The sequence below is a fragment of the Bufo gargarizans genome, chromosome 1 (genome assembly GCF_014858855.1).
Source record: "Bufo gargarizans isolate SCDJY-AF-19 chromosome 1, ASM1485885v1, whole genome shotgun sequence".
In the NCBI taxonomy this organism is placed as follows: Eukaryota; Metazoa; Chordata; class Amphibia; order Anura; family Bufonidae; genus Bufo; species Bufo gargarizans.
Window position 1 is genome coordinate 77,288,934 of NC_058080.1, and position 72,089 is coordinate 77,361,022.

The following is a 72,089-nucleotide window of genomic DNA, read 5'->3' on the forward strand; positions in this document are numbered from 1 at the left end:
GATTCTCTGCTATGGAACCTCTCTCCAATTGATTTTGGTTAATTTTTATTTATTTAATTTTTATTTTAATTAATTTCCCTATCCACATTTGTTTGCAGGGGATTTACCTACATGTTGCTGCCTTTTGCAGCCCTCTAGCCCTTTCCTGGGCTGTTTTACAGCCGTTTTAGTGCCGAAAAGTTCGGGTCCCCATTGACTTCAATGGGGTTCGGGTTCGGGACGAAGTTCGAATCGGGTTCGGATCCCGAACCCGAACATTTCCGGGATGTTCGGCCGAACTTCTCGAACCCGAACATCCAGGTGTTCGCTCAACTCTAGTCTTAATATATTTCTATCTTTGCAGAAATATTTGTTTAGGAGCATCTGCTGTAAGACTTAAAGGGGTTGTCTGCAACATTGCCAGGGATCTTATCACATCACATAAGGTGACTTACTAATGTACATGTTGCTTCAGTAGGGTGCTGATTCTCCATTTGGGAACATAGTCACATGTCCCCAGAAGTCCCACTGTTCTTTCTGTTTTGATGACAGGTCCACAGGACCAAAAATGGACTTCTCCTCATATTATATCAGTGCGTCATGAAAGCACATGACCGCTAGGGGGCTTGCACTGTGACCATGTGCAGTACTCCGGGCCTGGGGGTACTGCAATTCTAAATAGTCATGTATTTTATATGATTATGTATTTTTGTATGTTTGGCCATAACTACCAGTTAAGGATGTAGATGGCAATGATTGGTAAGGAACAGGGCCAACCACCCTAGGAGCTGGTTGGTCCTGATTCCTGCCAGGAGGATGAGTTCAAGAGTAACTGGAGAGAGGAGAGGAAGCACACTGTAGAGCTACAGCTCCTAAGAAGTATTCTACAGATAGAACAACAGCTAAAACCTATCCTAAAGTAAATCCTTGAAAAGTCAGGCAGAAGAGTGACCAGCTATCCCCTACATCAAAGACACTGTTGTGAGGTGAGGGACTACAACTAAGACACCCATCACCAAGAATTCTACTAGGCCAGGACGATAAACATGCTAAATTGAGGCAATCCAACCTGCCTCCATATTCCTTACTGGTGCCAGTAAATTGCACTTGGAATCAGCTGCTATTGAATGTACATGAAGTTATACACTGCACTTAGTAAAAGAGACTTTTATACTTTTACTTCTGACCTCATTCTTAAAAGCAACTTTTCCACTCCACCTACTGTATCCCCAGGGAGTGAGTCTAATAAAGCATACAGTGACAGCACTTCACCAGGGCCACTACTATTCCTGTCCTCTGCATCGGCTCCTCCGGGGCTTGCTGCACACGCATAGTTAGTAAATGATGTACCCCTTTTTCCACAGTGCTGTCTCCAAATTGCATTCCTGGTGCATGCACATTGATATCAGCAGAGGTGTGGACCGGAATACAGGAAGCAAAGGGAAAGATGGGGATGACGACACTCTAAAATTGAAAGTTCACTACCTGGAAGTTTGCAATCGGCACTAGATTTACATTGAGATCCAGTAAGTGATGCAAGGTTATATTTTTTTGTGCATGCAGTATTACATATAAAAATGTATATGTATGTGCTTACAAATAGTTGTGAACTTTTTTTGTGGTCCCAGAATAACCTTTCTAATTTATTAAAATATGCATACAGGAAGCTGGGTGGCTCAGTGGTTACAAATGTTACCCTGCAAAACTGGTGTCCTGGGTTTGAATCCAGTGTAGGCCAACATTTCCATGGAGCACATGTTTTGCCAGTGTTTGCATGGGAAAATGAGATTATGAGAACTGGTGTAAATGGTAAGATGAGTAATGATAATTAAAAATATCAAGAATTTTAAAGCATCAGAATGAATTTCTTTTTGTGGGCCCAAATGATGCCAGTGTACCAACTTAGTTCCTGTTGTCAAAAATGTTGAGAAGAGAGATAGAATAGCATAAAAAGCATATGTGTATTATAGTAATAAACTGCAAATACTGTACTATAACAAAGGAGAATGCAAAGATTAATTGGCTTTCTTATGGAACTGACCTGAGAGATATGTATGTACACTTTTACAATCTCTACAGTCCACTTCTTGGGGTTGTCCAGTAAGGTCAGGCCATTATTGTTCACGTAACTAAAACACTGTCTTTTAATGAGGATTAATATACCAAGACAAGGCGAATATGCTGCCAAAAGTTATGATATATTGAATTACAGTTTCTTCTTGGATGACGGGTACACTGCATGACTATACCGCAACCTGTCAACGGCAGATTAATAATGGAGATCCACTACACAAGTGTGCAACCTATCCATTGATGCTATGTGCTATATTGTCAAAATGAAGGTTAAATACCAAGGCTTTGTTTAGTTTGGGATTACGGAGGGTGCTGAAATGTGAAGCAGAAGGAAACCACTGCATTGCTCTTACTGACCATTGTATTTCATTCTTTCAAGCTTTTAAGTAGATGCCAAATGTAAGAGATCAAGAGTGTAGAGGGCAGAAACTGCGACCAATTCTAGCAACAGGAATGTGGAGCTTTATTCACAGTGGGTTATCATATAACTGGATTGCTTTTCCACGAGCAACCATTAGAGAAAAGTCAAATCTTTTGGGTCATTTGATAAGTCCAGAATTAGCCTCTATAAACATACATGGAAAGCCACCACAAACCATCAGAAAGTTATCACTGTTCTCCATTTAAACTCCTTCGACCCCCTCAGGGCCCACCTCTGCTACTTCATCATTGTTCCAGCTCTTATTTTGTGAGATGAAGTAGGCTAATACAATATTCACTTTAGGCATTTAGCCAAAACACAACTATAGAATAAATATTATTTATTTTATTACTTTCTCCTGAAGAACAGAAAAAATAGTGCCACACAGAGCTCAGATACAAATGGCATATAGGGCACGGGTTTATGTGCCACATAGTACCGACACTGCAGTGCTATAGAGTACACAAATAGCTCTAGGCACTTACATGGCTACTCACAAACTTATACTAGCACACATACATCCAGGACCCAATACTGTATGCATCTATAATAACCTATATACTCTGGTGCACATTCACTCATCCATATACTGATTTACATAAGTAAGCATCCACCAGTTTACTTACAGGTGAATGCAGTGACCTCCTCACAGCTTACAAACCATAGGGTGTATATTGGTGGTGCTTGGCATTGTCGCCCAGGCCCAGTCACTTGAAGGGGACTAAGCTGCTCAGAGGCATAACACCCTTTGGGAGAGTGGGATGAGCTATGTTCATTAGGGGAGCAGGCTAGGTAAGTTCTACTGTTTGTTTTTTTATTTACACCAAAGGGGCATAACTACTGTGTGGATACATTAAGGAGGAGCACTACTGTGTGGGGGGACTAAGGGGACATTACTGCGTGGGGCACTTAGGGGGTGTAACTGCCCTGTGGGGCATTAAAGGACCAATTACTACTGCGTAGGGGCACTTAGGGGGTGTAACTACCCTGTGGGGCATCTAAGGGGGCATAACTACTGTGAGAGGGCATAAAGGGGCTAGAAGTACTGAGTGGGGGCTCTAAGGAGCCATAACTACTGAGTGGTGGCACTAAGGAGCATAACTTCTGTGTTGGGGTACATAGGGGGACATAGTGTAACTACTTCCAGGGGGCGCTAAAGGGAAGCACTACTGTGTGGACGTATTATGGAGGAGCACTACTCTGAGGGGGCACAACTACTGTGAGTGGGCACTAGGGGGCTATATCTACCAAGTGGGAGCTCTAAATTGTGATAGCTACTTGTGGAGGAGTTAAGAAGCCATAACTACTGAGTGGGGGCACTAAGAAACATACAGTATAACAAAATAATAGCAAAGACAGGTGCACTCTGCGGTCTTACTAAACCCTCAAACTGATTTTAAAATTGAGAGATTAACATGTCTGAGCCCGAGCACCGCGCCAAGGTTTCTCAAGTAGCTCGGGTCAGTTTGAGGGTTTAGTAAGACCGCAGAGTGCACTTGTCTTTGCTATCATTTTGTTATATTGTTATATTGATTATCACATCCACAAAATTGCTATCTTGTGTAGGATGTCTATTGTGGTACTTGTGGTTCGCTGCGGGCATCCTCCACTGTATGCATTTTTGCTGGGGATCGTCATTAGCAACGGCCCACAAGTGCAGGATTTGCTCCCCTGTATATATATGCACGACTGCATGTGGGTTTCAGCACTTCCTGCCTGTGTAACACCATGCCATTTTTTTTATTTGTTTGTATATACAAGGAACATACAGTAACTACTGTGTTGGGGTACTAAGAGTGCATAACTACTGTGTAGGAGCACAATGGGCGCATTATACAGTTTGGTTCAGCTCCTGGTCACTTCCTCTGCCATGCGTCCGTTATATGCTGTAAATGTGCCAGCCCTTTCCACATTGCAGACAGTGCATTAGTATAGTAGCAGAGACAAAATGAATAAGCATTTAGGAGCGTAAATGTGACAGGCACGGCCTTGAACGCTCTGTTATGGCCTACTCATTATAAACCACACTGTCACTGAGAAGCCATCAGTCTGATCAAGCTACTCACATATACAACACAGACACAAATATAATCTAACAATTGGTCGTGTTAAGAAAATGGACTCTTTATGATTATTTTAAATTGCAGTCACATAGTGGTTGATTTTATTTATGATCAAGATGACAGAGACAGGAGGCATGTTGGATAATCAAATCAAAGCCTGGAGGCTCGGAGCCGTAACACGGCTCAATATGTACGGAGAAAGCATCTGAAGAATATGTCCTATGTACACAGAAACATGCTGTATTTTTACCCACAACCATAAGAAAAACAGGATTATACTTTATTTGCATAAACATGGGCATATGGGAAGGACATGCAAATAGTTTTTCAGCTGAAAAGATTCTGCTAATTTGCATGTCTTTCCCATATGCCCATGTTTATGCAAATTAGTTTACATGACCAAACAGTATAGAAATGTTATTGAATATAAACGTTAGGACAATTAGAAAACCATTGTAAGATATGCTGTCTACCTATCTTATGGGTAGATTATTGGCTTTCACTTACCTGACTTTTGGCATACAGCCTTTGTGTGATTATATGTTATAGGTAATGATATAGCACCTAGAAAAATAAAATATTAATGGTAGTAATAATAATACTTATAATAAGTTTACTAATGAAAGGTAAGGAAGATAGATAGGTTTCGAAGGAAAAGGTTTCGAAATCGTGCGCAACCCTAATGGCTATGGCGGTGTTTGGCTGAACACCACGATGTGCCAAGCATGGTAATACTCGAGTCAAAATGGTGTTCAGCCGAGCATGCTCGCTCAACACTACAAACTGTGCTTTGCTGAAACCACTGCAGTTTTCTGGATTTCAGTTATCTCACCGGCTGAGGTCTCTGGGTGGGATATACACGCCTCCCAGCAGCTATACTGTACCATTCACTACACTATCTATCTATCTGCTCTATGGTTGAGCCGAAACGTTGCATCCACATAGGTGAATAAACTTCTGTGTCTTTTTACATTATTGGAGAGTGCTGCCTCTGCATTTTTTTTATCTATCTATCTACTATCTATCTATCCGTCTATAATTTATCTATCATGCCTAAAGCTCATTAACATTGCTGTATTATCGATACTTTTCATAAGGGCAGATCTACTGTATATAGCAGAAAATGAACACAAAGGCACACATAGGGCTTTACCTGGGTAAAAAGGTAGGTACAGAACAGTGGTGCTAACCTGTTGGCATTGTGCTGGGCGCAGAACATCCTAAAGTCCTTCAATGGGGGTTGTGCAGTGGATTAATATTGATGACCCATCTTTAGAACAGGTCATCAATATCAGACTGTCGGGGGTAAGATCCACTGAACGACCCCCTTAAGAAGTACACTTGCAGTACGCAAAAAATGCAGACTATAACAGGTGCAAGATGAACTTCTGTGGTCTCTTCTACCAATGAATAAGGCAATGGCAATGCAGATTTTTTGGGTAATGTAGAATGCAAAGCATTTCTGTACTTCCCCAGCGACAGTTTTTTTTCATTGATTCATATAGAATCAGTATTAGGCATCCTTTATTCATTTTTTTTGCGACTTTTTTTAAAATTGTATTTTGATACATTACACGTCTTATAGTAGGCGTAAAGAACATTATATAACATATTATACATAGCATGTGCTTCACATAATAATGAGCTAGCATATCACATTATACGGTAAGTAGAGATGAGGGAATTTCTCAAAAATCCAATTTGGCCGGTCCGCCGAATTTTCTGGAAAAATTTGCTTCAATCTGAATTAATTCGCGACAAAGCACATTTAAAAACTTCTATTTCTAGGCTGCATAGACCCTTTATATGGGTGTAGAAGGGTGTGCCTTGCAGTAACACGCATAGGGAGTGCTGCTGTGGTAATGAAATAATACTGTGAGTCTGTATGACATGCAGATGATAAATGTCCCTATTAGAATCATGCTGCCTAGTGAAATATGACAATAAACGCTTTCAGCACAAATAAAACCAAATGTAAACTGCGTCTATTTTTCTCGTATTGGAGTGAAATATGGCACTAAACGTTTTTAGCGCAAATAACTAAAAAAGTGACCTGCCTATATATTTCTCAGATTGTACTGAAATAGGCCACTGAATGATATCAGCGCAGTCAACAGCAAAAGTGACCTGCTTACGGTATATATTTGTCTTTTTCCACAGATAAAAGCCACTAAAGGCTTTTCAACATAGCACTTGTACCCCAATAACTAATTGCTGGAATGACAGAGCTGTATTATGAGACTATCTGGATCCCCAAGTAATGTTTCCCTGCACTTGTAAATCGCTTTTTTTCACAATGAGGATTTTCCTATGACTCTCCCTAGCATCTGTACACGTCTCTCCCTGCCTGTGAAATGATTCCTCTCACTATGCTTTCCATGCACTAGTAAAATCGCTTCTTTCCTTTTTATTTTTTTTTTTTTTTTTTTTTATCAATTCATTTTTCTTTCACTCTCCCTACTGCCTGCACGTCTGTATCTGAACAAAGTACGAATAGTAGTGAATGGCAGACTCTAAGATGGCGGCCGTATTTATAGGGCTGTGACATCACCAGGCTGGCTGTCTGCTGTCTGGCTGCATGCATGGCATTATTGGTCATCCCGCCTTCCCAGAGTTTCTTGCCTTATGTCCTCACACGTGTAGCCGCCATTTTAGCCACCATTGTAGCCGGCTAGCCGCCATGTTAGGAAAAATTGGGATTCGTTACCACGAAGTGCGAGGAAATTCAAATTCGTTTTTTTCCCCTGAAATTCTGAACAAATTAGACTTCCTCAGCTTTGATTCGCTCATCTCTAATTATAAGCACGCTCCTGGCATTTTGTACAATTAATTGCCACATAACAGGCCAATATGTCCATCTTAATAGGTCAATTGTAACCTATAACAGCTGACCAGTATATTGTTAAAACCCACTTGACTAAGCCCAGGCCATTCAGTTGGTCTTTACCCAAAGATGGAGCAAAAATCAGAAGAAGAGTCACCCATTTGCCCTCTGCAGGATTTCCACAAGTCTGCTTGTATCAGGATCATGCAGAAAAGGGTGCAGACGGAAATATAGTGGAGGCAACTAAATGTCTTATTTAATCTTAGCCTTCATTTCTAGGTTTATTTATTTATTTTACGCACTTATATAGCGCTACTATATTCCACAGCACTTTACAGACATTAGCATCACACTGTCCCCAATGGAGCTCACAATCTAAGGTTCCTATCAGTATGTCTTTGGAGTGTGGGAGGAAACCGGAGAACCCATAGGAAACCCATGCAAACACGTGGAGAACATTGCTTGGGATGCTGTATGTATGAGCCCTCACAATCATTTTTACCTATAATGGGATTTAGCTACTCATTTGTTTGTAAGGTTTCAAGCTCATATTTTTGAAAGGGCCTAATGAAGAAGTGAGAACCCCAGATATGGACACTAAAACAAATCAGGTATTTACATTGCCCTTTGAGCACACCACATTTCAGTTCTCCTGTAGGACTACATTTCAGTTCTCCTGTAGGACCACATTTCAGTTCTCCTGTACGACCACATTTCAGTTCTCCTGTACGACCACATTTCAGTTCTCCTGTAGGACCACATTTCAGTTCTCCTGTAGGACCACATTTCAGTTCTCCTGTAGGACCACATTTCAGTTCTCCTGTAGGGGCTTATATTTTGTACTACACTGAAGTAGGTACTGCTCCAGCTGAACAGCTTATGCTTATTATATCGCTTTTTTTTTTTTTTCCTTCTTAAAGTGTGTTAACTCCAAAGAGATTTGAAAGCAATTAACATTCACCAGTTAGAGAGCAATCAGTGCAGGGATACAGAATGACACTGGACAGAATCCAAACACATATATTAAGATAATTGAGAGCCACTGACATAGGTTATTTGAAGTTAATGTAGGAATAGGAGCAAAGAAGTGTTTTTCCAATAGTGTCGCTTTCAGAGGCATCTCCATTGCATTAACATGATTATGTCTGCTCTCACTAAAATCCATGATATCACCCAAAGAATGTAAGCACACTTGTACTGTATATTGTACATACATATTGTATATACTTTCCTGAGTCTGATATAATCCACTAAATGGCTGTGAAGAATTGGGAGCAATCCATCGCTGAAGCCCTAGTCATAGGAAAACTAGGAGCAGCAGATATAATAGAGCTTTAGAAATTGAATAATGTACAACCCCAATTCTTAAAAAGTTGGGACGCTCTTTAAAAAGTAAATAAATGTAAATCAAAACAGAATGCAATGGTTTGCAAATCTCATAGACCTATATTTTATTCACTCTTTTTCTGCAAAGCTATGCTGTTGTGATGGATGCAGTATCTGGTTAAGCATTGTCTTGCTGCAAAGCCTTCCCTGAAAGAGACATGGTATAGGTATAAGCAAATGTTGCTCTAAAATCGTGATATACTGTTCAGCCCTGATAATACCTTTCCACATGCGTAAGCTGTCCATGCCATAGGCACTAATTCAACCTTATACCATCAAAGATGCAGACTTTTGAACTGTGGGATGATAACAAGCTGGATGGTCCCTCTCCTCTTGAATCTGTAGGACACGGCATTTGTGGTTTCCAAACAGAATTTAAAATTTTGATTTGTCTGAGCACAGAACTGTTTTCCTTTTTGCTTCAGTCCATTTTAAATGAGCTTTGGTCCAGAGAGGAGAACAGTGTTTCCGGATCATGTTGACATATGGCTTCTTCTTTGCATGATACAGCTTTAACTTGCTTTTGTAGATTGTAGGATAAACTATCTTCACAGACTATGATCTCTAGTAGGGTTCCGGAGCCCATGCAGTGATTTCCAGTTCAGAACCATGCTTGTTTTCAATGCAGTGCCTCCTGAGGGCCCGTAGATCACAAATATTCAATATTGACCCTTAGCCTTGGCTCTTGTGCACATGGATTTCTCTAGAGTCTCTAAATCTTATAATGACATTATGTACTGTAGATGGTGGGATATTGAAAATCTTCACAATTTTTATGTTGAGGAACATTTTTCTGAAATTGTTCAATCATTTTTTCATGTAATTTTTGGCAGATTGGTGAACCTCTATGTTTTGTTATTATTGTGTTTTTTAGGTCCAGAATTTTTGATTTCTTAACCACTTAAGGACCACAGGTTTATACCCCCCTAGTGACCAGGCCCTTTTTTACAAATCGGCACTCCACAACTTTAGCGGTTTATTGCTCGGTCATGCAACTTACCACCCAAATTAATTTTACCTCCTTTTCTTCTCACTAATAGAGCTTTCATTTGGTGGTATTTCATTGCTGTTGACATTTTTACTTTTTTTGTTATTAATCGAAATTTAACGATTTTTTGCAAAAAAATGACATTTTTCACTTTCAGTTGTAAAATTTTGCAAAAAAAACGACATCCATATATAAATTTTTCGCTAAATTTATTGTTCTACATGTCTTTGATTAAAAAAAAATGTTTGGGTAAAAAAAAAATGGTTTGGGTAAAAGTTATAGCGTTTACAAACTATGGTACAAAAATGTGAATTTCCGCTTTTTGAAGCAGCTCTGACTTTCTGAGCACCTGTCATGTTTCCTGAGGTTCTACAATGCCCAGACAGTAGAAACCCCCCACAAATGACCCCATTTCGGAAAGTAGACACCCTAAGGTATTCGCTGATGGGCATAGTGAGTTCATAGAACTTTTTATTTTTTGTCACAAGTTAGCGGAAAATGATGATTTATTTTATTTTTATTTTTTTCTTACAAAGTCTCATATTCCACTAACTTGTGACAAAAAATAAAAACTTCCATGAACTCACTATGCCCATCACGAAATACCTTGGGGTGTCTTCTTTCCAAAATGGGGTCACTTGTGGGGAAGTTATACTGCCCTGGCAATTTAGGGGCCCAAATGTGTGAGAAGTACTTTGCAATCAAAATGTGTAAAAAATGGCCTGTGAAATCCGAAAGGTGCACTTTGGAATGTGTGCCCCTTTGCCCACCTAGGCGGCAAAAAAGTGACACACATCTGGTATCGCCGTACTCAGGAGAAGTTGGGGAATGTGTTTTAGGGTGTCATTTTACATATACCCATGCTGGGTGAGAGAAATATCTTGGCAAAAGACAACTTTTCCCATTTTTTTATACAAAGTTGGCATTTGACCAAGATATTTATCTCACCCAGCATGGGTATATGTAAAATGACACCCCAAAACACATTCCCCAACTTCTCCTGAGTACGGCGATAACAGATGTGTCACACTTTTTTGCAGCCTAGGTGGGCAAAGGGGCACATATTCCAAAATGCACCTTTAGGATTTCACCGGCCATTTTTTACAGATTTTGATTTCAAACTACTTCGCACACATTAGGGCCCCTAAATTGCCAGGGCAGTATAACTACCCCACAAGTGACCCCATTTTGGAAAGAAGACACCCCAAGGTATTCCGTGAGGGGCATGGCGAGTTTCTGGAATTTTTAATTTTTTGTCACAAGTTAGTGGAATATGAGACTTTGTAAGAAAAAAAAAGAAAAAAAAAAAAATCATCATTTTCCGCTAACTTGTGACAAAAAATAAAAAATTATAGGAACTCGCCATGCCCCTCACGGAATACCTTGGGGTGTCTTCTTTCCAAAATGGGGTCACTTGTGGGGTAGTTATACTGCCCTGGCATTCTAGGGGCCATAATGTGTGGTAAGTAGTTTGAAATCAAAATGTGTAAAAAATGACCTGTGAAATCCGAAAGGTGCTCTTTGGAATGTGTGCCCCTTTGCCCACCTAGGCGGCAAAAAAGTGTCACACATCTGGTATCGCCGTACTCAGGAGAAGTTGGGGAATGTGTTTTGGGGTGTCATTTTACATATAACCATGCTGGGTGAGAGAAATATCTCTGCAAAAGACAACTTTTCCCATTTTTTTATACAAAGTTGGCATTTGACCAAGATATTTCTCTCACCCAGCATGGGTATATGTAAAATGACACCCCAAAACACATTCCCCAACTTCTCCTGAGTACGGCGATACCAGATGTGTGACACTTTTTTGCAGCCTAGATGCGCAAAGGGGCCCAAATTCCTTTTAGGGGGGCATTTTTAGACATTTGGATCCCAGACTTCTTCTCACGGTTTCAGGCCCCTAAAAGCCAGGGCAGTATAAATACCCCACATGTGACCCCATTTTGGAAAGAAGACACCCCAAGGTATTCAATGAGGGGCATGGCGAGTTCATCCAAAAAAAATTTTTGGGCACAAGTTAGCGGAATTATTATTTTTTTTTCTCACAAAGTCTCCCTTTCCGCTAACTTGGGACAAAAATGTCAATCTTTCATGGACTCAATATGCCCCTCACGGAATACCTTGGGGTGTCTTCTTTCCGAAATGGGGTCACATGTGGGGTATTTATACTGCCCTGGCTTTTTAGGGGCCCTAAAGAGTGAGAAGAAGTCTGGAATATAAATGTCTAAAAAATGTTACGCATTTGGATTCCGTGAGGGGTATGGTGAGTTCATGTGAGATTTTATTTTTTGACACAAGTTAGTGGAATATGAGACTTTGTAAGAAAAAACAAACAAAAAAATATATATATTTTCGCTAACTTGGGCCAAAAAAATGTCTGAATGGAGCCTTACAGGGGGGCGATCAATGACAGGGGGGTGATCAGGGAGTGTATATGGGGTGATCACCCCCCTGTCACTGATCACCCCTCTGTCATTGATCACCCCCCTGTAAGGCTCCATTCAGACGTCCATATGTTTTTTACGGATCCACGGATACATAGATCGGGACCGCAAAACACATACGGACGTCTGAATGGAGCCTTACATGGGGGTGATCAATGACAGGGGGGTGATCAGGGAGTGTATATCGGGTGATCACCCCCCTGTCATTGATCACCCCCCTGTAAGGCTCCATTCAGACGTCCGTATGCGTTTTGCGGATCCGATCCATGGATGAGTGGATCCGTAAAACACATGCAGACGTCTGAATGGAGCCTTACAGGGGGGTGATCAATGACAGGGGGGTGATCAATGACAGGGGGTGATCAGGGAGTGTATATGAGGTGATCACCCCCCTGTCACTGATCACCCCCCTGTAAGGCTCCATTCAGACGTCCGTATGTGTTTTGCGGATCCGATCTATGGATGCGTGAATCCGTAAAACACATTCAGACGTCCGTATGCATTTTGCGGATCTGATCCATGGATGCGTGGATCCGTAAAACACATGCAGACGTCTGAATGGAGCCTTACAGGGGGGTGATCAATGACAGGGGGGTGATCAATGACAGGGGGGTGATCAGGGAGTGTATATGAGGTGATCACCCCCCTGTCATTGATCACCCCCCTGTAAGGCTCCATTCAGACGTCCGTATGCGTTTTGCGGATCCGATCCATGGATGCGTGAATCCGTAAAACACATGCAGACGTCTGAATGGAGCCTTACACGGGGGTGATCATCCCATATAGACTCCCTGATCACCCCCCTGTAAGGCTCCATTCAGACGTCCGTATGCGTTTTACGGATCCGATCCATGGATGCGTGGATCTGTAAAACACATGCAGACGTCTGAATGGAGCCTTACAGGGGGGTGATCAATGACAGGGGGGTGATCAATGACAGGGGGGTGATCAGGAAGTCTATATGGGGTGATCACCCCCCTGTCACTGATCACCCCTCTGTAAGGCTACATTCAGACGTCCGTATGTGTTTTGCGGATCCGATTCATAGATGCGTGGATCCCTAAAACACATACGGACATCTGAATGGAGCCTTACAGTGGGGTGATCAATGACAGGGGGTGATCAGGGAGTGTATATGGGTGATCACCCGCCTGTCATTGATTCCCCCCCTGTAAGGCTCCATTCAGACGTCCGTATGTGTTTTGCGGATCCGATCCATGTATCCGTGGATCCGTAAAAATCATACGGACGTCTGAATGGAGCCTTACAGGGGGGTGATCAATGACAGGGGGGTGATCAATGACAGGGAAGTGATCAGGAAATCTATATGCGTGATCACCCCCTTGTCATTGATCACCCCCCTGTAAGGCTCCATTCAGACGTCCGTATGCGTTTTGCGGATCCGATCCATGTATCCGTGGATCCGTAAAAATCATATGGACCTCTGAATGGAGCCTTACAGGGGGGTGATCAATGACAGGGGGGTGATCAATGACAGGGGGGTGATCAATGACAGGGGGGTGATCAGGGAGTCTATATGGGCTGATCAGTGGTTTATAAAGGGTTAATAAGTGACAGGGGGGGTGTAGTGTAGTGTAGTGGTGTTTGGTGCTACTTTACTGACCTACCTGAGTCCTCTGGTGGTCGATCCTAACAAAAGGGACCACCAGAGGACCAGGTAGCAGGTATATTAGATGCTGTTATGTTTCAATGGTGTTTATTACGTTTTTTTCACACAAATGAGATACACATTACAATGTGCATAAAATAAGAGGCAAAGAGCCCAATCAATTGGACCCTCCAAACAAATAAAATAACGAACAGAAAGACTTACAGAGAATTAAGCATAAATAAAAAGACAAAAAAATAAATAAATAAATAATATAAATTAAAAAAAAAACATCAGAAGATCAGGGGTAATAGACATACCGCTTCAGGGGGCATGATTTAGCTAACAGGAGGCGACCCGAAAGTCGAGGGGTAGACCTCACATCCATCACTCAGGGTACAACAAATCCAGGATGCCACCATCAGAGTTCATGATAGAGGGAAAGATCAGTCGAGTGGGGAGAGGACGCCCAGGGCTCCCAGACTCCTTCGAAGAAAGCAAATGTGTCTGAGCGGATTGCCGACAGCCTTTCAGATTGATAGATCTTATTGATTCTATCAATCACAGCTTGATAGCTCAATGACAAGGATCGCCACTGAGAAGCAATGTGGATCCTAGCTGCCATCAGGATAAACTGGGCCAGTTTAAATTTAGCATTTGCTAATTTAGACGGTTTGTCTCCAAGTAAAAAGACCGAGGGTGTGGGGAGGAGGGCGCGCCCCAGTAAGGCTGATAGTAAGTCACAGATGCGACCCCACAACCTAGAAGCTACGGGACATGTCCACCAAATATGGAGCATCGTGCCCTCCTCATCACACCCCCGAAAGCAGGCAGAGGGGACCTCCGGGTAGAAGTGATGCAATTTGGCCGGTACAAGGTATGTCCGGTGGAGTATTTTAATGGAAGTCTCCGCCAGAGTAGTCTGCCATGACCCTCTAGTCAAAGTCTGGGAGCGCTGGTGCCATCTGGATACACTCGATTCCTCCGACAGATCCGCCTCCCACTCCAACATATAGTGGAGTTTGGTGCCCTCTGGGGGTGCAGTGAGGATAGAATATATCCTGGACAGTAGGCCTTGTTTATATAGGGAGAAGGCCATTAGCCTTTCAAAAGGAGCATAGTCAATTTCGAGAGAACCAGTCTTCAGGGAGTGGAGGAAGGAGAATACTCTCCGGACATTGAATTGTTCACAGGCCGGGGGGGTGAATTTCTCAAGAAAAGCTGGCATGGTTACTAGTTTGCCCCGCACAAGGAAATCCCGGAGGGAGCACAATTTTTTTTCAACCCACCATGAAAAGGCCCTAGAATGAAGCCCTGGGGGGAAGGCAGGATTGCCCCAAAGACATTCCAAGGGGGACGGTTTGGATTGGAGAGAGCGTTTGAACCTGATAGATCTCCACAGGATCAAGGCATAGTAGGAGAGCTGGGATCTGGAGCGGAGGGAAGAGGGCAGAGAGGATGCGGTCCAAATAAGGGCTCTCCAGGAGAACGGACCAAACAGCGACTGCTCAAGGGTAACCCATATAGGTTGAGCCTGTGCAGAGAGGTGTGTCAGGAACAGTTGCGCTAATCTGGCAGCCTTGTAGTATTGGGCTAAATCCGGTACTGAAAGGCCACCATGAGCCTTGTGGCGACACATGACCAGTTTAGAAATACGAGCCCGTTTATGGGCCCAAATAAACTTAAGGATGTCCGCCTGAAGAGCCCTTAGATCAGACATTGGGACTGGGATAGGGATAGTGCGGAACAGATATAGAAGCCGGGGGAGGACTACCATTCGTACTATATGTATCTTACCCACCCAGGATACTGGAAGGGATTCCCACGACTGTAGGTCCTTCCGCACCCGCGTAAACATGGGGAGGTAGTTGTGTTTATATAGGGTGTCGAGCGTTTTGGTCAGCGATATGCCCAGATATGGGAGAAAATGTTGGTTATGAAGGAATGGGAACCCGCTGCGAAGTATCTCGGAGTCCCGAGAGGAGACATTACTCAATAGAAGTTCGGATTTGGACTGATTGATTTGTAGGCCAGACGCAGCTGAGAAAGATTTGAGTACGGACAGAAGGGATGGAAATGAGATGACAGGGTTGGTGAGTGTTAACAAAAGGTCATCGGCAAAAAGGCTCAATTTATAGTCCACACCCCCAACCGAGATCCCTTTTATGTCCGGATGAGATCTAATCTGAATCGCTAATGGTTCCATAGCTAAGGCAAAGAGGGCTGGGGAAAGGGGGCAACCCTGACGTGTTCCCCTAAGAATTGGCATGGAGGATGGGCGCGAGGAAGGCAATTTGAGGCTGGCCCGAGGCGAAGAGTATAGTGCCTGAATGGCGGAAAGGAAGGGTCCCCTGATGTTAAAATGAGAGAGAGTCTGCCAGAGATAGGTCCAAGAAACTGTATCAAAGGCCTTCTCTATATCCAGTGCTAACAAAGCCACTGGGGTCACAGTCCTGTTCGCCTCATGCACCAGACCCAAAACCTTCCTAATATTATCTGGAGCTTCCCTGCTGGGGATGAAACCAACCTGATCCTTGTGAATCAGATCAGGGAGAAGTCCGTTAAGTCTGCGCGCCAGAATGGAAGTGAACAACTTGTTATCTAAGTTTAGGAGTGAGATAGGCCTATAGTTGGAAGGTAGAAGGGGATCTTTGTTTGGCTTGGGAATTACCGTTATCTTGGCCGCTAGGAACTCGGCTGGGGGTGTGGAGCCCTGTAACAGATGGTTACAGTATTTAGTGATGAAAGGTATTAATTGGTCTGCAAATTTTTTAAAATAAAGTGCCGTATAGCCATCTGGGCCTGGGGCTTTTCCCAGTTTCAGGGCTTTGATTGAGTAGGTCACCTCCTCCGCCGTAATTGGACTATTAAGTTCCGCCAATGCAGCTGAAGAGACCCTAGGAAGGGGAATGGGAGAAAGGAAGTCACCCACCCTGTTGCTGGGGTCACCATTGCGCTCGGAATATAGCTTCTTATAGAAAGATTGGAAGGTGTCATAAATGATGTCCGGGTGAGTGGTGGTTCTACCAGTCCGTGTGCGGATTTGGTAGACTTGGTTTATTCTCTGCGTAGCTTTAAGTTGGCGGGCCAACATCTTATCAGGTTTATTAGCATATTTGTAATAGTAGGAGGCAGTCCAGCGAAGTGCTTTTTCTGTATTATTTGAAAGTAGGGTATTCAGTTGGGACTTGGTGTCCTTTATTTCCTTCAGTAGGTAAAGGGATGGGGTTTGCTGATGAGCCCTCACTAGTTTAGCCAATCTAGACTCTAGGGTGACTTGAGCTGAAGATCTGTCCTTTTTAAGTCTTGACGCCACCTGAATGAGCTTGCCCCGCATGAAGGCCTTGTGGGTCAACCACAGGTTCATAGGATCAGTATCCGGTGTGTCATTCAACTGAAAGAACTGTTTAAGTTCATCCAATAGCGCATCAAACACAGCCGGACGGGTCAGTAATGACTCATTCAGGCGCCAGACAAGAGGAGTATTGGAGCTATCGGTAAATGTGAAATCGGCTATGACCATGTCGTGATCCGAGAGTGAGGATACAATATGTCTGGAATAAGCTAGTGAGGGTAGGCAAGAGGAGGAAACTAGGATTAAATCTATCCGAGTGTAAAGTTGATGGGAAGGAGAATAGTAAGAATATCCCCTTTGTGGGCCATTGTGCTCCCTCCAGGTATCCGCCAAAGACAGGGATTCCAGTACATGTTTAATTTTAACATTATGGGATAAAGGGCGCGGTTGGGCCGGGGGGGCGGATCTGTCGAGAACAGGGTTGGGCACAAAATTAAAGTCACCACACCACAGTATCTTGTGGTACGTAAGGGGCGCAATAATGGAGTGCATAGAGGCAAAAAAGGGAATAGGGTCCTCAGTAGGTGCATACACGTTTACAATACACAGGGTCTCTTCCCTATACGTGCCTAGGAGAATGACATATCTGCCATTGGGATCAACCATTGAACTCTGTAGAGTAAAGGGGAAAGAGTTACGCAATAGTATAATAGCCCCCCTACTTTTCGAGACATAAGTAGATGAGTAGAAACGCGAATAGTGTGGATGGAAGTATTTAGGATGAGAGGTGGGCGTGAAGTGGGACTCCTGCAGGCAGATCACATCAGGTGCATGTTTGATATAAGTAGAAAAGGCCGACTTACGTTTTCTGGGAGAGTTAAATCCCCTCACATTGTGTGAAAGCAACTTACACATGGTAGGATAATAAGGAGGATGTAGGGAAGGCTAGGCAAGCCTGAGTGATCCGCCACAGGAGCGCCACCTCTGACCGCCACCTGAACACCAAAGCAGCCCGATCTTCTCCCCTGACACAGACAATAATAAAAACAACAAAAAAGAAAGGAAAAAGAATAAAAGGTTAAAAGAAACTGCAAACATATAAAACAATATGGAATTAAGCCTAAACAGGCTTGAGAAAAATAGGTGGGTGCTGCTAAGCGGGGTGAGGACAAAGCCTCCCAACCCAGCCCAGAGAACCCAAACATGGGGTCAAACATGACAGTCCTTCACGCCGAGTCCCAGCTAGATGTTAATGTTCGGGAAAATATCAGCCCATACTGAAGGGACTATAAAAGAAGGATAGTGTCCCGCAACATTAGGGATGGGAAAAAGGTAAGGGTTGGATTCGTTGGGAAAGTAATGACAGCCTGAACGTCACAGCAGGTTAGAATGAACAGGAGCAGAAGTCCCAGGCCTAAACCGGAGGTGAGGAAGTAGGTTTCCGCGATGATGAGGGCACCTTCGTCCAGATCCTGGCTGGACGATGCGGTTCTGAGGCGGCTTCTGGAGCTGGATCATGGTCGCATGGGATCCCCGCCTTCCTGAGGATCTCGGTTCCCTCTTTGGGTGTGTGGATCGTATGATCCCGGGAGTTCAGTCGGAATGAAAGGGAGAAAGGAAATCCCCATTTGTACCGCACCTGGGCGATTTGCAAGGCCGAGGTCACCGGTCTCATATCCCTTCGTCTGCGGAGAGTGGAGGGAGCCAGGTCGGCATACAGATGCACTGATGAGGGTACACCGGGAAGTTCAGTGAGGTTGCGGGCAGCCGCCAAAATTAGATCCCGAGTACCTGGATGATGAAATTTCAGGATAACATCCCTCGGTGAGGCATCTGGGCGAGGTCTCCCTAGGGCTCTGTGAACCCTATCCATCAGGAGCCTCGTTGGTTCTGTTTGCGGCAGCAGGGCCTGGAACAGCGCCGATAAAGTGGCCTGGAGGTCTGTAAAGGTTTCAGGTAGGCCCTTGATCCGGAGGTTGCCCCTCCTGGTTCTATTCTCCAGGTCCTCCAATTTGAGCTCCAATGCTGCAATCTGGGCAGCTTGAGACATTATATCCGCTTTGTCAGCATGTAAAGCGTCCGACAGATCGTCGGTGCGTGTCTCCAAGTCAGAGACCCGGGTGCCCAGGTCGTGAATCTGGCGGGAAAACTCGTCCACCGCTTGGGACAGTTCTGAGCGGAATAGGGAAGCAATATTTTTATAGAGTTCAGCCTGACCTGGATCCTGTATGTCCGAGGGCTGTGAGGCAATGCTGGCCTCTGAGGACGCAGGGCTCCTGGGAGCAGTGGCCGGGTCCGCCATATTGCTGCGGCCTGAGTTCCTGAAGAGCTCCGGCAGGGTCTGAGAAGGCGCGGGTGTTCCCATCGATTTTGTCCTTCCCTTGTTGCGGGTCATCATAGGGGTCCCTTGCATGAAGAAACGGGCCCGTGGAGCCGACGAATCAGCGCTAAATGAGGGTGAAGTTCGGCGCTAGGAGCGGAGCTCAGGGGAACACGTCCGCCATGCAAGCCTCGCGCATGCGCCTCCATTAGATGCTGTTATCAAAACAGCGTCTAATATACCTGTTAGGGGTTAAAAAAAAATCACATCTCCAGCCTGCCAGCGAGTGATCGCCGCTGGCAGGCTGGAGATCCAGTCGCTTACCTTCCGTTCCTGTGAGCGCGCGCTCCTGCGTGCGCGCGTTCACAGGGAATCTCGGCTCACGCGAGATGACGCCTATTGGCGTTAGCGTAGCCTGGGAGAGCCGCCGCAATGACGCCTTTCGGCGTTAGCGCGGCGCCAAGTGGTTAATGTACCCACCTATGTATTAATTAGATCACACCTTGTTTGATATAGAGCTCCAAATACTCTGCAAACATAGATTTAAAAAAATATTCTGAATGCCTACAGCTGCCAAAAGAAGGAGCTCAGGAGTTTACTGCATACAGTTCATATTGAACCCTGGACACTAGGGCTATAAAACAACAGTGCCAACTGCTGAACTAGGGAGCTAGCTAGAGGAGGTGAACAGGTTGAAGTTGTACCTGGGCCCCAAAGCAAAAGCCCCTCTGCCCCACAAGAAGACCCCAGTATTATAAAAGGCATGTAGTAGGTGGGGGCCCAGTTACATATTTTGTATTGTATCTCAGAAGTTGCAATTTACACCTCTGACTATACTATTCCTCTCCTTATTTTTACATATTGCCTGCTACTTTATTGTCTCCAATTACTATATTGAGTGTACAAATATCTGGTGAGAGGATCCCTAGAAAGCATGTGTGGCCACTTTTACCATAGGGATAGCAAATTGATTTCAGGCTACCCAAGGAAGCTCCCCCTGTCAGCAAGCATAAAATCTTGTCTAGAAAGTAAAATTACAGAATTGCGAGTAAGTGTTCTTTGGGAGTGGACACAGTTTTTAGAGGTTCCTCAGTGATGCTGGTCTAAAGCAGCCTCTAATCCCTTCCCAACTGAGCACAGCAAAAGCAAACATCAATCTCGTCCTAGAGTTAAATGTTGTCATCTACTTCAATATATTGTAACAAATTCTTAGCTGTGTTGGTAGGACAAGCTCAAGAATGTTTCTAGCTACTAAATATGAAAAAAGTGTTTCCATTCACTTACAGCAATATGAAAAATGTAAGTCATGTACCTTTTCTGTTTATAATGATCAAGCTTCCTTAACACCTTCTACCCCGGGCCAGTTTTTTCTCCCTCCTGCCCAGGCCATTTTTTGCAAATCTTATAGGTGTCAATTTATGTGGTAATAGCTTTGGAACACTTTTATTTATACAAGCCATTCTGAGATTGATTTCTCGTGACACATTGTACTTTCATAATAGTCATAAATTTGAGTCAATATATTTCACCTTTATTTATGAAAAAATCTCAAATGTACCCAAAATTTGTAATAAATTTGCAATTTTCAAAATTTTAATTTCTCTGCTTTTAAAACAGAAAGTGATACCTCATAAATTGTTTATTACTTAGCATTCCCCATATGTCTACTTTATGTTGGCATCATTTTGTAAATGTCATTTTATTTTTTTAGGACGTTAGGTTTAGAAGTTTAGAAGCAATTCTTAAAATTTTTAAGAAAATTTCCCAAACCCACTTTTTAAGGACCAGTACAGGTCTGAAGTCACTTTGTGGGGCTTACATAGTGGAAATTATGACCCCCATTGTAGAAACTACACCCCTCAAGTTACTCAAAACAGATTTTACAAATTGTGTTCACCCTTTAGGTGTTCCACAAGAATTAAAATGAGCAGAAATTTCAAACTTTCACTTTTTGGGCAGATTTTCCATTTTAATCCATTTTTTTTCTTTAACACTTTGAGGGTTAACAGCCAAACAAAACAATATTTATTACCCTGATTCTGCAGTTTACAGAAACACCCCACATGTGGTCGTAAACTGATGTAAGTGCACACTGGCAGGGCGCAGAAGAAAAGGAGCGCCATATGGTTTTTGGAAGGCAGATTTTGCTGGACTGGTTTTTAGATGCATTCTTATAGAGGAGCTTAGTTCAATGGCCAATGGCTATCCTAATTCCTGTTTGAGGTAATTTTTCTTTTTGTTTGAAACATAACATTTATTATTCACTTAAGAAATACAAAATTGCCCAATATAGAAAAGGTTAAAAATTGAAGGTGACCATGTGAGTCTTTTCTTTTTACTATAAATTGTTTACATGCTATGGGATATCACCAGGGATATTTACTTCATATCCCCTTAGATAAATGTGCAATGGCTATAATAAATGTATCAATATCTTACTTTGTAATTGACTAGCCACAATGTTGCAGCTAGATGTATAATCCTTATTAAGTTGTTGCCATTTGCACACTTTCAGTTAGCGATGGATTGTATAAAATATTGGTACTGATTCTGAACCTATCTTACTAAGGCTCCTTTCACATTACCGTTTCTCCTTTCCGTTCTCCGGCTCCGTTGAAGAGCTGGAGAACAGAAAGGACGGATTCTGCAGATAACTTAGACCGGAGCGTAACGGAGCCTAAAGACCCCATAGACTATAATGGGGTCCAGTTCAGTGTCCGCTCAGAATATGATTTTTGAGCAGAGACGAAAGTCCTGCTTTTACAGTGATGCCGACCAACCGATTACCATGATGTAATAGTACGTCAAAATTAGCAAGTCACTTGCCGCCATGACGTACTATTACTGTCACAGTGTAGGGGGAGGGGAGGAACACCAGAATGACAACAGAAGCAAAATGACCAGGAACTAGGCCTCAAGGCTAGGGAAAGGGAAACGGTGACCACCTAAGCAAACCCTAAACCTAGCCCTGACTCCAGTCAGTATGAATAGACTCTGAAGGTGGGAATATTCATACACCGTAAACCTAGGCCCTAGTAACCCTGAAAAGCCCTAGGATTAGTGACTGGGTGTGAGACTACTGGTTCCTTCCCAGATGAACGAACCAGTGTCTTCCTGAGGCATAGTAAACAACGAGCAAATGGGAGTAACAAAATACCAAGAGAAGTACACTTATCTTCAATAGAAAATGGATGAGCAGGAACACCAGCTCTTCCAACTCCAGGCAGAGAATATCAACCTGCATGGTATGAGGAGTCCAGACTAAATAGAGGAGCAGTAATGACCACAGGCTACACCTGATACAAGAGGTGTGGTCATTACCAACAACAACACTGCAACAAGTGAAAACAGATAGGCTGTTAGATGACCTAATGTGCAGCCAGTCTCTCAGATCTTCTAATCTCTGTCACTGGAGGGACCATGACAATTAGGTCATATATCAGGTAGGGGTTAAAGGGGTTCTCCTGGAATGAAGAAAATGAAAATACCTAAATATTATTTTATAATAAATATTTTCCCAAATACCTTTTGTTAGTTATAAAGGCTTGTTTTGTCTAGGGAGCGATCATCAGGGGAAACAAAATGTCCGCCGTCCTATTAGTTCACACAAAACCTGTCCTAACCACACATGAGGACAAGTTACTTTACAATACTGAGGTAAAGAGCTGCCTTATCCTCCTCTCTGCTCTACTTGTCAGGGCTTATGATCCTGAATACAGATAATAATAACTTTAGCTGAATTTCTGGGGAATTTAGTTCATGAGGAGTCATGAAGGTACAGAGAGGACGGACAGGACAGGCTGTGGTAATGGAGACTGCATACAAGTGCTGCTGCTCATTAGCCACACCTCACCCTCCTCTCATGTCTCCTCATCATCTCCATTCCCACAGAAATTCACCTGTATTCAGGATCATGATTCCTGACAAGCAGAGCAGAGAGGAGGATGAGGCAGCACTATGGCTCATTGTGGTGAAGTAACTTGTCCTCCTGTGTGATTAGGACAGGTTCTGTATGTACTAATAGGACGGCGGCCATTTTATTTCTCCCAATGATTGCTCCCCTGAAAAAACAAGCCATTCTAAGTAATGAAAGGTATTTGTGAATATATTTTTTATAAAATAATATTTAAGTATTTCCATTTTTTTTTTTTATTCGTGGAGAACCCTGTTTAACTGGACAGATCCTTTGGGCTTTGTGTGTCATACTGGGGCTACATAAAGACTTGTTACATGGCAGCTGGAACAGCAACTGTCCAGAGGAATGAAATAGTCAGACCTTAGTGACAAGTGCATGTGACATTAGTGCAATGTGACATGCAGATTAACAGGATATCTCTCAACAATTGACTTAGCAACCAGTAGTAATAAATCAGGTTCCAGTTTTTATTTATTTGCAACGTTAAGCACAATACTGACACATTTAGCAGGACAGTTTTAATGCACGGCGGTCCAATGTTCTAATAAAAAATAGCTGAATTTATAATAACCAAATGACTATTAAGGTGCTTACACAATTACACCTGAAATGCAGGACACACAAGGATTTTTTCTCTCCTTGTGTTTGTGTATATTAAGTGCATTTTCTTTTTTTACCTTCTGGCTTCTATTCAAAAATGCAGCATGCTGTAGCTTTTGGCTCTTTTTCAAGCATTTTAATGTCACCTTCTCTACAGGTAAAAATGCCATGAAGAAAACATTTGTGGTAAAAAGAGCTGAGGCAGACTTAGTATTAAAAAAGAGCAAGTATTTTAGTGCAAATCTGGCATACTTTCTTTGCATCATGTTTATCGAGTGTTTAAGACTAGTGATGGACGAACATCTGCCGGGACGGTTCGTGAATGCGATCAAATGTTAGCGAACCGCAAGTTTGCGGCGGGTCACATTAATTTTAATGGCAGGCGAACCTGAAAAACCTTCAGCTCATATTTGCAGAGAAGAAATAATTACAAATAGTCCCACAACATGGACAGTGACATACCAGATGTATTATTCGAATTTGCGATCTCCATTCATTATTTTTTTCAATGCGAAATATCGGCAATGTAATTTTCACGTACTCGCATGCGCACACCAGTTATATATATTTTTTTCCAATACCGTTTGTCACTGTGTGTAGCAGAGGGAATGCAGCAAAACCGCAAACAAATGCTGCTGTACCCAAATGCACTATATAGAAAGTATATTGGTATATAACACCCCGCTTCTATCAGTTTTTTGGGGGGGCGACTGGTATATCACACCAGTAGAAATTATTTGTTCTAATTGCGTTAGTCACTCTGTGTAGCTGCAGAACCGCTCACCACTGCTGCACAATACAAATCCACTATAATATGCTTTCTATGTTAGAAAGTATATTATAAGTGTATTACACCCCTCTGTACTGCACACCTATCGATAGCACACCTATACCTGTCCTTAAAAGGACTTGTGTGGCCCTATTAGCTAGCGTTTTGGTCCCTAACAGCCTGTCCCTGCTCCACACAGCAACCTCTCCCTACATTGGCAAAAGACAGAATGTAAAATGGCTGCCAGATCGGGTTGATTTATAGGGTAGGGGGTATGTCCATGTGCTGAAATGTCTCAATTGGCTGTCCTGTACCACCTGATGGATGTGTCATGGGTCAAAGTTCTTCACAATGTAAAAGAATATGGTGGGGCGCGTTTATCGCCATATGTTCGCATGTTCAGCAAATCGCGAACGAGCAAAGTTTTCCGCGAACCGACCGCCGGGCGAACTGCAAGGCCATCACTATCTAAGACACTTTCTAAACTTTTTATACCTCATCCAACAAGGAGGCATAGCTTAGCATGGGCCATCATGATTTATGGCTCCATCTAAAGGCGACGTGACGTAATTGAATTTCTGTGCACCAAAATTGGGGCAGAAGTTAAGTCCTTGTACCTAAATTGTAAATGTATCTATTATTAAAACTGGAATTCGTATTCTTAGCGCAAAGTTTGACAGTACTGTGTGCAGAAAAAATAAAAGAGAAAACACAAGTTCTAAAAAACAGAAGATGCAATCTTTTTTTCTGTTGTTTTTTTATACTGGTAAATAAAAAAGGCAAGGCAAGTGTAAGTACTCTTAATCTGTTTAAAATAAGAATAGTATCCATAAAGATACTCCCCAGTATAAAGGGGTTATCATACAATTTGAATTCATGCAAAAAGTCCAAAAAGGCTGTTTTGATTTATTTCCTAAAAAAACTAAACTTTCATTTGTCATTCTCATCCTTATTGCTAAGCACTGCAGTGCAATGGAAGGCGGGCTGCTGGACAGTGCCACATAACCCCTTTCTCTGCTTTCTGACTACAGCTTCCAAAACCGCTTGCATGCAATCTATTGCTCTTTTACCCTCTACTAGTCCATGCCACAGCCAGATTCCTTCCCCCTCTGGCAGTTGTAAATAAAGTCCCAACTAAGTCCCCTAATCAGGCTCCTTCCCCTCCTGGCAGTTGTAAATATAGTTATCATTAAGTTTTCTAGATATACACCCTATACCTGTGACGGCTAACCTCCAGCACTCTAGCTGTGGTAAAACTACGACTTCCAAGATGTACACTTGCCTGGCTGTTCTCAGAACACAGCCTGGAGTGCCGGAGGTTAGCCATCACTGCCTTATATCCTTTGCCCTATACCTGGCAGTGGCTTCACCGGGGAGCCGGCCTCTACATAACTTCTGTGGATCCTACGCTACTTCTAAATGTAAGCCAGCTTCTTAGCTGTCTTACATTTAGACCTTTTTCTGAGCCTAAACAGGTGTAGAAATGATGAATGAGACGGGCCTGCCAACCCGACCCCTTGCTCGCCCACGACACTTTTTTAGACCTGACGTGAGCGGGGAAAAGGACCTTTGTGCTGCAATCTGAGCCAGAAATACGCCTAATTTAGGCATGTTTCTGTTTGATAAATGACCCCCATAATCCTTACTAAGTTCCTGCAGATAAATAATAATTTTTCGATTGGATCTAGAACAGCAAAGAGACATAGTACTCGCTTGCTCATAAGACATCCTTCAGACGCAGTCTTGTCAGCTTCACTGGACTACTGCACAGGCTCTGATCCTTCAGGGAGAAAATAAAGCAATTTGTACAGTGAATAGTGTTGATCACGAATATTTGAATTTCGAATTTTTTTCGCGAATATAGGTACTTCGAAAATTCGCGAATATTTCGAATATAGTTATATATATTCGTAATTTCGAAAATTCGATTTTTCGATTTTTTTCCGATTTTTTTTCCGATTTTTTTTTAAATCAGTACACATGATCCCTTCCTGCTTCTAGCTTGTGGGCCAATAAGAAGGCTGCACTATACTTGACTTTAGGAGTAGTGATGAGCGGCAGGGGTCATATTCGAAATTGCACGATTTTTTTTTCTTGAAAAAATCGGCAAGGTAATGATTGTGTAATATGCGAATTTTCGTAATTCGAATTTTCGGATTCGATTTTTTATTGCGAATTTTTTAACTTTTAGACAAAGATTATAGCACTATATTAGCTAAATTGCTCTATATTCGTTTTTTTCGAATATTCGCTATATTGCTATATATTCTTGTTTTAGAATATTACAAATATTCGAAAAACGAAGTTATAGCAATATAGTGAATATTCGAAAAAAAAAACGAATATAGAGCAATTTAGCTAATATAGTGCTATAATTTTCTTTGTCTAATAGTTGTAATTTTTTTCTCATTTGAAGTTCAGATTGGAAAAAAATTACAACTATAAAAAAAAGATTATAGCACTATATTAGCTAAATTGCTCTATATTCGTTTTTTTCAAATATTCGCTATATTGCTATATATATTCGAAAAAACTGTTATAGCTATATAGCGAATATTCGAAAAATCGAATATAGAGCAATTTAGCTAATATAGTGCTATAATCTTCTTTGTCTAATAGTTGTAAGTTGAAAAATTCGCATTAAAAATTCGAATCCGAAAATTCAAACTACGAAAATTCGCATATTACACAATCATTACTTTGCCGATTTTTTTCAAGAAAAAAAATCGCGAATTTTCGAATTTTCGAATATTCGACGAATATTCTAAAAATATTCGCGAAATATCGCGAATTCGAATATGACCCCTGCCGCTCATCACTAACAGTGAACAGAGGACTATTAAGTCAGGATCCGTCAGAAAGAAGAGGGTCTGAGCATGCATGTCCATCAGCTCTTAACTCCGAAGATGGACATGCACAATGTCATACACTTTGAAAACCAGGCAGCGCCATATTGTGTAGTTAAATGTCATCTGTTTTATGGATCATTTTTAACCCCTTAAGGACTGGGCCCATTTTCATTTTTGCATTTCCGTTTTTTTCGTCCCCACATTCCAATAGCCATACATTTTTAAATATTCTGTTCATATAGCGATATGAGGACTTATTTTTTGCGGATAAGCTGCATTATTTAATTTTTAATGACACCATTTAATTTACCATGTCTTGTTTTGGATGACTGGAAACAATTCTTTGTGGCAGTGAAATTGAAAAAAAGATAAACAATTCTGACACTTTTTTGGAGGTTTTGATATTACAGTGTTCCTTCCGCACTGAAAACGACATGGTCCTTATTCTGTGGGTCAACACGATTATGGCAATACCAAATATGTAGTTTCTTGTTTGTTTGTTTTTTAATACTTAAAAAAAATTCCACATTTTCTTTGCATGATCATTCTCTGACAGCCATAACTTTTTTTTTATTTCTGTCTACAGAGTTGTTTGGTGGCTTGTTTTTTACACTGTAGTTTTTATTGGTACCATTTTTGAGATACGTCCAGACATTTTCAGATGCGGTGATGTTGACTTTTTTTTGTTTATTTAATTTTAAATGTAAAATTGGGAAAGGGGGGTGATTTGATTTTTTTAAAATATTTTTACTTGTTTTTTTTTTGTTACATAATAACTTTTAGCCCTGTTAGGGGCCTATAACCTGGGATCTTTTGATTACTTGTCCCATAGACCTTGATAGAGAACTGTTATGGTTTATGGGATTCAGAACCTCAGCCTGTTGAGCCACTCATCATGCACAGCTTTTCAGGTAGTTTACCATGACAGGCCTGGAATTCTTCAGCAGACCCCAGGCTGTCATGGTAACTGATCTGAGACTCGTGATTTCACTGTGGGATCTCCCTCCCTCTGCCTGACTCCACAGATGCAGCAGGTCGCCATTGACTGCAGCATCTGAGGACTTAAATGACCAGGTTCGGCATCATTGTGGCCGGGTGCCTACTGTATTATACAGCCGGCCTCCACCATGTATGGAGCTCAGCGCAGCAACCCACTTCATACATTTGATGTCAAGGTGGCTTTATTTATTTTACTTGTGTGTGTATGAATATATATAATGACAGTATATAACATTGTGAACACAGACTATGTAATGACTATAGTTATGCTGCGTTATTACTCTTACAGGTTTTTTTCTTCGGAGACCAATAGTAATATTGGTATTAGGATTCCGCTTTACCTTTTGGTATGCTTACATTGCACATTTTCTTTACATAGTTTGTTCATTAATTTTATTACTGATAATTCATGTCTCTTCATCTATGCTGCTTTAATTTTAATTATAAATTCAGTGATTGTTTGCCAGACCTGTTTGAACCGGAGGTGTTCAGCTGACATGTAATTAGATTAATCAGGAAGCTAATTAGATACGGTGTTCAAACATTAATACAAGGGATAGGAAGTTATACATCACTAAAATACTCAAGTTCAGGCTTCTAGAGTTTCAGTACACAGCGGGGGAGGCAGCAAGGTACAAAGGACTGGAAAGAGTCAACTGTTCTGAGCCACTGCCAACGTTTGTGATTCATCCATGGTGGCGGGACTAGCCTGCGCACCTTGGGGGGTGTCGGTACTACCAGTAGCTTAGCCCCCAACTACCATTGCCATTCATAATACTGATTTCTTCTTATGTGGCAGAGAGGTGATCACTACCTCTACATCCTCTATAGTTATGCCTATGATTACAGAGATATTTTACAACAGGAATGTATAGAATATTCTGTTTTCTCTGTTACTCTTTAGGATAAAAGTTAAGGAGGTTGCACACACATGGCTGTCTCTATTGCAGTCTATAGGAATAATGGAAACAAGATACTTGGTTACTTCTGTATCTCCCATAGACATATGGGATGTAAACCGCCTAGGATTCTGTCACTGTCCAACTTCAATGATGACTACCAGGCACACATATGATTAAATCAGTGCCCTCCTCCCCTTTTACCTAGTGGTATTGTGGTTCACAGGGGTGATGTCTTCTTATGTGGCAGAGAGGGGATCGGTACATCTACATCCTCTAGATTTAGCCTATGATTACAGGTATAGTTTTACAACAGGAATGTATAGAATATTCTGTTTTGTCTGTTACGCTAGGATTCTGTCACTGTCCAACCTCAATGATGACCACCAGACACATACATGACTAAATAAGTGATTTCCTCCCCTTTTGCCTAGTGGTATCAGGGTACACAGCACACAGCCCTCTTATACAAATGCCATTGGAATACAAGGACTTGACCAGTTACAAGACTTAGCTCTGATAACTGTACAGTAACTCACCATCTACCTGCATGTCTATCACCTGACCAAAACAGATTGTTATCTCCAAGAAGTAATTAATGAAGATCAACATTGAATGACAGCAAGCAGTGATCTTAAAAACAATGAGAAAGTAAGTAGTTGCCTAGGTATAATGACGAACGGCACAATGTAGCAAGATTTCTGGCGCTTGTATTGCTCTTTTAAAATTTTAATTCCTTTTATTGATTTTTACAAATAATAGAACAACCCTAAGCCTTTTCTTGAGTAAGGGTTGGGATTCTTGCTACACTATACTATGGGGACCTTACTTCCAATGTTCGTTGTGATGACCGTGGAAGTTTAAACCTTTAAAAATGGCACGGGGCAACAGGCAATGTCTTTTATGGCTGTCAAAATCAGCTAAGTTAATTCAGCTTTTACAGGAGACATTGTGGCTGAGAATGACCAGATATATGAATTATCTTATGGGGAGAAGCAATGTCCACATGGCCGTTCGGCATATGTCCTCAAAGCCGTTCAACAAAAAAATAGAACGTCCTCTTATTGTCCGCAATATGGACAAGGATAGGGATGTTTTATTAGGGGATAGCCCTTCTGTTCCACAAAATGGGGTAAACACGGCTGGTATCCATGATTTTAGACAGCAAAACACCCAACGATCGATCTTTCTACACACAGCGTCCCTGATAAAAAGGTTATCAGGTTAATATCCTCTTGAGCTCTTGGCTTACCAGGCAGCACTCATCCGGTGGGAGCCTTCATTGTAACAGATACAGGCCTTCAGCAGTGGTCACAGCTAGAACAATAACACAGCTTCTCTTGCCAATGCCCCTAAGTCCCTTTTGTGGAAAATTAAATGATGTTGAATTGCATAAATTGAAATAACCCTTTAGGTATGTAAGTAATAAGTGATGGATAGTTTCATTAAAGGTTCTCAGCAGTTACCAGTACATTTATCTCCATTAAAGGGGCATATTGCAAGGATACGCCAGCAATGTCAGATAGGTACAGGTCTCATCTCAGGGACTTCCTCCTATCTCCAGAACAGGGTCCCTGGGGCAAAGCATAGCGTACCGCATAAGTTTGGCCATCCTGAGAGTTCTGAAAATAGTCTAGTGCTGGCAGTCCCATAGTGGTGAATGGAGAGGTGTCCTTGCATGTGTGGTGCCTCTTTCATTCACTGCTATGGGACTTCCAAAAATAGCTGAGTGCTCTTGGTTGACACTTTTTGTAAACTCCCATACCAGTGAATGGAGAGTTCATCAAGCATACGTGGTGTGATCTCCTTCACTTCAGGGAGATAGGAGCACCTATCTGACATTGATGGCATATCCTAGCGATATGCTATCAATGTCTGAGATGGGAAAACCCATTTAAGAGCACAACAGAGCATGAACACATTTTTTATATGACACCATGACTATGTATTTTCAGTATGACTTCACATGTGACTAAATTGTTGCAGAAATTTCCACTACTGAAAAATCAGCAGTACTATTCATCTAAATGGGGTCGGTTATTCAGTAAGCACATGAAGGTCTGAAAGTCCCATTCAAGCTAATTTGTTTAATGATTTTTCAGTCTCATTATTTTTAGCTTCTTAAAACTATTGTTGTGAAGTTGTTACTTTGTGTTTCCCTGTTTAGGTGTCGTACAGGTAAATTATACTGTTTTGTATCAAATCCAGCCAGAAATCTTTCTAATAAATTACTTTGAGTCTCTGGGTGAACAGCAGGTGTCTACATTGGGGTCTTCACTGGTCTGTCAAAATTAAAATGACAGTTGATTGTGTAGATGATGGCTGATTGTGTATGTGTTTGCTATGTCTAATGATCTAGAAAGGAGTGATGTTGCTTTGTACCATAGATAGACAGCTGGATGGCACTAAGTAAACTAAGGAGAGTCAAGTTGCTAATATTTCACTTAGTAACCACTGTACTCCATTGTTTGCCATATGTGAAGGAAATATTCTTCAGCAGAACATCAAGGCATATATACTATAAAGAAAACGGAAAGTTGTAAGCTGCTTTCACACACATTGATTTAATGAAAAAATTTAACGTTTTAACAGTTTTTTGTTGTATTCTATAGGAATATATAACATGCCTTATACGCTGGGACAAATTTAATATTTTTAGTGGATGGGTCATGCACACAAACTTTTTTTTTTCTGTGTCCATTCAGTTTTTTTTTGTGGCCTATATACAGATTTGTCGGCATTATGGACAAGCATAGGATTGTACTATTAGGGGCCAGCTCTCCTGTTCCACAAAATGCGAAATGCACATGGCCAGTATCTGTGATTGTGGACAGCAAAACACCCAATAATCGTGTGCATGAGCCCTAACAAATTCATTATAATTTACATAAAAAATTACATTTCTGGCAAATAAACATATATTCAACAAATATATTAAGAAGCATGTTCCTCTTAACAAAATGTGTTCCATTTTTCTCCATCACACTTTGGAGTAAGGACAGCATATAAAGCACAGGTCTTAGCAAATTCCTTCCAAACTATTTTGATTGGTGGGCTAATTTACAATTTTGCCTAAGAACACTGCCATGAATAAAGAATGGTATCAAAACATCCTCCAACTGCAACTTCTTCCAAGGATCCAGGAACAATTTGGTGATAAACAATGCTTTTGCTAGCATGTGGAGCACCATGTCGCAAAGCAAAAATGATAACTAAGTGGTTCGGTGAATAAAACATTGAACTTTTAGGTCCATCACCAGGAAACTCCCCAGATCTCAATCCCATTAATAATCTGTGATCAATTCATAAAAAAATACCGAAATTGCGATAAACTACAAGCAATGTTTAGGCAATGTCAGTTAGGATTTGCTCCAGAAGCTGATATCCAGAATGACAGGGCAAAGTCTTGAAAAAAAAAAGGGTCAACATTGGACATATTGAGTCTTTGCATAAACTTGATATATTACACGTTAAGAAATCTTATGAAATTCTTTTAATTGTAATTCAGTACACCATGGAAACCTCAGACAAAAAGATCCAAAAACACTGAAGCAGCAAACTTTGTAAAAACCGAAATCTGTGTCAGTCTCAAAACCTTTGGTCACATCTATATATTTTATAACCTTTTCTGGTAGAGAGTTCCATAGTCTCACTGCTCTTACAATAAAGAATCCCCTATGCTGGTGTGGAATCTATTTCTCCACTAAAAATAGAGGATGTCCAGCTTCTTATAGCATTAGTGAGCAAACCCGGAGGTGGCCCTAGACACAGAACAGGTGCAGATCATTCCCATAGACCTTATGTCTGTGGAGGCTCCAATCCTGGTTTTGGCTCACAATCACTGAAGGAAATCACTGACCAAAACACTGACGTGTGCATAAGACCTAAGGCAGTGGAATCACAAGTCCCAGGATACAACCAAACAAAGACAATGGACTAGGATTCAAGACTCTGTTAACAAACTGCACATAGCATTCAATATACCCAACAAAGAGGCCATCACTAGAGGCACAGAAACTAAAGCATTTAGCAAGCTGGTAACAGAACTAGATTCAGGTGTATGGCTGCTGCAGAGCAACTGGTTCAAGCAAACTTAGGGTGGGTTTGCATTGGCGTTATGGAATTCCACAATTGCATTTTCATATACTATATTTGTCCATATATGTCCCATTGAAGCAGGGGCATAGCTAGAAATGCATGGGCCCCATAGCAAAAATAATTTTATGGCCCCCCCCCAGTGCCATCCACAGATCCCCCTCCCCTAAACAGTGTCATCCACAGATCCCCCTCCCCTAAACAGTGCCATCCACAGATCTCCCTCCCCTAAACAGTGCCATCCTACAGATCCCCCTCCCCTAAACAGTGCCATCCACAGATCCCCTCCCCTAAACAGTGCCATCCACAGAATCCCCCTCCCCTAAACAGTGCCATCCACAGATCCCCCTCCCCTAAACAGTGCCATCCACAGATCCCCCTCATCTAAACAGTGCCATCAACAGATCCCCCTCCCCTAAACAGTGCCACCCACAGATCCCCCTCCCCTAAACAGTGCCATCCACAGATCTCCCTCCCCTAAATAGTGCCATCCACAGATCCCCCTCCCCTAAATAGTGCCATCCACAGATCCCCCTCCCCGACGCTCACAGGAGTACATTTATAAACTAATTAGTAACTTTAACTTTAATCATTGACATTGCTGATCTCTTTACTTGGATTGAATTTGGATACCCTTACTCTGTCTTAGCTCCGGTAATGGTAACAGCAGGCAGTGCGGGCGGGTGGCGCTCACTCACTGATGTCACGCGCCTGCACCGCCTAGTGGGAGGAACAGGCGCGTGACGTCAGTGAGTGAGCGCCGCCCGCACTGCCTGCTGTTACCGGAGCTAAGACAGAGTAAGGGTATCCAAATCCAATCCAAGTAAAGAGATCAGCAATGTCAATGATTAAAGTTAAAGTTACTGATTAGTTTATAAATGTCCTCCTGTGAGCGGCGTGGCCCTGTATATTCTAACCCCCAGGCAAGCGTCCCTGTCACCATGGGAACGCCTGGGGGTTAGAATATACCATCGGATTTGAGTTTTCACGCTCTCACTGAGAGCTTGAAAACTCAGATCCGATGGTATATTCTAACCCCCAGGCAAGCGTCCCCGTCACCATGGGAACGCCTGGGGGTTAGAATATGATCGGATCTTCTGAGTTACCCAGTGGCCTGGCTGGAGCCTCCCTAGCCTCTGTGTCGGCCCGGCCCTGCGTGCACCCTGCTCCAGTCCTGACTCCTTCTCCCCAGCCAGGCCCGAGCTGCGGACAGCCTGCGCCCCGCCCACTACACTAGTCTAGTGGGCGGGTGGTCTGGACGGGCCCCCAGTGGTGTAGGGCCCCATAGCCACTGCTAAGGTTGCTATGGCGATCCCTAAGCCACTGCATGGAAGGCTTGCGACAGGAAAGCACAATTTGGAGGCTAGGCTGCACAAAGATGAATTTATTGTGAATTTTTGTGCACATTTTTGTTACTGAGTTAAAATCTTTCAAATGCATTTGCATTACCAAAGTAATAATGATGTCATGTGATGGCAACTGCTACGTTTCACTCTGAGGTCTTTAATACACAACTGTGGTTTGTTCAGTCAATGAATGTGATGTTTTGACCAAAATGTGGTCTTTCTCAAGCGCTTGAAAAAGACCACGTTTGGTCGAAACGTCGCATTCATTTGGTGAATAGACCACACTTGTGTATTGAAGACTTCAGAGTGCTGCGGTTTCACTTTTCATTTTGGATAACGGGGGTTCTACATGCTGGTACCCATCACTGCCGGCACCACCACCAATTGGACACTCTTTTTCCATAAGTACTGCTATAACCTTTAGAAAATAACTGCTACGTTTGACACACTGTGGCAGTTGTGATCACTTTATGTGACATCACTTCTGACTACCTCGGCTCCCTCTGGTAGAGAACGGGACACATGCGGTCAACTTTGGTGAAATAGACTTAAGGTAAAACAAGTATACTTCCAAATGTTTTATTCATGTGACCACAAGTAGAGAGATGTGTACTGTAATGAGTAGTATGAGTTAAAAGACAATTGATGAACAGTTGATAAATAATCACAAATACTTAGATCCCTGGTGGCTTAGTGGGTAAGTACCACCTTCTGTTTTACTGTGGTGCCTAGTGTTTGTCCAAGATAATAACAAATAAATCTTGGACATGTCCCTAAATGCTGTAAATACCTATTTCTCCAGCTCCATTCTCTGTGCCAGTGGTCCTCCTACCACTGAGGACAATGATTGGCTGCAGCTGTCACCTGGCATATATATATCTGTGTTGTCTGTAAGGAGTGGCAGGAGGAACTGACCTACGACACATAGAAGGGATCGGGAGAATGAGATATAATGGCATAATTTTTATATTTTATTTTACAGTATTCCAATATTTTAAATTATTGCAGACAATACGTAAATGTATTGTGATTGTCCATATTGCTTCCTTTTCTGACTGGATTCATTTTTCCATTCCATTATACACTGCTCGTTTCCATGGTTACGGCCACCCTGCAATCCAGCAGTGGATGTCGAGCTTGCACACTATAGGAAAAAGCACCAGCCTATGTGTGCTCCCACCATCACAGCCACCAGAGAGGCCTATAGGGTGCAAGCACGACCACCACTGCTGGATTGCAGGGTGGTCGTAACCACGGAAACGAGGAATGTATAATGTAATGGAAAAATTAATCCAGTCAGAAAAGAAAGCAATATGGATAATAACAATACATTAGTAAGTGCCTTGTATTAACTTTCTCTACATAAGAAATGCCACTTGCTCAAGTGAGACAACCCCTTTAAGGATTCCACACAGGTTATACCACCGTTAGCTGAACGATATTTGGGTGGATCGAACAGTCTAACAAGTATAGGGAGTTCCTGACACCACCCTGCCCCGATGGATAATGCTGGGGAAGAGAAAAATGGTGTACTTTGAACTTCAACACCTGATCCTTTTGTTCGATCCTGCAGATCGTTAGGCTGACAACTATTAAAGGTGTATGGGCCTCTTTACAGTTGTTGGGGGCAATTAGCATATCACAGGATAATTCTTCTCCAGCGGTGATCTCGGCTACCGGTAATACAAGCAGAGAAATCTGAGCAGCTGTCATATGAAGCCTTCACACACAGCTACTCCATGTGACACAAAGTATGGAGCCATCTGGTATTTCGCAGTATATGGGAAAGTCACATGTTTTCTCAGAGGAAAAAAAAAATCACTATTTTTTTCCCCAAATATCCCTCTGGAGTAAAGCAATTTTTAGTGCCTGTTTACACCGTATGGAAAAGTTAAAAAAGCTAATCCTCAGCCTGCTGCCTTCCTGGCACTGCATTAATCAGCAGCAACTTTTATAGATCTTACCCCATGGCTATATACTGTTTCATTACTGCTGTAAGTGCAAGCACTCTATCAATGATTACATTGATTACTGGATTATTTTAAATTGTACTTTAAAAAGGGCCGAAAGCTTTCCTCATGAACTGCTACATGCACAAACACTCGTTTAAGCACCAAAATGAGCTCCTGAAATGTATTTTTTACAAAAGACTGATGTGTTTTACTGGAGGGGCATTCTTCTATCCTCAGCACAGAGAGGTAGTGAGCGGACATGGCGGCAGACTACTGATCATCAGCCACAATCTGCTGATCTTACATTGTATCCAGAATTCCCTTTGTTATTGTGAGACTGCACCTCACAGGTGGAAGAGGAGATAGGAAGCCGTGCCCGGAGGGGACTGACCTTTACAGCATGACAACTCTAGTCCTAATATAGGTGAGTTTATCTATCTATCTGCTACTTATCTATTATCTATATATTATTTATCTATCTATAAATATCACTCTATATCTATCTATCTATCTAATATCTATTTATCTATCTATCAATCATATTTTATTATCTATCATCTACTATCTATCTATCTATCAATTTATCTATCTATCATCTTGTATTATCTATCTATCTATCTATCTATCTATCTATCTATCTATCTATCTATCTATCTAGGCCAATCAATATTACTCATTCTTGTCCAGTCCCTGATGTTCTGAAGTCTTCTTGGTTACTGATTGTCTTCCCACACCAACCACAGTATGTCTCTGTCTCCCAATCGACCATCATCCTGCTGCTGTAAATGTTATCCCTCACAGCTAATCACCATGTTGACAGGCATTTCTTGTATTATTCTCCCCTCTAGTTGATAACTCAGTTTATACACCAAAAAGACTCTACGTAACTACCACTACAGGCATTCGCCAGTCCAGTGACTTTGAATTTTAGCACATTCATGGAGTGAGCCTGAAGAAGATCAACAAAGGTTTTTACAGAAAGAGCTTTCTAGATTAAAATCATGATCTGATAGCCCATTTTATAGTACTATGCTGTTCTGCTCCTTCCTTTAAGCACCAGGTATGTTTTGGGTTGTGCACTGAATTCTGTTACGGATCAAGTGTATGGACAATGGTTGTGGAACCACTGTGCCAAGTAACCGCTTTGACGTTGGGCCAAATCTTAAGGGCATTGTTCTGGTGCTTCCCTGTTATTCACCCTTTAACCCCTATAGCGACCAGACAGCTACACCACCTCCTGGAATGGTCCTGATATACTTGAAAGCTGACCCTAGGACTCAGGAACTGTAGAGAAAAGCACCAGGAACACAGGTGAGGCCTGATACAGAACCTGATCACAGGCAAATCCAAAGGCAAACAAAAATGCAGGCAAGAGACAAGACAGGGAGCACTGGCAGACAAACAGGTCAGGAACCCGGGGTCTCAGACATCATGCACTAGGAGACACGGACTATAGGAATGGACAACTGGAACTCGGACTCTGTACAGACATAGCAGACTAAGCAAGACGGACATCAGGAACTGGAGCATAGTTCAGACATAGCTGACTGAGCAAGACGGCCGTCAGGTACAGGACTTAGAACAGACTTAAAGGGAACCTGTCATGTGGATATTTGATTATAATCTAACTAATTATATACAATCATTAACTACTAATGAGTCAGGAGCTCATGAATATTCATGACTCATCATTATCAGCTGGAGCTTTTCAATACAAGATGTTGGCAGATTGACTGGGTCAATTAAAGAAAGTGACCCAGCGTTTTGCTAAGAGAATCAGTCACTTATTTATGTTGCCCTTAGTTAGGACACCATAAAACTGGTGACAGGTTCCTTTTAACAGACTAGGCAAGACAGATTTCCTGAACTGTATCCGGCAACCAGCCCACATGGCATACAGTGGAAAACGTGAACAGATATTGTAACGCTGACAAGTATTTAACACCCTCCTCTTGTTTCTTTTTGACTATATGTTTACACAGGCCAACACAGTAGCCAATCACTGGGAAAGATCCATTCATTGCCTGCCCATCAGTGGAGATGAGAGCTGCATTTACATGCTGCAATCACCTCCTCTATATGGAGACAAGGGATCACAACAGTAATCCCTCATCTCCATATAGAATCATTGTTTCATGGTAGTAGATCACTCTTCACACAGCACAATCTGCTGCACTGAAACGATGATTGAGGTGACCACACCAGTGATGCTTTCACCTGTTGAACGAATGTTTGCTCATTCATCGGGTGATCAGCAGTACCTTTACACAGTACAATTAGCAGAAACGAGTGATCACTGAGCTGTAAAAGGGCCTTTACTGACAATTAGGGATGAGCGAACTCGAACTGTATAGTTCGGGTTCGTACCGAATTTTGGGGTGTCCGTGACACGGACCCGAACCCGGACATTTTCGTAAAATTCCGGGTTCGGGTTCGGTGTTAGTCGCTTTCTTGGCGCTTTTTTGACGCTTTCTTGGCGCTTTTTGAAAGGCTGCAAAGCAGCCAATCAACAAGCGTCATACTACTTGCCCCAAGAGGCCGTCACAGCCATGCCTACTATTGGCATGGCTGTGATTGGCCAGAGCACCATGTGACCCAGCCTCTATTTAAGCTGGAGTCACATAGCGCCGCCCGTCACTCTGCTCTGATTAGCGTAGGGAGAGGTTGCGGATGCGACAGTAGGGCGAGATTAGGCAGATTAACTCCTCCAAAGGACTTCACTTGATTAATCGATCGATCTGCAGCTGTGCATCATTGAGCTGCTGAAATTCAAATGCTCACTCACTGTTTTTAGGCTGCCCAGACCGTTTGTCAGTCACTTTTTTCTGGGGTGATCGGCGGCCATTTTGTGTCTTGTGCGGTGCTGCGACCAAGTGCATCCAAGCTGCGACCAAGTGCATTTAACCCTCAAAGGTGTGGTTGTTTTTTGGCTAAAGCCTACATCAGGGTGAAGCTGTCACACCAAGTGCATTTAACCAGCAATAGTCTGTTCATTTTTTGGCCATATACTACATCAGGGGCAAGCTGCGCCCGTCACCAAGTGCATTTAACCCTCAGTAGTGTGGTTGGTCAAGCTATCACACCAAGTGCATTTAACCAGCAATAGTCTGTTCATTTTTTGGCCATATACTAAATCAGGGGCAAGCTGCGCCCGTCACCAAGTGCATTTAACCAGCAATAGTCTGTTCATTTTTTGGCCATATACTACATCAGGGGCAAGCTGCGCCCGTCACCAAGTGCATTTAACCCTCAGTAGTGTGGTTGGTCAAGCTATCACACCAAGTGCATTTAACCAGCAATAGTCTGTTCATTTTTTGGCCATATACTAAATCAGGGGCAAGCTGCGCCCGTCACCAAGTGCATTTAACCAGCAATAGTCTGTTCATTTTTTGGCCATATACTACATCAGGGGCAAGCTGCGCCCGTCACCAAGTGCATTTAACCCTCAGTAGTGTGGTTCGTCAAGCTGTGACACCAAGTGCATTTAACCAGCAATAGTCTGTTCATTTTTTGGCCATATACTACATCAGGGGCAAGCTGCGCCCGTCACCAAGTGCATTTAACCAGCAATAGTGTGGTTATTTTTTGGCCATATCCCAGTCTAATTCTGTCACTAAATCCATACCGGTCACCCAGCGCCTAAATACTAGGCCTCAAATTTATATCCCGCTAAATCTCTCGTTACCGCTGTCCTGTTGTGGCTGGGAAAGTTATTTAGTGTCCGTCAAAGCACATTTTTTGTTCTGGGTTGAAGTACAATTCCCAATTTAGCAATTTCATAATTTAGTGGTTCCTGCTATATCAGAGCTATTTGAAATCTATCCCTAAAAGGGTATATAATATTCAAGGTGCACATAGGGTCATTCAGAATAACTTCACACACACGCTACTGTGCATTTCCAAGTCTAATTCTGTCACTAAATCCATACCGGTCACCCAGCGCCTAAATACTAGGCCTCAAATTTATATCCCGCTAAATCTCTCGTTACCGCTGTCCTGTTGTGGCTGGGAAAGTTATTTAGTGTCCGTCAAAGCACATTTTTTGTTCTGGGTTGAAATACAATTCCCAATTTAGCAATTTCATAATTTAGTGGTTTCTGCTATATCAGAGCTATTCGAAATCTATCCCTAAAAGGGTATATAATATTCAAGGTGCACATAGGGTCATTCAGAATAACTTCACACACACGCTACTGTGCATTTCCAAGTCTAATTCTGTCACTAAATCCATACCGGTCACCCAGAGCCTAAATACTAGGCCTCAAATTTATATCCCGCTAAATCTCTCGTTACCGCTGTCCTGTTGTGGCTGGGAAAGTTATTTAGTGTCCGTCAAAGCACATTTTTTGTTCTGGGTTGAAGTACAATTCCCAATTTAGCAATTTCATAATTTAGAGGTTCCTGCTATATCAGAGCTATTTGAAATCTATCCCTAAAAGGGTATATAATATTCAAGGTGCACATAGGGTCATTCAGAATAACTTCACACACACGCTACTGTGCATTTCCAAGTCTAATTCTGTTAGTAAATCCATACCGGTCACCCAGCGCCTAAATACTAGGCCTCAAATTTATATCCCGCTGAATTTGAATACAATACATTGGGCCAAATAATATTTTTGTTGTTGTGGTGAACCATAACAATGAGAAAAACATCTAGTAAGGGACGCGGACGTTGACATGGTCGTGGTGGTGTTAGTGGACCCTCTGGTGCTGGGAGAGGACGTGGCCGTTCTGCCACATCCACACGTCCTAGTGTACCAACTACCTCAGGTCCCAGTAGCCGCCAGAATTTACAGCGATATATGGTGGGGCCCAATGCCGTTCTAAGGATGGTAAGGCCTGAGCAGGTACAGGCATTAGTCAATTGGGTGGCCGACAATGGATCCAGCACGTTCACATTATCTCCCACCCAGTCTTCTGCAGAAAGCGCACAGATGGCGCCTGAAAACCAACCCCATCAGTCTGTCACATCACCCCCATGCATACCAGGGAAACTGTCTCAGCCTCAAGTTATGCAGCAGTCTCTTATGCTGTTTGAAGACTCCGCTGGCAGGGTTTCCCAAGGGCATCCACCTAGCCCTTCCCCAGCGGTGAAAGATATAGAATGCACTGACGCACAACCACTTATGTTTCCTGATGATGAGGACATGGGAATACCACCTCAGCATGTCTCTGATGATGACGAAACACAGGTGCCAACTGCTGCGTCTTTCTGCAGTGTGCAGACTGAACAGGAGGTCAGGGTTCAAGACTGGGTGGAAGACGATGCAGGGGATGATGAGGTCCTAGACCCCACATGGAATGAAGGTCGTGCCACTGACTTTCACAGTTCGGAGGAAGAGGCAGTGGTGAGACCGAGCCAACAGCGTAGCAAAAGAGGGAGCAGTGGGCAAAAGCAGAACACCCGCCGCCAAGAGACTCCGCTTGCTACTGCCCGCCGCCATCTGGGACCGAGCACCCCAAAGGCAGCTTCAAGGAGTTCCCTGGCATGGCACTTCTTCAAACAATGTGCTGACGACAAGACCCGAGTGGTTTGCACGCTGTGCCATCAGAGCCTTAAGCGAGGCATTAACGTTCTGAACCTGAGCACAACCTGCATGACCAGGCACCTGCATGCAAAGCATGAACTGCAGTGGAGTAAACACCTTAAAACCAAGGAAGTCACTCAGGCTCCCCCTGCTACCTCTTCTGCTGCTGCCGCCTCGGCCTCTTCTGCTGCTGCCGCCTCGGCCTCTTCCTCCGCCTCTGGAGGAACGTTGGCACCTGCCGCCCAGCAAACAGGGGATGTACCACCAACACCACCACCACCACCTCCGTCACCAAGCGTCTCAACCATGTCACACGGCAGCGTTCAGCTCTCCATCTCACAAACATTTGAGAGAAAGCGTAAATTCCCACCTAGCCACCCTCGATCCCTGGCCCTGAATGCCAGCATTTCTAAACTACTGGCCTATGAAATGCTGTCATTTAGGCTGGTGGACACAGACAGCTTCAAACAGCTCATGTCGCTTGCTGTCCCACAGTATGTTGTTCCCAGCCGCCACTACTTCTCCAAGAGAGCCGTGCCTTCCCTGCACAACCAAGTATCCGATAAAATCAAGTGTGCACTGCGCAACGCCATCTGTGGCAAGGTCCACCTAACCACAGATACGTGGACCAGTAAGCACGGCCAGGGACGCTATATCTCCCTAACTGCACACTGGGTAAATGTAGTGGCAGCTGGGCCCCAGGCGGAGAGCTGTTTGGCGCACGTCCTTCCGCCGCCAAGGATCGCAGGGCAACATTCTTTGCCTCCTGTTGCCACCTCCTCCTTCTCGGCTTCCTCCTCCTCTTCTTCCACCTGCTCATCCAGTCAGCCACACACCTTCACCACCAACTTCAGCACAGCCCGGGGTAAACGTCAGCAGGCCATTCTGAAACTCATATGTTTGGGGGACAGGCCCCACACCGCACAGGAGTTGTGGCGGGGTATTGAACAACAGACCGACGAGTGGTTGCTGCCGGTGAGCCTCAAGCCCGGCCTGGTGGTGTGTGATAATGGGCGAAATCTCGTTGCAGCTCTGGGACTAGCCAATTTGACGCACATCCCTTGCTTGGCGCATGTGCTGAATTTGGTGGTGCAGAAGTTCATTCACAACTACCCCGACATGTCAGAGCTGCTGCATAAAGTGCGGGCCGTCTGTTCGCGCTTCCGGCGTTCACATCCTGCTGCTGCTCGCCTGTCTGCGCTACAGCGTAACTTCGGCCTTCCCGCTCACCGCCTCATATGCGACGTGCCCACCAGGTGGAACTCCACCTTGCACATGCTGGACAGACTGTGCGAGCAGCAGCAGGCCATAGTGGAGTTTCAGCTGCAGCACGCACGGGTCAGTCGCACTACAGAACAGCACCACTTCACCACCAATGACTGGGCCTCCATGCGAGACCTGTGTGCCCTGTTGCGCTGTTTCGAGTACTCCACCAACATGGCCAGTGGCGATGACACCGTTATCAGCGTTACAATACCACTTCTATGTCTCCTTGAGAAAACACTTAGGGCGATGATGGAAGAGGAGGTGGCCCAGGAGGAGGAGGAGGAGGAGGAGGAAGAGGGGTCATTTTTAGCACTTTCAGGCCAGTCTCTTCGAAGTGACTCAGAGGGAGGTTTTTGGCAACAGCAGAGGCCAGGTACAAATGTGGCCAGCCAGGGCCCACTACTGGAGGACGAGGAGGACGAGGATGAGGAGGAGGTGGAGGAGGATGAGGATGAAGCATGGTCACAGCGGGGTGGCACCCAACGCAGCTCGGGTCCATCACTGGTGCGTGGCTGGGGGGAAAGGCAGGACGATGACGATACGCCTCCCACAGAGGACAGCTTGTCCTTACCCCTGGGCAGCCTGGCACACATGAGCGACTACATGCTGCAGTGCCTGCGCAACGACAGCAGAGTTGCCCACATTTTAACCTGTGCGGACTACTGGGTTGCCACCCTGCTGGATCCACGCTACAAAGACAATGTGCCCACCTTACTTCCTGCGCTGGAGCGTGATAGGAAGATGCGCGAGTACAAGCGCACGTTGGTAGACGCGCTACTGAGAGCATTCCCAAATGTCACAGGGGAACAAGTGGAAGCCCAAGGCCAAGGCAGAGGAGGAGCAAGAGGTCGCCAAGGCAGCTGTGTCACGGCCAGCTCCTCTGAGGGCAGGGTTAGCATGGCAGAGATGTGGAAAACTTTTGTCAACACGCCACAGCTAACTGCACCACCACCTGATACGCAACGTGTTAGCAGGAGGCAACATTTCACTAACATGGTGGAACAGTACGTGTGCACACCCCTCCACGTACTGACTGATGGTTCGGCCCCATTCAACTTCTGGGTCTCTAAATTGTCCACGTGGCCAGAGCTAGCCTTTTATGCCTTGGAGGTGCTGGCCTGCCCGGCAGCCAGCGTTTTGTCTGAACGTGTATTCAGCATGGCAGGGGGCGTCATTACAGACAAACGCAGCCGCCTGTCTACAGCCAATGTGGACAAGCTGACGTTCATAAAAATGAACCAGGCATGGATCCCACAGGACCTGTCCGTCCCTTGTCCAGATTAGACATTAACTACCTCCCCTTAACCATATATTATTGGACTCCAGGGCACTTCCTCATTCAATCCTATTTTTATTTTCATTTTACCATTATATTGCGAGGCTACCCAAAGTTGAATGAACCTCTCCTCTGTCTGGGTGCCAGGGCCTAAATATATGCCAATGGACTGTTGCAGTGGTGGCTGACGTGAAGCCTCATTCTCTGCTATGACATGCAGACTAATTCTCTGCTGACATGAAGCCAGATTGTCTGTTACGGGACCTCTCTCCTCTGCCTGGGTGCTGGGCCTAAATTTATGAAAATGGACTGTTGCAGTGGTGGGTGACGTGAAGCCTCATTCTCTGCTATGACATGCAGACTGATTCTCTGCTGACATGAAGCCAGATTGTCTGTTACGGGACCTCTCTCCTCTGCCTGGGTGCTGGGCCTAAATATATGCCAATGGACTGTTGCAGTGGTGGCTGACGTGAAGCCTGATTCTCTGCTATGACATGCAGACTGATTCTCTGCTGACATGAAGCCAGATCCTCTGTTACGGGACCTCTCTCCTCTGCCTGGGTGCTGGGCCTAAATTTATGAAAATGGACTGTTGCAGTGGTGGCTGACGTGAAGCCTGATTCTCTGCTATGATATGAAGACTGATTCTCTGCTGACATGAAGCCAGATTCTCTGTTACGGGACCTCTCTCCTCTGCCTGGGTGCCGGGGCCTAAATATCTGAGAATGGACTGTTCCAGTGGTGGGTGACGGGAAGCCAGATTCTCTGCTATGGGACCTCTCTCCAATTGATTTTGGTTAATTTTTATTTATTTAATTTTTATTTTAATTCATTTGCCTATCCACATTTGTTTGCAGGGGATTTACCTACATGTTGCTGCCTTTTGCAGCCCTCTAGCCCTTTCCTGGGCTGTTTTACAGCCGTTTTAGTGCCGAAAAGTTCGGGTCCCCATTGACTTCAATGGGGTTCGGGTTCGGGACGAAGTTCGGATCGGGTTCGGATCCCGAACATTTCCGGGAAGTTCGGCCGAACTTCTCGAACCCGAACATCCAGGTGTTCGCTCAACTCTACTGACAATGCATGTTTATATAACTGGTTATGAGCAGGTATAAGCCCATGTCACTGCCATGAAGAGACATACATGTGACAACTTTTTGAAAAAAAGGTTGCAAATGATATAAAATAGCCAGTTCAAGATCAGGAAATTTTCCACCATTTATGACCAGAAACATTTTCTCATTTTTCAGTACATACAGGCTTGAAAGTAATTTAAAAAAAAAATGTTTTGGTTATTAAAATCATTTTGAATCTTTTTTTTTGTGATACACAGAGAATTAATTTATGTTTTTTTTTTATAACTGGCAAAATGTAAGAACATTTTTTTTCACATTATTATTTTTTGTTTATAGCACAAACTAAAAATAATAAAAAAATTGTGTACCTTTTCCATTATGGTAGTTTTTTTTATATAGGGGATATATAGATTACACTCTTTGGACATGGCTAGAAACTGCATTGGGGGCTGATAGTGGCATGCTTTTTTTTTTGTCTTCTCTGTCTTTAATTTTTGGGAGGCTTTGTAACTTTACATTATTTTTTACCACTGATTTACTTTGAAACTGAGACTGATGTATCAGTTCTGATTATAGGGGGGAATACAGCCTCCTCGGACATACTGCAGAGCTGATCTGGGCCTGCTAAGACATCACCATGTGCAGTAACCCTTTCCAATGACATCACAGTGTTTATTTTCTTTTCTTCTAATATATAGTGATACACTGGATTTTCCCTGCTTGGTGGTATCACTGAGAGGATTATCATTCTTGCTACTTCACATTGATCATTACTCATGCGTTGTGACATTATTATCTTTGTTTTAACAGGGCACAGTGATCACTGCTTATTATGTTTGTTAAAATCATTGTAGTTATTATTCTTGTATTCCAGTAGAACAATCATAGTAGCAATTTTTCAACCCCATATAAAGGGGTTGATTGCTGCATGCTAATACAGCTGTATAGTTCATCCCCAATCATTGTGCTGAGTATTGATCCTTATAAATGGGCCCTTACTTTGTAATTACACTGCATTATCTATCTTCATTCAGTTACAACCTGTGTTATAGTTCTGAGCTGCAATCACAATTCTTCAGGCATCGGAGCTAAAATCATCAAGAATATCCACTACATTATAGAAACGTAACTATGCTCCTAGGGATTTGCCTCATGAGAAGTTTATTAACTGTTTCCAATAACATTTGGCAGTATTTTGACTATAAGTATAGGCAGACTATATTTCTGGCTGCATGTTGGATCCTCTTCTGGTCCCTTATTCACTAACTCTCAGTTTGCTGCTCAAATTCATCGTCAAAGAAGATGGTTGCCTGCTCACTGAAGGATCAGATTATATAGAAGCCAGAGAGGCTGACACAGAGACTGCTGCTGGTTGGTAAGTGACTTCAATGCTGAATTCACATCAAAATTGATCAGTACTGCTGTGTAATGACCTCCATTACTGTAACAGCTTCTGAGGGGAGTTACAGAGAAGTTAGAAAGCAGAGTCCCCTGTTTCTCCATGTCCTATGTCTTGGAAGGCATGATTCCAGCTAGTTTGCACTAGTTTAGGAGAGGGGAAAATGCTAGTTACATGTCATATAATGGCCATAAATAATAACATATTACAGATGAAAAAAGACAAGTCCATAAATTTCAACCAAGGACAGATGGGGATGTGAATTAAGGAAAGGGGAGTGAGAAACGTTTATAGAAATGTTAGTATTATTTAATTGTAAGAATGTTGTCTAATCCTTTTTCAAAACCATCAACAGTTCCTGATGCGGCCACCTCTGACCTTTTTCTTCTCCAGGCTGAGGTAGAGCGCCCTTGTATTTTAACCCTTTGGCTAACTGATTTTTATTTTATTTTTTTCATTTTTCTTCCCTATTTTTCGTTAGCCATAACTTTTTTATTTTTCAGGTCACATAGCTGTAGGAGGGCTTAATTTTTGCAGGACAAGTTGTACTTTCTAATGCCACAATTAATTATGGCATGAAATGTTGTGGGAAGCAGTAAAAAAATTCAAAATGGGGTGGAATTGGAAAAAAAAACAATCCCTCCACCATTTTATAGGTTTTGTTCCCACAGCGTTTTGTTTATGGCAACACTGACCCATGCCATTCATTACTATTACAACAATACCCCATATGTATAGATTCTTTATGTCTAAATAGTGTAAAAATAAATTTAAACTTTGAGAAAAATAGTTTTTTATATCACCATATTTTGACCCCCATAACTTTTTTATAATTATGTCTGCGCATTTAGGTGGTGCCATGATCTCACTTGATCACAGCATCTAAAGCATTTAATTACCATGATCGGCATCATTGCCGGTCACGGTAATTAGCCGCACGTGCGAGCGGGCGTCATGTTTACATGTACGGCGCTGGTAGCCTAAGGGTTAATGGGATGTTACATGGAACAGCTAATTATTTTAATATATCCTCATAATTAAGACCCTCCATGCCTCTTATCAGTTTCGTTGATCTTCTTTGTACTTTTCCCAGCTCCAGGGCATCCTTTCTATGAACTGGCACCCAGAACTGCACTAGAGCTTTGCAAAGTGGCAATGTCCCTGTCCCACGAGCCCATGACAATATCCTGCTTGCCTTAGAAGCAGCTGATTGACATTGTATGCTGTTATTTAGTCTATGATCTACAAGTACATCCAAGCCCTTCTCTACAAGTTACTCCACCTAGAACACATGATGCATGTAGATTAGTACCAAGATGGATAACTTTACATTTACATATATTGAATCTCATTTGCCGAGTATATGCCCAAACACTCAGAGCGTCCAAGTCAGCTTGTGGTTTATGGACTTCTTTCATAGACTGTACAGTACTAAATAACTTGGTGCCGTCTCCAATGGTGTCATCTGTTCCTCCATTATTCTTCCTCTACACACAGCTTATTCTGAAATAGTGCCTGAAATGACAATTACACTTTAAGCTTTTGGTCTAAGCAACCAACTGGTGCAGCTAGTGATAACTGTGAATGATTGAAAGCAGAAGTGGGAATAAGAAAAATGACTTGGAGATCAAGAAGGAAAAAGACCCAAGGGCCAAGGACACAACAAAGAGGAAACTACCCAAGGATCAGGGAGGACACTAAAATAATCACAAACCTTTCATGTCCTTTTGGAGTGGTGCCCCATCCAAATTTTGCTATGGGGTCTCATGGTTACTTGTTACATACCTAATACAGTCTATTTTTGGCATATTAACTCTTTGGCAACCAGATAAACAGATAATAATACTGATATTCTATTATTATCTTACATCACAAAGTATGTAAAAATGACATGCAGTTCTAGAAGTTAAAAATATGCAGAAATAGGCAAAAAAAGACATTCTCATCAAGAAGAGGATGACAGAGTGTGACCTGGAAAGACACAGCCTTCTAGTAATTTACTTGCAGCCAACTCTGAGCAGAAGAAAGAGCATGGTATTCTAAGAGGCTCAGGGAAAAGTCTGAAATATAAACTAGGGAAATTTAATCTAAAACAAAATATTCTTATTTCGACCCTATTTGCCTAAAGGGGTTATCATGTTCAGTTGTAGCCATCGTTCTGGCAGGGACTTTGCTAAAGGCCTTTCCAATCTTAAACTTATGAATATATGAAGTAGACAGCAAGTAATTGGAAGAAAGGAGATGAATTCTCGAAGAAAACTGTCTGTTGAAAATAAACTGTTCTTCTTTGGAGCATTATGCTGGCTCCCTAATATACTTGTGACATACTGCCGTTTTCAGACGAAGGTTTATAACACTAAAAATATTCCATCTAGTCTTGAATCATGGGGATCGGTAAGTGACAAGATGGCTGTGCAAGTCCATATTTTTATAACACTGGACTAGCAGCTGCCCAAAGCTAAAATAAAATAGGATGATTATGTAAATGTAAAACTGCTTTCTTCCTCTCTCTCCATTTTTTCAAATATGAATGCATAGTGGCTCGAAGCTAGGCTATTTTGATTTATAAAGTGGTTATTCTAATGTATCTACTTTATATTCTCCAGGAAAAAATTTAAAACAAAAGCTCAAACGAGGACAAAACTTAATAACTGCATAAATGACTGTAGGCTAATATAATGAAAAGGGCTTTCTGTGTTAACAGCTACATAACTATCTCTGCCATCTACAACTAATAAGTACAGGCAATGCCTGGTAACACTGGGCATTGCGAAGGGGTGAACATTAGACTGCATGTCACATTAAAGGGGTTGCCCCACAAAAAATATTAAAAAAATTTCAAACCAGCACCTGGATCTGAATACTTTTGTAATTGTATGTAATTAAAAATTCAGTACAGTTACTGAGTTATTTGCCGAAATCTATCTATGTAGCGCCACCTGCTGTTTGCTCTTTCTAAATTCTCTGTCCAGCTCACTGCAATTGACCTACATGCTCAGTTTCATCATTCAAATGCCACCCGCTGCAGCAGAAAGCACACAACCTCTGAGAAAGTGCACCCCTTTCTTAGATTCCTGCTTGAAATAAATCTAGCAGAGCCATTGTAGCGATGAATGGGAAGATCTCTGAATCCATTTGAAGAACAGGGCTGGAGGTAAGTTTGTTAAGGGCTGAGAATCTTCATAGGTACGCTCGTTAGCAATTATCTGGCGGTGTAAATGTACCGCCAATTAACCGATGAGCAAGTGAAACGCTCATTCATCAATTAATCCGATAGCTTGTCCAGTGGCGGATCATGGTGTCTAATCACGATCTGCTGCCAACAAACAGTGAGTCAATATGGGGAAGAACGATGGCATTGGCAATCGCTCCTCCCCATGCTCTGGAGGAGATCACTACATGTAAATGCCGCAGTATCCTCCACCAGTGAGTAGCAGATTGTTGGGAATGAACGCTTCCTTCGCGATAATCTTCTGCTCTGTCATCCTATGTAAAGGGACCTTTAGAAAGAAGCCATCATGTACTGTATGACACAACATCCCTATTAACACGCACAACTCACCTGCCTCCAAAATCCTATTCCTTATGTCTCTGGACTGCTGTTCACAGCTCATAGCAGCAGCTCAGGTAAGAACGCTGCCCCCACGTACAATAAAAAGTGTTATGATTATTTCCTCGTTATTATTCAGTACGTTCTTCATTCGGTCCGAGGCTTGTGACACATAGGGGTGGAAAATGTACTAAGCATGGCGTTTCATAATTCTGTATGAGCCCAAAGTGCACCGGAGAAATATGCGGCTTTGGCCTCTTAATAAATTTGATGCATCATTGCCCGTCCTTGTGCCATAAATGCAAAATCTAAATTTTTTAGAAAGGTGCTGAGTAGGAGATGGTTCCATCTATGGTCAAACTGTTGATTTCTCCGGGGGGTGTCGCAGCCACCAAACGTGTTCTGTGTCAGTAATTGTAGTTTAACAATATAGCTATCCTTACTGACACCTGAAAAGTTAACAACATAGTTGCAAGATTTGTTTACTTGACATTTTCAATGTCTTTTGTGATCTGGTAATATGGTCAAACTCAAAACCTCTCCATCTCCAACACAGGGGCTGTGGACATGATGTATTATATGGGAGGGAGCTACTCTTATAGAGGAGGGTCCTAAGTGTGTCCCCTCCTATAACATCCCAAAAAATCACTGATCCTGAGTGTGAGGTCTCATACCACTCAGTCGCAGAGGTGAGGTGTGGTTTGCAGTGGAAATCTGTCACCTTAAAAATGGTTCACAATCTATGGGCAGCATGGAATAAAGCAGGAGCAGCTGAGCAGATTGGTATACAGGTTATGATTCAGTATATCACGTGTTGTATGTTCTAAGGGATCACCTACTGGACTCCTAAGCATAGAAGGTGTATAGGTTTAAATGAATAAAATACAAGCAGTGGTGCACAGTGAGTGAAGGCCGACCATGTGGTTGCCCAGGGGACAGCCAGCCTTTCTGATACTGTAAGGAGTCCCTGATATTCTCTATGGAGTCACAGTTTGGTCCATCCTCCTTTCAGAGGCTTCTCTTAGGAGTTTCTGCTTATTACTATGGAATCCTCTGACATGAAGGGCAATGGGCCTTCTGCATTGTGAGGACATCCCAGTATATTTTACTTTTATTACTCTTTTTTTGCCAGATTGTTGCTGGGTCTTGAATACAGGACCTGCTGTATGGTGGGCAGAAACCCTACAGGTTTAACTACTGTCATTCAAAGGATTTTCTCTGACTAAGACTCTCAATAGTATTTTCACCATGCATAATGGACTGATATCTAAAGACACAACTCTCTTTCTCTCTCTCTCTCTCTCTCTATATATATATATATATATATATATAAATATCCAAAGGATGAGGCAGCACTCCAAGTAAAGTGAAAATGGTGGATCTTTTATTCCCCTCTGCAACGTTTCAACCGTCTCAATGCAGTCTTTCTCAAGCATACCACAAGGTGTCATACAGGGGTATATATACCTACAATACATAGCAAACAATTAGAGTGACATTTATTCAATACAAAGTATAATAAAGTCTATAGTGCAATATACAATATATATAACTGACGTGATTTAAAAAACATGATAATTTACATGGCATGATGATCTCCACAGTACAATACAATGTGCACAAACGCAGTAATCATAGTGACAGCATAAACTGTGAATTAATTACTAACATGCATTTCATCAACACACTAGCCTATCACCTGTGTGTATATAAAAAAGTGATTAAATCAATAAGGTTAAAAGCAACTCACACCGCAGTGCATGAGCAGGGGCGCCAAAATCTGCATCCTCACAATCGAACCTCGCATGCCTACTGTCCATGCCGCGTCACAGGAGCGACATCCTCAGAGAGGAAGCCAAGCGCCGTCACCATGGAGACGTGGGAACCACATGACCAGGGCGCCCGTCACATGACCAAACAAGTCGCCGGACCGAGCCCCGCCCACGACGCCGGGCCCGCGTCACCCGGCCAGCCACGCCCATCATAGCGGCATCGCTGCCCTGGCAACAACAAGCCCAGCAGCATGCGCAGTGGCTCACCACAGTCTCGCAACAGACATAGGGCAGGCGCGGGCTGATCCCATGCCCGTTATGGACCTGGGGTCATGGCCGTGAGAACGGCGTGACCCTTTGGCCCCCGTCCCATTGTCTTGCAGTATGAGTAGGGCACAGGTCATGTAGGTGTTTCCTAAGGTGCCGAAATACTCTGTACCACGTTCACTCCTGTCTCTAAATGTATATAGTGACCCGGTGAGGTGCTCATTGGCCCTCGCCTGTCTGTTTTTTTACTTCTGTATTGCTGTGCACGATGTTTCTCTCCCCTCGCCGATCTTTGTTAGCCCGCGCCTGCCCTATGTCTGTTGCGAGACTGTGGCGAGCCACTGCGCACGCTGCTGGGCTTGTTGTTGCCAGGGCAGCAACGCCACTATGATGGGTGTGGCTGGCCGGGTGACGCGGGCCCGGCGTCGTGGGCGGGGCTCGGTCCGGCGACTCCTCTTGTTTGGTCATGTGACGGGCGCCCTGGTCATGTGGTTCCCACGTCTCCATGGTGACGGCGCTTGGCTTCCTCTCTGAGGATGTCGCTCCTGTGACGCGGCATGGACTGTGGGCATGCGAGGTTCGATTGTGAGGATGCAGATTTTGACGCCCCTGCTCATGCACTGCGGTGTGAGTTGTTTTTAACCTTATTGATTTAATCACTTTTTTATATACACACAGGTGATAGGCTAGTGTGTTGATGAAATGCATGTTAGTAATTAATTCACAGTTTATGCTGTCACTATGATTACTGCGTTTGTGCACATTGTATTGTACTGTGGAGATCATCATGCCATGTAAATTATCATGTTTTTTAAATCACGTCAGTTATATATATTGTATATTGCACTATAGACTTTATTATACTTTGTATTGAATAATTGTCACTCTAATTGTTTGCTATGAATTGTGGGTATATATACCCTTGTATGACACCTTGTGGTATGCTTGAGAAAGACTGCATTGAGACGGTTGAAACGTTGCAGAGGGGAATAAAAGATCCACCATTTTCACTTTACTTGGAGTGCTGCCTCATCCTTTGGATATTTATTTATCTATAGCCGTCTGAGCCTGCGGCTGAGAGGACCTGCACCTGTATTTCTGGTCTTGTGCTGTTGGGACCCTCTTTTTGGTATATATATATATATATATATATATATATATATACAGGTCCTTCTAAAAAAATTTGCATATTGTGATAAAGTTCATTATTTTCTGTAATGTACTGATAAACATTAGACTTTCATATATTTTAGATTCATTACACACTGAAGTAGTTCAAGCCTTTTATTGTTTTAATATTGATGATTTTGGCATACAGCTCATGAAAACCCAAATTTACTATCTAAAAAAATTAGCATATCATGAAAAGGTTCTCTAAACGAGCTATTAACCTAATCATCTGAATCAACTGAATCCACAACGCAACTGATGGTCCCAACCCCATTTATAAGGCAAGAAATCCCACTTATTAAACCTGACAGGGCACACCTGTGAAGTGAAAACCATTTCAGGTGACTAGAATAAATATTTATAAAATAAAGAAAACTCTTTGAATGAGAAGGTATGTCCAAACTTTTGGTCTGTACTGTATATCTAATATATAAAGCTGATTGTATGTATGTATGTATGTGTGTATGTCCGCTAAAGGAATCCGCACCATCGCATTTACAATCACTAAATTTAGCACAGCTGCCTCCTGTGACTCGGGGAACATCATAGACTATGTTTTGTGTGGAAATTTTCACCCTGTGCTTTCCAATTATTTGCCAAAAAATATGCTTAGTAACCTAACCGCCAAACTACAGGAGCCATTGTCTGTTGGCTGTTGTGGCAGTTAGCCTGGATATTCATCAGGCTGCATATAGCAACCAATCACAGCTCAGCTTCTATTTTGCTACAGGTCATTAATATGAGCTCTGATTGGTTGCTATAGGCAATGAGGAAAATTCTTAGTATAAAGACAGCTGATGTGTGAGTTAATATGGTTTCGATTTCGAAGCTTAGACAACGTTGTTGTAGAGGCTGATGTAACTCACATGACATTAAGTGTATACTAATTCTGTGGGGTTTTATATACTGTCAATGGACTTGAATGTATTGTCTTTAGTGTTTAATCCAGGTTTTGTTTTGGATCCAGTGATGGTCGGTTTCCAGTGTGGAGGCCTCATGTTGAGTGCTTTAATCTTGCCTTTGCTGTGGAGTGACACACTTCTCCAATTGCTGGTGTGATGATCTCAGAAGCCATTCCATATGACAGTCGGTCACCCCCAGTATGAAACAAGGGACATGTGTTGCCTCTCATGGCAGGGTTTCCAACTGGCATTTTTCAGCAGGGTAATGCTTGCCCACACACAAAAAGCTAGCTTTGGCAACCTACGGGTGTGCAGCATCTGTGGCCAAACGTGCCACAGGATACCTTCAGGAACCTGTATGCCTCCATGCCCAAACATATCTTATCCTGTATCCAGGGTAGAGACTGTATCTCATCTTGTTTCCAGGCTAGAGGCAGCCCAACAGGGTCCTAGAACCTCCTTTCAGTTGTACAGTTTTCCACAATAGACCTATCATTGCGCCCTAATAATATAATTAGTGATGAGCGGCAGGGGCAATATTTGAATTTGCTATATTTTTGTAGAATATTCATCATATATTCGCAAATTCGACATAATTTTCTTGAGCACGAAAAATCGGCAATATTATATTCGCGTACTGCGCGCAAAAACAGGTGTGGGTCACTATAGCTAAATTTTTCAAGCTGCTAGAAGTTTCCTGAGACTGGAGAAAATGGTTGGCACGGCAGAACATTACAATAGCTTTATATGCAGATAGAGAGCTCCAATATTTTCTTGATTGTGAAAACGGCATTAATGATGCAAATATTTTGGCGCAATACGTGCAACTTCACATTTTAGCAGGTCTGACTACATATTACTGATTGGCGCACTAAGTATTGTTGTGACATCACAGCACTATGTCTGTAGCATGTATGTATGGACAGCAGAACCTATCACACTACCTAACACCCTGCACTGGAACCTATCAGCTACACTATATCAGGATATAACCTACACTGACTATCTCCTCCTAACTATCTGCATTATATATATAAGCTAACTAACTATCTATCTAATGTAATAATACAGGAAAGCACAGAGCACAGCAAGGACACTGCTGTCTCTCTCAGAACTCCATAAAACTACAGAAAATGGCTGCTGGGGAGGTTCTTATATAGTAAGGGGTAGGCTACTTTCCTATTGGTTGCTAGGGATGTTGCTAAGCTCAGACAAAGACATTGCAGCCTTCTCATTGGCCCAGAAGCAAGAAGGGAGGTTACTAATGAAAAAAAAATCTAGAATATTCGAAATTACCGAATATATATCACTATATTCAAAATATTCGCAAATTCTCAAAGTGCCGATATTCACGATTAATATTCGCTTTTCGAATATTCGCACCCAACACTAAATATAATCACTTACATATACAGTATCATCATTACATCCACATATTTTATTGCGTTCCAATCTCTTCCAATCCTTCTTGCTGCGGTATTTTTTTGTCAATGAGTGTAGTTGCTAACTTCCCGTAATTAACACATTTAATCGTCCACTTTTCGTTTTTGTGTGAAGTCGTTACCAAAATGTGGATCCTTCCCTTGAATTACTGTACAGTTACAGTTGTAACATACAGCAAGTGCAGAATGAGTGGCTGAGCTTATCATGTAATATTTCTTAGCATGTTCCACTGCATTAACATAACGCGTAATTAGCTCATAATTATTGTGACTTTTAATACGAGCTTGTAAAATACGTAATGATTCTACCGCAGAAGTAAATTTAAAAAAGCATCATCCTCACACTATGGTCTGGCCTCTAATATCTCTCAAGCATTTAACTGCTTAATGTGTATCTGATATGATGATTGGATTCTTCAGGGGGATCTGTAAAGTTTAAATTAATATACACATTTTCACATCTAAAGCATCAAGTCCCTGAGTGATGGGTAACTATATTTCAATGGGTTTTTGTTGTAAGTATAACAGAGACAAGCAATAATGAGCCAAGGGTGTACATACATGTACCATGGAGAAGGCCTTTGTAACTACTATGGAGACCATAGAGCGAAGGGCCCCAGTCCTAGTTGGTCCCAATCTCTTTGCATCTGTAGAAGACTCCCCAAAACAAACACAAGACCCATCTTTCTATCAGGGAAAACCTGGAACAAAAATGGGGGGGATCTATGGTGATCTTTAATATGGGGTCAACTGTAAAATAACAAGTAGATATTAAGGGGGGTTTCCAGGTGTTTAATAGTGAGGACCTATTCTCAGGATAGGTCATGAATACCTGATCAATGAGGGTCCGACATCCAACACACTTGTCAAACATCTGTTTGAAGAAGCCACGATACTGTGACCTCCTCGCAGCTTACGAAGCACATTGCAGTCCACTGGATACCACATGTTCTTGGTATTGCAACTCAGTCCCTTAACTTGAATGGGACCGAGCTGCGTCTATGTGACCCATGAACGGGATGTCCCTGTCCTAGAAAGAGGCACACAGACCATGGCGACCTCTTCAAACAGCTGATTGCTGGGGGTTCCAAGAGTAAGACCGCCACTGATCAGACATTGATGACCTATCACCAATTTTGGCCTTAAAGGGGTTATGCCATAATTGAGCAAAAAAAAATCAGACATCATATAGTACATGACAATACCTTTCTAACATAGCTAAAACTAGCCCTGTACCTCATATGGTTCCAGAGACCTCCCCATTCATTCTTCCAGTTGCTCCGCTAGATTACCTTCAGCCCGGCAGCTCAGTGGGAGTGCTGCAGCTCTCTCCCCGTAACTACTACAGCTTAGACCAGCTCAGTGAGATGGACAAAAAAAATAAGGAAAATAACAAACAGCAGGTGGTGCTAAGTGCTATGCAGATACATTTTTTGAATAGCTCACTGGCTATAATAAATTTTTAGTTACATGCAATTTTTGTAGATCCGGGTGCTGGTTTAAAAAATGTACTGTAGAACATTTTTAGAGATGCAACTCCTTTAAGGATGACATAACCCCTTTAATTCTGACGTGTCACTTTATGTGGTAATACATTTTAAACACTTCTATATATCCAAACAATTCTGACACTGTTTTATTTTTTATATATTGTTCTTTATGTTTGTGTGAATTTGGGTTGCTATGTTTTGTGTTTTAACATAAATTTGGAAAAATTAGCAATTTTCAAGATTTGGAAATGCATGCTTTTAAAACAGTCATACCGCACAAAAATGTTTATTTTTAACATTTGGCATTTGTCTACTTTATGTTTGAAAAGTACATTTATTTTTTGGGGGTAGGCATTACAGGGGTTATAAATTTAGCAGCAATTTTACAACTTTTCAAGAAAATGTCCAAATTCTCTTTTTTAGGGACTCAGTTCTGAACTGGCTTTGAGAGGCCTAAATGTTAAACCCCCCTTTAAATAACCACCTTTTAAAAACCACACCCCTAAAAGTATTCAAAACAGCATTTAAAAAGTTTGTTAACCCTTTAGGTGTTTCACAGTAATTAATGTTAAATGGAGGTGAATTCTTTTTTACAGATTTTATATTTTAATTTATTTCGAACATAGTAGGTGATAAAATGAAACTAATACTCTGAATGTATTACTGTGATTGTGCAGTTTTTAGAAATATCCCATATGTGGCCCTAGAGTGATTATTTGTAGTGTTGATCGCGAATATTCTAATCGCAAATTTTTATTGCGAATATTGGCACTTCGAGAATTCACAAATATCTAGAATATAGTGCTATATTTTCGTAATCACGAATATTCTAGATTTTTTTCATCAGTACCCATGATTCCTCACTGCTTCTTGCTTGTGGGCCAATGAGAAGGCTGCAATATCTTTGACTTTAGGAGTAGTGTTGATCGCAAATTTTCATATCGCAAATTTTTATCGCAAATTTTGTGATTGCCGGTTTTCGCAATCAAGAAAATAATGACTGGAGAACACGAATTCTCGAATTTGCGAATATTCGCCCAAATATTCGCAAAATATTGCAAATTTGAATATTGCCCCTGTCGCTCATCACTGGTTATTTGATGGAGCACCTTGTTGATTTTTGGTCTCCATTTCTCTAAAAAGTTTTGTAGGCACTATTTCAGGTTGCAGAGGCCTTGGGGTACAAAAAAATAAGAAACATCTCCAAAAGGCCCCATTTTGGAAACTACACAAATTTTTCATTTTTGGGCATATTAAAATCCTTATTGGATGACTATTCCCTATATAGGGCTCTTACCTTGTTCTGTGGCTTCGTTTCATTAAAAATCGAGCTTTTAAAATGCAAATGCAAATGACTTCACTACCAGCTAGCCGCCGCATTCTCCTTTTAAAAAACACCCCCTCCTCCAGTTGATTGACAGGGCCAGGGAGCGCTCTCCTGTCAGCATTTCAAATCCCGCGCCTGCACCTTACGTGTCTTCATTCGGCGCAGGAGCTCTGAGAGAAGGACGCTCACTTCCTCAGCACTCCCTCAGTGCGCCTGCGCCGATGACGTCACCTCTAAACCCGAAAGAGAAGATGTCATCGGCGCATGCGCACTGAGGAAGTGCTGAGGAAGCGAGCGTCCTTCTCTCAGAGCGTCTGCGCCGAATGAAGACACGTAAGGTGCAGGAGCGGGATTTGAATTGCAGACAGGGCCAGCAGGAGGAGGAGAGCGCTCCCTGGCCCTGTCAATCAACTGGAGTTGGGGGCGTTTTTTTAAAAGGAGGATGCGGTGGCTACCAGCAAGTAGATGCCCTACTTGCTGGTAGTGAAGTCATTTTGCATCGATTTTTAGTGAAATCAAGCCACAGAACAAGGTAAGAGCCCTATATAGGGAATAGTCGTCCAATAAGGATTTTAATATGCCCAAAAATGAAAAATGAGTTTTGGGGGGTGACAGAAATCCTTTAATATAGGGATGTAGTGAGCATTTTGACTCCACAGGTGTTTCACAGAATTTATCATAATTGCACATGAAAATCATAAATGATATGTTAACAATAATATGTAGTTAGTTAAAAATGTTCCATTTTTATAAGGGTTAACAAGTGAAAAAGCACCCCTAAAATTGTTACGCCATTTCTCTCGAGTACAGCAGGGCTCGGAATGGAAGGAGTGTGATATGGCTTTTGAAACCATGATTTTATGGGTTTGGGTACCATGTTGAACTACAGTGGAAACCTCAAGAAATAACCCTATTTTCGAAACTACACCCTCAAGGAATTTAGGTAGGGATGTAGTAATAATTTTGACTCAACAGGTGTTTCATAGAACTTATTAACATTGGACCATGAAAATTTAAAATGTAACCTTTTCCAATAGTACACTGTTTTAGCCCCAACCTATTCATTTGTGCAAGGGTTAAAGAGGTTGTCCAGTCCCAAAATCTAAATTATTTTTCTGTGCTCCTAACACCCCTCACCATCCATACATATGCCCCCAATACCTGTTTTCCATGTCTGAGCTTTCCTTCCCCCTTGGAAGACATCAGACTATCCTGGCAGATCTGTTTACTTTCTCCCCTTCTTGTTTGGTTGAATACATAACTTTATTGATACACAAGCCTGGCTGCACTGCACAGAGATGAGTCATATGCTGGCCACACCCCCACACTGCTCTATCTGCAGGAGCTCCACCCACTACAACTCCTGTGTCCATGTTACTACAGCCATACATGAGTCTACTTCTCACTCAGTGTCTACATCACAACCCTATCAGTGCACAGGCTCTGCCCTCACATCTGTATCTAATCCTATCCTGTGTGATACAGCCTGCTGAGCTGTGTATCTAATCCCATCACTGACCGTTCACAGGCTCTTCCCTCCCCATCTACAGAGTGTAATAAACAGCTGGAATCAGCAAGCAGAACAAATCACATGTGTATCTAATCCTATCATGTATGATACACAGCCTGTTGTGTGCGATACTACTGGCTGAAGTGTGTATCTAATCCCATTTTCTATGATACAGCCTACTGAGCTGTGTATCTAATCCTATCATGTATGTGTGCCTGATACACAGCCTGTTGTGTGCGATACTACCAGCTGAAGTGTGTATCTAATCCCATTTTCTATGATACATCCTGTTGAGCTGTGTATTTAATCCCATCTTGTATGATCCTGACTGCAGAGCTGTGTATCTAATCCTGTTTTGTATAATCCTGTCCTGTGTATCTAAACCCTTGTGCACATGACCGTATCCATTTTCCAATCCACATTTTTTGCAGTCCCATTGAGTTCTATGAATTCGAGGACCTAATTTTGAGGACCAGAATAGGACATGTTCTATCTTTACTAGAACTGACATACGGATGTAGAAAACACACTGCTGACATACATGTGCTTACCACATCCGTATGTCAGTTCTGCAAAATATAGAACATGCCCTATTCTGGTCCTCATAATGCAGACCTAAAACACATAGAACTCAATGGGACTGCAAAAAATGTGAATCGCACACGGATAGTAACCTTATTTAGTGGATCCGAGACTTGCAGACCGCAAAACAGATATGGTCCTGTGCATGAGCCCTATCACTTATACTGTGCGCCCATAACAGTGACAGTCACAGCACCCCCATAACAGTGACATGCACAGTGCCCCCATAACAGTGACATGCACAGTGCCCCCATAACAGTGACATGCACAGTGCCCCCATAACAGTGACATGCACAGTGCCCCCATAACAGTGACATCTACAGCGCCCCCATAACAGTGACATCCACAGTGCTTCTGTAACAGTGACCTCCACAGTACACCCATAACAGTGACATCCACCGCGCACCTATAAAGGTGACATCCACAGTGCTCCTGTAACAGTGACCTCTACAGTGCCCCCATAACTGTGACCTCCACAGTGCTTCTGTAACAGTGACCTCCATAGTACACCCATAACAGTGACATCCACCGCGCCCCTATAAAGGTGACATCCACAGTGCTCCTGTAACAGTGACCTCTACAGTGCCCCCATAACTATGACCTCCACACCTGCCCCTTGTGTACCATCCAGTGCCTCCATTGCCATCCACAGTGCACCTCATGTGCCATCAAGTGCTCTTTGTGTGCCATCCAGTACCCCCTTTGCCATCCACAGTACCCCTCATGTGCCATCCAGTGCCCTTTTTGAGCCATCCAGTGCCCCCTTTGCCATCCACAGGTCCCCCTTGTGTGCCATCCAGTGCCATCATTGCCATCCACAGTGCCCCTCATGTGCCATCCAGAGCCCTTTGTGTGCCATTCAGTGCCCCTTTTGCCTTCCACAGTGCCCTTTGTGTGCCATGCAGTGCTTCCATTGCCATCAACAGTGCCCCTTGTGTGCCATGCAGTGCCCCCACTGACATCCACAGTGCCCCTCATGTGTCATCCAGTGCCCCCTTTGCCATCCATGGTGCCACTTGTGTGCCATCCAGTGCCTCCTTTGCCATCCACAGTGCCCATCATGCGCCTTCCAGTGCCCCTTTGCCATCCACAATGCCCCTCATTGCCCTCTTTGCCATCCTCAGTGCCCTTCATGTGCCCCCTTTGCCAATCACAGAGCCCCTCATATGCCCCTTTGCCATCCACAGTGCCCTAGTGACCTGTAAAGAATAGCAATCAGCCTCTGTGGCCATCTAGTGCCTCTGTGTTTGATCGCTATGCTGAGACTCATACATGAGCCTCATAAATGAGTCTCATAGAAGCCTGTACACCCTGTCCGGGTCCATGCGTAGTAGTGTACATGAGTCAGGACCTGAGAAGGCCGGCAGGAGGCGATGACGTCAGTGATGAATACGGCGCTGGACCGGAAGCCAGGAAATCGCGTTTGGAGCGGTCATGTGACCGTGAAGAGGATCCTATGAAGGGCTGCTCTGCCGAGGGTAAGTATACCTGTATTATACTTCCCTCCACAGGAAATTAAAGTTCCCCAAATTTAAAGAAGGGGCCGGAGAACCCCTTAAAAATCAGAAAAAGCATCACATAATTTGTTTAAAATTTCTCCTCACTACAGATATACCGCAAATGTGATCATGAACTGCTGTTTGGTGACATGGCAGTGCTCAGAAGGGAAGGAGCGGCATCTGGGTTTTGTAACATGGAATTTGCTGAAATGGATTTTAAGAGCCATAACTTTTTTGTTATTGACTGTTTTTTGTTGTTGACTGTACTGTGTAATGGTTAATTTTTAGTGGCAAAAGGTGTAGCTTTTATTGCTACTATTCTGGGTAGATTTGGCTTTTTAATCACTTTATAATTTTTCTGGGAGGTGAAGTAGGCAAAATTGCAATTCTGTCAGTGTTATTTTTCTTTTTTTATGGGGTTCCCTAAGCGGTATGCCGTATATGATACTGTGAACTATGCTATTCTGTTGGTCAATACAATAATGATGATCCAAATTTTCATAGTTTTTATGTATGTTTTACTACTTTTGCATAATAAAATCACTTTTGTATTAAAAATCCTTTTTTTTTTGCATCGCCACAACAAGACTCATAACTTTTTTTTTACATTTTTCTGTCAATGTAGATGTGGGAGTGCTTGTTTTTTGCAGGACGAGCTTTATCTTTTATTGGTACCATTTTGGGGTACATATGACTTTTTGATTGCTTTTTATACCATTTGGGGACCCACTTAAGGATTTAAACAAGTAGATTGCTGGTGCAATGCACTGCAATAGTTTTACACTGACATTTGGCTTGATCAGACTCTGCCTCTGTTAGGGCCTGGCAGGCTTCCATACATGGCACGTCTGGAGGTCTTTGTTAGGCCTCTGCCTGCCATGGCCACCATTACGACCCGGTGATCGTATCATGGGTGCCTGATAGGAGAGAGAGGGAAATCACTACCTATTTAAACCCCTTAGATGCATCGTCACTTTGGACCATGGTATCTAAGGGGTTAAACTAATTAGATGATAAAAGTTAATTTATTTCTGTAATTCAATTCAAAAAGTGAAGCTCATACATGATATAGATTTATTACATATAGAGCGATCTATTTCAAGCATTTATTTCTTTTAATGTTGATGATTATGGCTTAAAGCTAATGAAAACCCAAAAGTCAGTATCTCAGGAAATTAGAATATTATATTCAAAAAATGATTTTTTGAAAAGTATGTACAGTATAGGCATGCATCAATGTGCAGTATATGCATCAATGTGCATCGAGGGAATCAGCCTGTAGCATTGCCCAGGTTGCTGTTATTGTGGCCTTCAACTGGTCTGCATTGTTCGGTTTGGTGTCTCCCATCTTCCTTTGGGGTTTAGGTAAGGTGAGTTTGCTGGCCAATCAAGTGCAGTGATACCGTGGTTATTGAACCAGGTTTTGGTACTTTTGGCAGTGTGGCCAGGTGCCAAGTCCTGCTGGAAAATGAAATCAGCATCTCCATAAAGCTTGTCAGCAGAGGGAAGCATGAGCTGAACTTCACACCGGACCTCATGGAACTTGGATTGTGTGCCTCTCCACTCTTCCTCCAGACTCTGGGTCCAAATGAAATGCAAAATCTACTCTAATCTGAAAACAGAACTTTTGCACCACTGAACAAAAGTCCAGTTCTTTTTCTCCTTAACCCATGAAAGACAATTCTGACATTGTCTCTGGGTCATGAGTGGCTTGACACAAGGAATGCAACAGTTGTAGCTAATGTCCTGGAAACGTCTGTGTGGTGGCTCTTGAAGCACTGACTCCAGCCACAGTTCACCTATTGTGAATCTCCCTTAGATTCTTGATTGGCCTTTTCTTGACAATCCTCTCAAGGCTCGGTTATCCCTGTGGCTTGTGCACCTTTTTCTACCACACTTTTTCCTTCTAGTGATGAGCGGCATAGGCAATATTTGAATTTGCAATATTTCGCAAATTTTTGGCAGAATTTTCGCCATAAATTCGCAAATTCGAGAATTTGTGATCTCCAATAATTATTTTCTTGGTAGCGAAAATCAGCAATGTAATATATTTGCGGTAAAAAATTTGCGATTAGTATATTTCTGATCGACACTAATGGGTAGGAAACTTTCCTATTGGTTGCTAGGGATGCTACTAAGTGCTGATAAATTTGCGATTCGAATATTCACGATCAACACTATTCGCAAATACGAATATATTGCACTATATTCTAAATATTCGAGAATTCTCGACGTGGTGATATTCGCAATCAAAATTTGCGCTCAACACTATTTCCTTCCACTCAACTTCCCATTACTATGCTTGGATACGGCACTGTGTGAACATCCAGCTTCTTTAGCAATGACCTTTTGTAGCTTCCCCTTCTTGTGGAGGGTGTCAATGACTGTCTTCTGGACAACTATCAAGTAAGCAGTCTTTTCCCAGATTGTGTAGCCTACTGAACCAGACCAAGGGAACATTTAAAGGCTTAGGAAACCTTTGCAGATGTTTTGTGTTGATTAGCTGATTAGTGTGTGACCATGAGCGTTGAATTTTGAACTTTTTCACAATATTCTAATTTTCTGAGACACTGACTCTTGGATTTACATTAGCTATAAACCATCATCATCAACTTTAAAAGAAATAAATGCTTGAAATAGATCGCTCTGTATGTAATAAATCTATATCATGTATGAGCTTCACATTTTGAATTGAATTACAGAAATAAATTAACTTTTCTCTGATATTCCAATTTATTGAAATGCACTAGTAGACCACAGACATATAAAAAAGGCCATGATGAAAATGGAGGAACTCTTCTTTTCTTTATGGTTGGCAATTTGGCAGTGTAGAGGAGGATTCATGTCTTGTCTAAATGTCTACTCCTGAAGAAGGCAGCTTCATCATCTGAATTCCATACCCCTGGGGCCACACACCTGGTTACATGCCCCACCAGTTGGGTATTAGTTGGACTCTAAGCACAGTAGAAATAGATATCAAGTAATGAAATCTGAGAATCCTGCATAAATTTCCCATGCACCTGGAACATAGAAGAATTAGTTTTCAGGCCCAGTACCTGTGGAGATGTTATCTCAATTTCTGCATGAGTAGAACTAATTAATGTCATGGCTCCTGCATTCATACACTGTGAAGTGGATCTACTAATTGTTGTACCAAATAATCAGATCTATTTCGTATTTAAATTTTTCTCAGCCCACAGGGGAAAGGGTAGAGCTGTCTACAAGCTAACCTTTACAATGTAGTCGTAATTAACTTTTACAAGTGTTGAAAGGCCTCCGCAAAATGCCAATACCATCACTGATATATTAGCTATCGTTAGTCAAGCAAGTCTTTATTACACGTACAGTAGGTGGTGGTTTTTATGGCTTATCATGTTCTGTAAATTAAGTTGCTGAGTGGGCACAGTTCAGTGCGTAGTCTTCAGTAAAATCTTGACCAGAACAATTGCCGTCCTCAGGGATTTTTTAACTTAACTGCTCATAAAAATGTACAATGTCAATGTCAGACCCTGAAAGTTGACGCCCTGTACAACAGGGCGCTGTGTAGGTTTGGATAGGTTGGGTTCACTAACCTTTTCAACATGTACCTCCTGATACTAATGTTAATTTTTATTTAAATTGAGTTTAATTAGCATCCTCTCTGAAATGCACTGCCTGGGGCCTCTATTGCGATGTGCTACGCGCCTCATAAATGTTGGCCCTTGTAATGAACAGTTTAAATAAGGAAATTATGCAATCCATTGATGACCCTATCTTAATGCTTTTAAATTACATATTTTAACTGTTTTAATCTTATGACTGTCAGATGAGATAACCAAGGGCATTGAGGCTCACTTGCTAAAATCTGCTATTGGTGAGCAGCGAGTGAGCATTTTCCTTTTATTCATCTCATGTCAGCTGGCCGGTTTTCACACTTCCGTTGTTAATTCTGTTATTGAGATTCGGCAGAGGATCCGGATGCATCCGTTCCGTTAGGATGCGGTTGTGTGAAGTCAAAAACGAAAATAAATGACACTAAATACATTGAAAGTCAATGGGTGATGGATCCGTTTTGTAGGCTCCATTAAAAAAATTGATCCGTCACTATTGACTTACATTGATCCGGTTTGTTCCAATTCAATGCGCACAAAACCGCAGCTTGCAGTGGTTTTGTGTCTGGTGGCAAAACGGAATGCTGCCAGAACGGAAGACATCCTGACGCATCCTCAACGGATCTTTTTTCATTCAGAATGCATGAGGAGTAAACGGAAGCATTTTTTTCCGGTATTGAGATCCTCTGCCGGATCTCAATACCGGAAAACGACAACGCAAGTGTGAAAGTAGTTCAAGATGGGACTAAAGGTGACATACATCTTAGTTACAGTAGTTCTTGGCTTTTTCTAACAAAGCTAAAACCAGCCCTGTACCTCACATGGATCCAGAGATCTCCCCATTCATTGCTCAAGTTGCTCAGATTTATTTCAGGCTGGCAGCTCTGGGGGTGCTTCCTTTCTGCTGAAGCTTTCTCCCTATCACAGCACAGGGGCATGTCCTTTCTTCTGCAGCGTTCTCCCTCTGTAGAGGTCACTGCTTCTAACAGAAGATACGGCTTGTGGAAGCTGAAGGATGGAACTTGGAAAGGTGGACGTAGAAATAAAAATAGGACAAACAGCAGGTGGCACAGTGCAGTCCATTTCTTATTGAATAACTCAGGGGTTTTATTTTTTTTAATTACATACGGTAATTACAAGAGCATTTAGATGCAGGTCCTGGGTTGAAAAATGTAGAATATTTTTCATGGGACAATTCATTTAATAGGCAAAGGTGAATAAGGCTCTGACAGATACTACTGTGGCTTATCTCCTTTGAGCTCAACGCATAGGGCATGTTCAAGTCCAACATGCCCAACGCTTCTTTCCTCTGACACCTGATTCAGGGAATTATATAGCCAGCAGATTCTGCTGAAATCTAGATTTGTAGCTGATGTTTAACTAATCTGTATACCCAGCTTAAAGTGTTACTGTCATATTGTTTTTATTTGCTAGTTTATAAGAGCTAGGCATGCATACCTGAGTTATAGTGTTGAGCGAGTATGCTCGGCCTAACAGCAGTTCGGCTCGAGCATTGCTATGCTCGGTAGTGTTGGGTGCGAATATTTGAATAGCGAATATTAATCGCGAATATCGGCACTTCGAGAATTTGCGAATATTTAGAATATAGTACTATATATTCGTAATTTCAAATATTGTAGATTTTTTTTTTTCATCAGTGACTTCCTTTCTTGCTTGTGGGCCAATGAGAAGGCTGCAATATATTGGTCTGAGCTTAGCAACATCCCTAACTACCGATAGGAAAGTTGCCTACCCCTTACTATATAAGAACCTCCCCCTTGTATGCAGTATTTTGCAGTTCTGAGAGAGAGAAGTGTCCTTGCTGTGCTCTGTGCTTTGCTGTGTCATTTCATTAGATAGATTAGTTACTTAGCTTATATGTATAATACAGATAGTTAGTGGGAGATACTCAGTGTAGGTTATATCCTGATATAGTGTAGCTGATAGGTTCTGCTGTCCATACATGCATGCTACAGACATAGTGCTGTGATGTCACAAGTTCACAACAATACTTAGTGCACCAATCACTAATAAGTAGTCAGACCTGTTAAAATGTGAAGTTGCACGTATTGCGCCAAAATATTCGCATCATTCATGCCGTTTTCACAATTGTGGATATATTGGAGCACTCTATCTGCATATAAAGCTATTGTAATGTTCTGCCGTGCCAACCATTTTCTCCAGACTCAGGAAACTTCTAGCAGCTTAAAAAAATTAGCTATAGAGACCCACGCCTGTATTTCACAGGCATTATGTGAATATTACAATGCCGATTTTTCGCGATCAAGAAAATAATCTCGAATTTGTGAATATATGACGAATAGTCTACCAAATATTCGCAAATTCGAATATTGCCCCTGCTGCTCATCACTAATGCTCGGCACATGGGAGTGTTCGGTCGAATACTGTGTATGCTTGAGCACAATGAAAATCAATGGGAGACCCGAGCATTAAACCAGACACCCCCTGCTCTGAAGAAGAGAGAGTGTCTGGTTCACAGACAAAGGTTAGAAATTGATGGAAACACCACCAAAATTGTTTGAAAACAGCATGGGAAGGATGTCTGGATGTATCTTGGACTCCCATTACCTATGACATACAATAGACAACAACACAAAGGCTATATGCCAAAAGCCAATTATGTGCAAGCCAACAATCTCTCCATGAGACAGATACAGTCAGCATACCTTACAATGGCAGCCTTGTGCGCTATGAGACATTCCAAACCAGCTCTCATCTGACTGAAAGCCAGTAAGCTTCCAAGTTACTTCTTAACTGTTGGATGACTTGGGTGGACCTGGACACCTAGATCATTATCATTAGGGTGACAAAAAGTTTTCTGATTGTCTAAAAATATATGCAAATTAGCTAAATGGGCATATGCAAATTAGATGAATCTGCTTGTTTTTCAGCTGAAACACCATTTGCATGGAAAATTTGTACCTAGAATATTTGCGATCAACACTACTCATGAATAGAGCAATTTATTGGATTTATTGTTGTGTAGTCTCATGGTAGTGAGACTACAGGCTGGTTTTAAGAGCTCCATTTATATAAGCAGGAATATAACGTGAGTTTGCGCGTCGCGTGTTTGATTGAAGTGTGTGTTTGTATAACTGTGCAACTTTAGATTAAGTGACTTCAGATTCAGGGACTTCAGTGGGGGACTGCAGTAAATCAGTTTCTTACTACTTCATTATATTGTATTTTTCTCTTTCATTGTGTAATCCCCATTAGTATGTGTTCCATAATTGACAGCGCCGTCCAGTGCACATCTTGTCTGATGTATGCAGTCCTGGAACAGCCATTCGAGGGTGTATATCATTGTTCAAAATGTGAGCAAATTACCCGTTTGGAAAAGAGTTTGCTGCTCACTGAGCAAGCACTCTAGGGCGAAGATGAGGGGGAGGGTCAAAGCAAGGAGGTTGAGGAAAGTGAGGTAGCTAGCTGGGTAGCGGTTAGAAATCAGGGTAGAGGGAAGAGTGCCAGGGAGGCTAGCCCTGATCTGTCACACCCCAACAAGTTTGCACGGTTGGCAGATGAGGGGGATGTCGGTTCAAGGAGAGCACTGCTGCAGCTGGACACTTCTTCTGCCAGTCAGGGGAATGTCAGCTCCGGTAAGCAGGGGACCAGGAGAGCAGGCCAGGGCAGACCAGACAGGTGCTGGTAGTGGGAGACTCTATTATTAGGGGTACAGAAAGGGCAATCTGTCACAAAGACCGTGATCGCCGAACAGTGTGTTGTCTTCCTGGCGCTAGAGTTTGACACATCGCGCATTGGGCTGACAGATTACTGGGAGGGGCTGAAGAAGACCCAGCAGTCATGGTCCATATCGGAACCAATGACAAAGTTAGAGGAAGGTGGAGAGACCTTAAAAATGATTTCAGGGATTTAGGTCAAAAGCTTAGGGCAAGGACTTCAAAGGTAGTGTTTTCTAAAATACTACCTGTACCACGAGCCACACAAGAAAGGCAGCAGAAGATTGGGGAGGTTAACAAGTGACTTAAGAACTGGTGTAGGAAGGAGGGGTTTGGGTTCCTGGAGAACTTGGCCGACTTCTCTGTCAGCTACAGTCTCTATCGTAGGAATGGGCTGCAACCCAATGGGGAAGGGGCAGCTGTGTTGGGGGGAAAGATGGCTAGAAGGTTGGAGGAGTGTTTAAACTAGGGACTGTGGGGGAGGGTAATTATGTTATAGGATGGGAAGATAGTGCAGATAGAGACCGGGGAAAGGTAGTGGGACTGGGGGAGGAATGGAAGGAGGGACTAGAAAAGTTCAGAAGGAAAGGTGTAGAGTAAAATATATACATAAACCTCTTAATTGTATGTATACTAATGCCAGAAGCCTGACTAATAAAACTGGTGAACTGTAATTAGTGATGTGTGAGGAAGACTATGACATAGTGGGAATAACTGAGACATGGCTGGATGATAGCTATGACTGGGCAGTTAATGTACAAGTTTACAGTCTGTTTAGAAAGGATTGTCAAAACCGGAGAGGGGGAGGGGTCTGCCTTTATGTAAAGTCCTGTCTAAAGCCCACAGTCCGAGAAGATATAAGTGAGGGACATGAACATGTGGAGTCACTGTGGGTAGAAATACATGGAGGCAAAAATAATAATAAATTACTAATAGGAATTTATTATAAACCACATAATATACCACAGAAAATCTACTACTAAACGAGATAGACAAGACAGCAAATTATAATGAGGTGGTTATTATGGGGGACTTCAGCTACCCAGATATAGACTGGGAAACTGAAAGCTGTACATCTCATAAAGGAAACAGGTTCTTGGCAATAGCCAAAGACAATTACCTTTCCCAACTGGTTCAGGACCCGACTAGAGGAACTGCCATACTGGACTTAGTATTAACCAATAGACCTGACAACAGATGTGCAGGTTTTGGGACACCTGGGAAATAGTGACCAAAAAGTAATAACCTTACAATTGTCATTCAAAAGAGTGCCCTTCAGGTAGGAACAAAAATACCAAACTTCAAAAAAGCTAAATTTTGCCAACTAAGAGAGGCCATTAGTAGAGTTGAGTGAACACCTAGATGTTCGGGTTCGGGGAGTTCGGCCTAATTTGATCCGAACTTGATCCGAACTTTGACCCGAACCCGAACCCCATTGAAGTCAATGGGGAACCGAACTTCACTTTATTATTTTCTGTTATGATATGGTTATAACGGAAAATAATAGTATTAGCTTTTTCAGATCTGAGTTTTCACGATCGTGAAAATTCAGATCCGACAGTATATTCTAACACAGAGGCATTCCCATGGTGATGGGGACGCTTCAAGTTAGAATATACTAGGAACTGTGTAAATAACTGCCCCCTGCTGCCTGGCAGCACCCGATCTCTTACAGGGGGCTGTGATACACACAATTAACCCCTCAGGTGCCGCACCTGAGGGGTTAATTTTGCAGATCTCAGCCCCCTGTAAGAGATCGGGTGCTGCCAGGCAGCAGGGGCCAGACCTCCCTCCCTCTTCAGTATTAAAATCATTGGTGGCCAGTGCGGGCCCCCCCTCCCTCCCACCCCAGTATTAAAATCATTGGTGGCCAATGCGGCCCCCCCACCCCCCCTATTAAAATCATTGGTGGTTA